This window comes from Bos taurus, chromosome 16 (genome assembly GCF_002263795.3).
Source record: "Bos taurus isolate L1 Dominette 01449 registration number 42190680 breed Hereford chromosome 16, ARS-UCD2.0, whole genome shotgun sequence".
NCBI lineage: Eukaryota > Metazoa > Chordata > Mammalia > Artiodactyla > Bovidae > Bos > Bos taurus.
The window spans coordinates 9,611,427-9,683,515 of NC_037343.1; the positions used below are offsets into that span (position 1 = coordinate 9,611,427).

At 40.5% G+C, this 72,089-nt stretch overlaps 1 long non-coding RNA gene across 1 annotated transcript; it reads right to left on the bottom strand.

Moving 5' to 3' along the window:
- Positions 1 to 25,563: 25,563 nt before the first annotated feature.
- Positions 25,564 to 46,211, bottom strand: LOC132342443 (uncharacterized). The gene is made up of 5 exons (XR_009490816.1): positions 46,085 to 46,211; positions 44,173 to 44,243; positions 43,686 to 43,710; positions 41,946 to 42,016; positions 25,564 to 26,696 (listed from the first exon to the last, which is right to left on the bottom strand). It is a non-coding gene; the product is annotated as an uncharacterized lncRNA (long non-coding RNA).
- Positions 46,212 to 72,089: the final 25,878 nt, after the last annotated feature.

A 72,089-nucleotide genomic window follows, 5' to 3' on the forward strand; every position in this document is an offset into this window, starting at 1 on the left:
CCATCCGTGGTATTTTCCAGGCAAGAGTACCAGAGTGGGTTGCCATTTTCTTCTCCAGGGGGGATCTTCCCGACCCAAGGATCAAACCTGGGTCTCCCGCATTGAAGGCAGACGCTTTTACCATCTGAGCCACCAAGGAAGTCCTATTATAAAGTATTGGTAAATAAGATAGTGAAGCATGAGTGTAAAAATAGAAGAAGAAGAAGAAAAAAAAAGCCAGTAAAACAGAATAAAGCAGAAGCCAGACGAACGTGCATTAATACGTTACAGTTACGTTATGTGTTAACAAACGTTCCACTGCAGTGAAGTGAGAGGAAATAATAGTATTTTTAAGAAATTCTATGGGTCATCCCAGTGCACCAGCCCCAAGCATCCTGTATCCTGTATCGAACCTGGACTGGCAATTTGTTTCTTATATGATATTATACACGTTTCAATATGGGGACGGAGGTGGGAGGGGGGTTCAGGATGGGGAACACGTGTACACCCGTGGGGGATTCATGTTTATGTATGGCAAAACAATACAATATTGTAAAGTAATTAGCCTCCAGTTAAAATAAATAAATTAAAAAAAAAGAAATTCTATGGTTTTATATAAATTGGTACACAGAAAAATAATAATAATAATAATGTGACCTCCTACACCTCATACTAAAGGCTTCCCAGGTGACTCAGTGGTAAAGATCCACCTGCCAAGCAGGAGACACAGGAGATGCGGGTTCAGTCCCTGGGGAAGGTCCCTTGAAGGAGGAAATGGCAATCCATTCCAGTATTCTTAGCTGGAAAATTCCATGGACAGAGGAATCTGGCAAGTCCATAGGGTCACAAAGAATCAGACTTAGCAACTAAACAACAACAAAAACCTCACACTAAACACATAAATATATTCTAGACAGATTATAGGTATAAGTTCAAACAAAAATAGAATCGTCTCATAGAAGATAGAGTACAGGGAAATATTTTCAAAATCTTAGAGTAGGAGCTATTTCTTAACCAGGATTTGGAAAATAATAACCACACAGGAAAAAATAAGAAAATGGACTATATTATCAATAAGAACTTCTCCTTACCAAACAGATTTTATAAGAGTAAATACACAGGCCAAAGCATGAATAAATTTATTTGAAATAAATATATTTCCAAGAAAAGACTCATATTACCAAATATAAAGAAGTCCAATGTATTAATAAGACAAATAACCCAATAAAAGTTGGCAAAACAAAGAGTTGACCCAAAAACTTACTAATGCATATCATCATTAGTCATCAGGAAAAAATATGTATTAAAGCAAAATTAGGATCTATTACATATTCAACAGGATGGCTAAAATGAAAAAGACCAAAAATACCAAAACACAATGTATGTACTGAACAACTGGCATTCATATGCATTACTGTTTGGAGTGTAAATTTGTAGTATACCTTTGGAAAACAAAGCAGCAAAGTATCTTTTTCTTCATGAATCAAATTCAGATTCTTCTATTCACTTTAATAGTATATATAAGGGTTAACGGTTACAATCTGCCTCTCAAAATCTTTTAACAGGTGTGGATGTATGTCTATGTAAAAATAACCATATTGCTAGCTGAAGAATAGTGTCAATTTTCAGAGAAATTCATATAAAAATTTCAGTTTTTTTGTTTAGAATAGGTTGTTAATTATAAAAATGCATTTAGTTATTTTAGAGAAACATTGGTAACAAGTGTATATATTTATATAATCCTTTGAAAAGACCACAGAAATAGTTTTCAAACCAAACCAAAGAAAATTGCATTTTGAAAATTAATCTGTGGAACAGGATCACCTAAGCTTCAATAAACTCATATGATAAAATACTGAAAATGTGATAAACTGTAAGGAATATTATTTATAAAATCTTTAGTTATATTCAAGATTTGAAAATGATAGTCATTTAAAAATAAATATATTATATATATTTAATATCTTTTATTACTTTGTGGGTTTCATGATACAAATGAATACTTTGATTTATGATCATTGTTACAGTATTTATTAGGAGTCAGGAGAAAGCAAGCAAAACTCTGTGAACCAAGGGCTCTCTGTTTTCCCCCAATATATTCTTTCAGGACAGAAGTTAAGGCTGAGTCACAAGGACAAGAGGATCAATAACGAAGATTTTAGGATTGCAGGTGTCAAAGGAAGAGTGAGTATAACCAACCATGAGACAGAAAAAAATGAAACATTTCTGTAGTTGATGAGAACAAGTTCCAGACCAAGCAGGGTGCTCACACCCATACCCACAGAGAAGTGGAAAAGTCCCTGCAAGATGCCAAAGAAGTGGTAAACATCATGTTTGATGCCAGACATCAGTGACATATTCATGAATCAACAGAGATATGAGATATGACTTGGAACCTTTTCAAAGTACAATTTTAACAAAAAAGGCATTAAATTCTAGACCAAACAAGCAAACAAATCCCTTCCAGAATGCTTTCATGTTATTATAACTTATTTCCAGATATTGTTTCTTTATACTCACATACAGGTATATTTACAGGTATATTCTGCACAAAACACAACACCTTCTGAACTTACAGTCATGAGACAGTCATTTTGGTCACAATTCTAACTTAACTGTAGTTTTAGTCAATAATTAAGAGTATAATTTGAAGACTTTACTGAATACAATCCAAAAATTATTCACAATTTTTCAGTTACAAAATTTTGTGAGTATTTTGTACTTCTTCCTTGAAAATATAATGTCTTATCAACTTGGGTAACAATGTAACAATACAATTAGTTGCAAAAAAGTTTACAAATCTCTTTGTTACATATGAGCAAATAAAACTTTATTGATGTAAACTATGCCAGATAAGTATTAATATTTATTCTTCCAAGAAGAAAAAAACAGAGGCACAAACTGGACACGCATTTATAGGTTTATTATGTGCTATGTTCTAAGTTGCTTCAGTCATGTCTAACTCTTTGTGACCCTATGGACTGTGGCCTGCCAAACCCCTATGTCCATGGGATTGTCCAGGCAAGAATACTGGAGTGGGTTACCATTTCCTCCTCCAGGGGACCTTTCCAATCCAGGGACTGAACCCGTGTCTCTCATTGACAGGTGGGTTCTTTACCACTCAGTTCAGTTCAGTTCAGTCGCTCAGTCATATCACTCTTTGCGACCCCATGAATAGCAGCACGCCAGGCCTCCCTGTCCATCACCAACTCCCAGAGTTCACTCAAACTCACGTCCATCGAGTCAGTGATACCATCCAGCCATCTCATCCTCTGTCGTTTCCTTTTCCTCCTGCTCCCAATCCCTCCCAGCATCAGAGTCTTTTCCAATGAGTCAACTCTTCGCGTGAGGTGGCCAAAGTACTGAAGTTTCAGCTTTAGCATCATTCCTTCCAAAGAACACCCAAGGCTGATCTCCTTTAGAATGGACTGGTTGGATCTCCTTGCAGTCCAAGAGACTCTCAAGAGTCTTCTCCAACACCACAGTTCAAAAGCATCAATTCTTCTGTGCTCAGCTTTCTTCACAGTCCAACTCTCACATCCATACATGACTACTGGAAAAACTATAGCCTTAACTAAACAGACGTTTGTTGGCAAAGTAATGTCTCTGCTTTTGAATATGCTATCTAGGTTGGTCATAACTTTCCTTACCACTAGTGCCACCTAGATAGCTGGGATTAAATTTCATATATTTTATTAGGGAAAATACTCTTTCCACTAAACTCTCCAGCATTCTGTTTTTCTTCTTTGGACAAATTAATGTTTCCTTTCTGCCTTTGCAGAGATATTGTAACAGTGAAGAACCCTGACTCCATATTGAATCTGTTCCTTTAAGACTTATGCTCCGTTGCCCATGCTTAGAAATGCTGGCTCTGCGCCTTTTGTAAAAGAATGTTGCCCATAGCCTGAAATATACGTTTTCAAGGCTCTGACCTTTACAGATATAAGACTTCAATTCATAGAGACAAAAAGTTGCAGAACATAATAGCTGAAAACTTCCCTAACATTGGAAGGGAAATAGTCAACCAGGTCCAGGAAACATAGAGAGTCCCAGGCAGGATAAAACCCAAGAAGAAAGACACCAAGACACATAGCAACCAAATCAACAAAAATTAAAGACAAAATATTAAAAACAATAAGGGCAAAATAACAAATAGCATACAAGGGAACTCCCATCAGGCTGATATCTCAAAAGAAACTCTACAAGTCACGTGAGAATGGCATGATATAGTTAAAGTGATGAAAGGGAAGATCCTACAGCCAAGAATACTCTACCCAGATAGACTCTCATTCAGATTTGATAGAGAAATCAAATGCTTTCTAGACAAGCAAAAGTTAAGAGAATTTCACACCAGCAAACAGCTTTACAACAAATGCTAAAAGAACTTCTCTAGTCAGGAAACACAAGGCAAGGTAAAGACCTACAGAAAATAAACCCACAACAAATAAGAAAATGGTTATAGGTTTCTAATGAGCAGTCATGGTTGAAAACAACTGGACTGTATGATGATGTTTCACTTTTATCCAGTTTGTTTCACTTTTTCTATTTCATATGCAGTGGTCCTATTTCATTTTATGTTTTCCAATTTCTCTACTTTTTTCGATGTTCTTTCTTAAGCTTTATCAAGTGTAGTAGAAATTACTTTGTATACATATATGTATAATATGTGCAGTATATATATTAGAAAACATGAGTTTCTGCCTAACTAAAAAATTTACACTTTGATTCCAGTTGCTTGACTTAGCATGAATAGAATGCTAGATATCTGATTATAAAATAGATATGCAACAAGCAGCAAAGGTTCACTGTATGGCAAAGGGAACTCTAGTCAATACATTATAATAATATCAAAATTAATATATTTGTATATGTATAGCTGAATCACCTAGCTGTGCACCTAACCACTGTAAGTCAACTATACCTCAAATATATATATATATATATATAAAGTTGCAGAATAGAAAATAACATTTGTCTTTGTGGAGGTTTATAAGAACACTGTGATCAAACCTACATGTACAGCTGCAAGAACAAAGGATTCTGGTACCAAGAAGTTTGCAAAAAGTGATACTCCATCCCCTTTTAGTTTAAAATAAGCTTGAATTATCAACTGAGTAAGATGGTTCTTTGGGGCTAAATTAGTTCATCACCTTCTGGGTCATCTGAATTTCTGAATAAAGTTGCTATTCCTCACTGCAACAGCTTGCCTCTGGATTTATTGTTCTGTTTTGTGGTGAGCAGGAGGAGCTTTGTATCTGTAGCAAAATCTACACTTTTATGCATTCCCACACTTTCTGTGTCTTTTTCTCCATAATTCAGAATTCCAACCTTTATCCTCCCAACTGATCCAATAACAAAGAACCAAATTTGCTTTCTAATCAAAATGATTTTATTAAAATTGCTTCTATAGTTTTTAGAGGTCTCCAAGTGTCACTCTAAATAATTCAGTTACAGAAAATATGAACTATAGATATTAGGGTGCATTATTGGATAATAGCTTAAGCTATATACACTAATTATGGAGTTTTCCCAAAAAATTAAAAATAGAAATAACATATGATCCAGCAATTCCACTTATGGGTATTTTTTCAAAGTGTGTATCAAGAGATGAATGGATAAGATGTGATCTACATGGATTATTGCTCAGCCATAAAGAAGAATGAAATCTTGTCATTTGTGACAACACGGATGGACCCAGAGGGTAATATGCATAAGGTATTCCTGACTAATGCCTGAAAATAAGTCAAGATGGAATGACAAGGACAGTATGATGTCACTTGTATTTGTAAACTGAAAACCAAAACAAATTAACCAACATACCCAAACAGTAATGAAGTCACGGATACAGAGAACAAAGAAGTGGTTACCAGAGAGAAGAGAGGGTTGTGGTAATGAGAGAACTAGGTGAGAGATATTAAGATTTACAAACTTCCCTTACAAAACAAATTAGTTCAGGGAACAAAATGTACACCATGAGAATACAGTCAATGAGAAAAATTTGGTTACAAACGGTACCTAGTCTTATTGTGGTGATCATTTTGTAATGTATAGAAATATCAAATCACTATATTGTGCACCTGAAGCTATCAGTGCTGTAGTTCAATTAAATTACAATTATACTTCAATTAGAAAAATACTTGGGAATAAGTAAACTTTACAGAAATGCTTAGCAACTTCTCCATAGATATAAACATTCCCATTTCATGCATGACGATGTACTTAAATAAAAAAATTTAAAAAAATAGAGAAAAAGAAAAAAAAATCGTTTTGAAAGGACATAATACATCAGAATTGAGAAAACTCATAAATCAGTGTGTGGGACTCAGAAAAGAATAAGAAAAAATTGAAAAATCACTTTGTAAGTGAAAGTAAAAGTAGGCAAAACATATTGAGAAATAATGCCTTATATGAAACAGCAGATGAAAAGAAGAGTCTCCTAAAAACAATTTTTAAAAAAACTCCTGGCAAATAACTTAAGGAAAAAGCTGTAAAATATTTGATTACTATGTTAATAGTGGAAGATCATCACAAGAGATCTGATGAATGATTGTGGTTGTTCAGTTGCTCAGTCGTGTCCAACTCTCCGCAACCCCATGGACTGCAGCACACTAGGCTGCCCTGGCCTTATATGAATGATTGGAGTCTCTGAAGGTGTAAAATCACAGCAAAGATGCAAAGCAAATGCTAAATATTGTGATGCAAAGTTTTCTGGAACAAAAAGCTTTGAAATTTTTTATTAAAAAGAATAATGAGCATACACTTGCGATGATTACTAGCAAATGATACTGTAGTAAAGCTACGAGGTTTTACCAATAAAAGTCCTTTGGGTAGCTAGAATAAATGAGTGGGAGAAATATAAAGGAATAAAAACTAGAATTTTAAGAGCATTTTCAGAAAGAAATTCTCTGTGTTAGATAGAAGAAAAGAGACAAACACATTTAAGCCACACAAGGAGAGAAATAATGAATCATGAACTTTTTTCCAGCCAAGCAGAATGAGTTTTGAAAGTTCTGACATGTAAATCATGAAATATCTTGGGTAATATTGATCTCCTATAACTAGTGGAATGAGCAGACGTGAGAAAACAGAATCCTTAAAGACAATGACATAAGGACAGATGTAAGGACTAAATTTGCAGTTCCTTACTCAACAAGGACTGAGTTGTGTGTGAGGTGGGAGATCTTGGGGGTGGACACGAGGGTGATTTCCTTACAATAATTTATTAAGTTCTACCTCTGTTGAGGGTGCTTTTCTGTACATGTGTGTGTGTTTACAAAAAAATATTTTAAAAGTAACAAGATAGATTAAGCATTTTAATGAAAAACCTTACATATAAATATTGAACATATAGATACATACAAAACATATAGATAAAACTAATACTAAATCTATACAGCAAAACAACTAAAGCTGTACTAAATGAGGACCCTCAGGAGAGAAGCAGTGAGGCTTCGCCTGATCTGGTCCAGATGAGGCTCCTGGTGCTGTGGGGGCTCCATCCCCTCTGGGGTCCAGGATGGGGTCCAGGTCCAAGTCTTCAGGGATTCGGATCAGAGCCTGCAACGACAACACAGGTGATGGAGTCCCTGGGAAGTGCAGAGTCAGACAGAGGAGGGCTCCCTGGGGAGGGTGTGCAGGACCCAGAAGACTTCCCAGGATCTAGAGTTTGCTTTGGGTCTCAGATCTGCAGGGTACTGGGTATGTTTGCTGCTCTTTGCAGAGGGTGTTGTCTGTTATAGAAATGTCCCACAGGAGCAACTACTCTTGTGTATCTGGCCAGTATTGTTCAACTGATGGGTCCCCTTGACAGTGAGACTCAGGAAGAGAAACGGGACACTGGGATCCAGAACTGAAAGCTTGGGTCCCCCCTTCCCTCTAGGCCCTGGGAGGAGCAGGAGGTCAGATGACACGGGGGATAGGAGAACCTGCCCACCCACCCTACACTCAGTACAACTGCTCCTGAGACCTGAGCCTTGGAAATGGACAGATATCTGGAGTCTCAATATTCCCTAATAATTGTTTCTAACCCCTAGCCAAACTTTTCTGAAGATTATGATTTTAAACTGATATTATGTTGTTGTAATAAAAAGGTACATTTTACCTGTCTAGCATATTGCAAAATTAAAATTTGACAGAAGACACAGCTTTTAAAATTGTAATAAAACAAGATGTGTTATTAATGACAAAATTGGAAAAAAATAAAAGGAACATGAGTAACTTGAATCCTGCCACTCATCCCAAGTCTGCTGTTCAGTTGCTTCAGTAGTGTCTGACTCTGTGCAGCCTTATGGATTATAGTCCACCAGGCTCTTCAATCACTGGGATTCTCCAGGAAAGAATACTGGCATGTGTTGCCATTTCCTTTCTCTGGGGGATCTTCCCTACCCAGAGATCTAACCCAAGTCTCTTGTGTCTTCTGCATTGACAGGTGGGTTCCTTACCACTAGCACCACCATCCCAAGAGCACATTGCACTGGATTTCTTTCTGGTGTTTCTTTAGTTCAAGTTGGAAACATACACAGAAAAAATTACAGAACCTCCAATTTCAGGTTGAAAAATGGTGCCCTGAGCTGGCCCAGGATCCCAGGTGGAACCCCCCAGTCTGGCTGGGACCCTTCAGATCAGGGAGCACCCACATGGATGCGGAGCTGCCAGGTGACTCCCTGCCTGCACGAGCTCTGGGCGCCTGAGTCTCCTTCACTCTGTTCCCAGGAGCTCAGGACTGGGAGGGTGGGGCCACCCAACCTTTCTCTGAAGCTGGTGATGGATTAGAGATGCCCCTTGTTGCCTTTAGAGGTTTGGAGGGCAGAACTGGGTCCTGCAGAGGGAGATGAAGAAGCCCCCAGTGGGGATCTTCAAAGAGAACACGTTGGAACAGCAGCTCCTGGACTCTGCACACAGTGGCCTCACAGTGCCCCCAGCCTCCATGCAAATGTAAGAGCTGCTGGAGGAGCCAGCCCAGCAACCTCAGGGGCATCTGGGGACGGGATCTGTGCCCTGGGGAGACATGCTCAGAGCATCCTCCACTCTTCTGCACAGATTGTTACTACCCTCTTGTCTCCACTCGTGTGGTATTTCTGCTGGTGATTCTGAAGCACCAACAAGTGAGTTGGGGTCATGATGGAGACACGTGCCCTTGTCTGCCTCACCTTCCATGTTCACACTTGCTCTTCCTGGTCTTCTTCATCATCACCATTGACATTCCTCAAGAAAGCAAGCAGAGATTTTTCTGACATCTGGAAGGAAGAGATCAGTCAGGTAGGTCTAAGCCCTGCCAGGCCAGGAAAGCAACCATAGGGGGTAGCCCAGGGCAGTGAAGACTTCATAGGGGCTCTTCAGCCATGTGGGTCCAGACCTGCTGACTCCAGCCTCAACTCCTTCTCAGGACATTCATGGTGACAAAGCCAGGTTCAAGGGTGCAGACTTGTTGTCAGGAGCTGGGGTGAAGCTAAGAGAGTAGGAGAATAGGGCTACAGACAGATTAATAGATTTTATATAAGTTCCCAGGATCCACAGTGTCTATAAAAGAGCAGGTCCTCCAGAAGGATAATCATAAAAAGATGGGAAAAGGAGATAGGGTAGGGTTACAAGGAAAAGTCTATGGATAAAAAAAAAGAGAGAGATAAAATGTTAAAAGATATGAAAGAAGAAATAAATGACCTCCATATTCTTGCTCTCCTTCTCTGAATCTTCATTATCTGCCACGTAGTTTTCTGGTGTCTGAGGGCAGCAGTCATGTGGAGTGGCTGTTGGAAAGCCAAGGGGAGATTTAGAGTCAGCATGTGACCGGGGGACCCTGGTGCTCCTCAGAGCCTGACCCTGGGACCCTTGGTGTCTTTGTCTCCAGGGACCTCCCAGGGCCTCAGTGTTTCACCTCTTTAGTGAAAAAGTGGGTCCCTGACCTGAAGCTTCCTGTCGCCACCCACAACTTGTCTATGAGTGACGAGGAATGAGGCCGTGACCACCTGTTCCTACTCCAGGCGGTTACTGTCTCCATGAATCTCTGCCCATGGCCTCGCTTGCCTCCTTCTCCTGCTGTTTTCCCTCTATTTCCTTCCTCATTTCTCTCCTCTAGTCACTGTTCCTTTCCTTCCTCCTTGAAGCTCCACCAACCCAAGAGTTCTTCAACATGGGCACATTGAAGAAAGATCATGGGTGTATGGCCAGCATCTCCAATCAGCCCATTATTTAATTAAACAATCCATCCATCCCAGAGAGGACCTGGCTTGGACCTGAGAGTGTTTTGAGCCTTGGGGGAGGGAATGATAAAAATTACACTTAACAGAGACTCTCCCATTGCCTGGGGTGAACTTAGTTACCTGGGAGGTACTTAATACTCACAGCAACACCTTCAGTTTCCCAGACCCCTAGAGAGCATAGAGGCAAACACTTTCAATTTCATTTAGCCAGAATGACGTGACAAGGGTCCTCCATAAACACCTCGTAGCTGCCAGGTTTGCACTGAGACTTAGAAAATTGGGAGGGATGAGACCTGGGAAAATATAAGGAAAGGGCAGAGGATGGGGCAGGCCTGGGGTTGGGGAGAAGGGGCAGGACTCTCTGGATGCAGCAGTGGGTTCTGAGAGCAGCAGTGACCCCAGGACCTGCTGCCCTGGGACTGCTCAATCCCAGGAGACCAGGTCAGCAAAGCTGTGAAAGCAAGTGTGTGAAGAAGCCCAGTGGCCCCTTCACAGAGTCTAGAATCTGCAGCCATGGAGGGTCTCTAGGAGCATCTGGACATGGACCTCTCACATGGAAACACCTTCAGCACATCAGCCTTGGCTGGTGCGGAGGCTGAGATGAGCTCCAGGAAACCAAGCCCAGGCAGGGACCCAGAGCCTGTGTGCTGTGATTTATCTACCCCTGGGAGAGACCTCTACATGAGGAATTAACAGTGAGGACAGACATGAGGGGAAGTCACAAGTATCTCCAGTATCAAATGACAGTGAGAGTTTTGTGCCCACTAGGACATGGCCATCATAGTTAAACACACAATAGAAAACAGTCAGCAGTGCACAATACCTGAGATGTGCTGACCAGAGACCAGGCTTCCATACTAGTCAGTGACAGAAGCAGGAAAGAGCAGCTCTTATGGGAAAATTATCTTTGAAAAGCAAAGCAAGAAAAGGTGATTATAAACAGAGCACAATGCAAGTTCAGGACACAATTTCTCTATTATATTATTAAAATATGAAAAGAGTAAGTCAGAAGTCTACACACATTTCTTTCTTCATAATTTCATGTTCTCCTTCCTTAGCCTCCAAGCAGAGTGTTTAACCCTAAAGTTCCAGGAGCCTTCTCCCATCAGATCCCAAGTGAATGTTGTTTCCTGCCTATTTCTTCACCACTGCATCAAATGCTCTCCACAATATAGTCCATAGAAACACAACCATGAGCAACAAGGTGATTAGAATGAGTGACCCACCAACTTCTGCTGTTGGCTCTTACAGCATCACCTTGATCTTTTTTCCAGGGTCCTGAAGAGACACCCCACTGTGGATAGCAGATGGCAGTCATCTGTTCTCTGTGCACTCAGAGCCCTTCAATAAGACACTGATCTCAGTTGCAAACCTAAAGATAGAGATGATGAAAGAGTTAATTTTCAACCTCTCAGTTCTATATGCCCATTAGAGCTCTCACCTTCATGCTAACGAACCTGAAATTCCAAGTGTTTTTGACACATGCAAAACATGCCTTTACGCAAATTATAACAGTCACGTCTTACTAGTGGCTACCACACTATAATACACAACAACCACTATATATGTTTATATATGTGTGCATGCTTATTCACTCAGTCATGTTCGACAATTTGTGACCCCATTGATTGTAGCCCACCAGGCCCCTCTGTCATGGAATTCTCCAGGCATGAATACTGTATTGGGCAGTCATTGCTTTCTTCAGGGGATCCTCCTGACTCAGGTTTTGAACCCAGTCTGCTATATTGCAGGTGAATTCTTTACCATCTGAGCCACCAGGGAAGATTTAATGAATCTTGAAATCAGTACCACTTGTTCTAACACTTCTGATAGATTATGACAGAACAGTTTTTGGAATACCAGGAGACTTCGGTACAAAGGAGGGTATAGGGCTTCCCAGGTAGCTCAGTGGTAAAGAATCTGCCTACCAATGCAAGAGACATGGGTTCGATCCCTGGGTTGGGATGATGCTTTGGAGGAGGAAATGGCAACCCCCCTCAATATTCTTATCTAGAGAATACCATGGACAGAGGAGCCTGGCAGGATATAGTCCACGGGATCACAAAGAGTTGGACACAACTGAGTGACTGAGCATGCATGAATATATACAGGATGTTACCACCCCTTTCTTGTTTATTCCCTTTGCATTTTCTGGCATTTTTAAGATGACTGTTTGCTAATAGATTAACAAAGTATGAAAGTATTTAGCCTGAGGGGCTAAGAGAGGGATGTTGCCCTCTACTAGTTTCCATGGTAACCAATGTAACCAATGAGCCAATCTGCTGTTAATACCCACTGTAACAGGTAGACTCCCTATCCCCCCAGAGTGAAGAATGCTGCAGCTGCTGTGTTCTTCTTGTCCCCTGCTATCCACAGTGGGTGTCTCTCCAGGACCCTTTTACTTCAGACATTTAAAACATCCCATCTGTTAAACCCTCTGATATCTCTGTCGACTCCAGGATGTTTCTTTGGTCTCAAGTCCAGGCAAGTACAGGGCTTCCAGGGCTGTGAAGTGTAGCCCAACAGGTTCTGCAGAGGATTTGGCTGGTCTGATTTGATGATTCATTTGCAGGTATTTGCTGGGCTCATGCACACATCCCAGGTACTCATGAGTCTTTGGGCACTGAAACAGCAATGTCAATACCCAGATCTTAGAGGAATTCCCAGCGGGTGTTCCACTTGAGGGGACAGGTATGGACACAGGGCGCAGTGTGCCTGTGCTGAACATCATCAGAGAGGAGGTGAGGAGGGAGAGAGGGACACCGTGTCTCCTCACGAGCCCATTCCTCCACCACTGACTCTGAGATCAGGGAGGGAGGGACACAGGGCCTTCAGAGAGACACGACCAACACACTGAATACTACACACCATACGGAGAGAGTGAAACAAGGCACACGGAATTGAGAAGACATATCATGCTCATAGACTGGAGACTTGGTACTGTTGACATTTCTACACTACCCAAAGCTAAGTAAAAATTCATTGCAACACCAATCAAAATATTAATGCCATTTCCACACAAATGGAAAAAGCAAGTCCAAAAATATATGTGGAACCACTAAGGACTCCAATAGACAAAATGAGAACAAAGATCAGTTTCTCACTTCCTGATTTCAAAACACATTACAAAGATATAGGAATCAAAGCTGTATGATACTGACATAGAAACAGATTCATGGCCCTAAATACCAGAATAAAGACCCCCAAGTAAACTCAAAGATACATAGTCAAACGAAATTCACCTAGTTTCTAAGACAACATAGGGAAATGGTAGTCTCTTCAACAATCAGCAGGATGAAAAGATAATTCACAGAAAAATAACAAATCATATATCAGATAAGGAGCTCACACTCACAATATATAGGAAATATACCACAACTCAAATGCAAAATAAATAAAAAAGGTAAAAAAAAAAAAGAAGTTGATGAGTGTGCAAAAATGGTGATCAAAACCATCTGGAGCTTTTGTCTGAAGGGCTTATTGGGTTCTATGAGGAGCAGTGACCCTGGGTCCTGCTGCTCTGAGTCTCTGACCTAGGTCTGGTCAGTCCCAAGAAACCAGGTCAGCAGAGCTGTGAGAGCAAATGTGTAAAGAAAGCCAGAAGCCCCTTTACAGTCTCTAGAATCTGTGGCCATGTTGGTCTCTAGGGGCAGCTGGACATGGACCGCTCTCATATGGAAGCTCCTTCAGGAGAGCATCCTTGGGGAGGTATGGTGCTGAGATGAGCTCCAGGAGACTCAGCCCAGGCAGGGACACCAGAGCACGTGTGCTTTGACTCATCCAACCCTGAGAGAACCCTTTACATGAGGAATAAACAATGAGAACAAACATGAGGGGAAGCCACATGCCCTAAAAATGCAGGAGAGAGTTCATGTCTCACCCACTACCTGACACTCACTGCAAGAACTTGGTCTCCAGTGTCAAGTGACCATGAGAATTTTGTGTCCACAGGATGTGGCCATCATAGGAGAAATTAAACATGAAGCCAAAGTCCCCTGTACATAATACCCAGCAGGTACTAACCAGAAGCCAACCTTTCATATTTGGCCATGAAAGGACAAGGAAAGAGTAGTCATATAAGAAAGGACATTTCTAAATGGAAAAGCAAGAAAAGATGACTATAAGTAAATAATAACACACATGGACACATAGTTCTATTATTTCATTAAAATATGAAAAGAACAAATCACAATTCTACAAATATGTCCTTCTTCCTCAGTTTATATTCACCTTCCTTCATCTCCAAAGAAGCAGGTGTAACTGGTGTGGTCCTGGAACCCTTTCCCTCTAAATCTCAACTGAGAGTTGTTCCCTACCCGAGTTCTCTTCCACATCACTGCTGCTAATGCTCTCCAGGAAGCAGTCTGCAGAAAGACAACCATGAGCAATAATACAGTTATTATACAAGTTGACCCACCCATTTCTCTTCCTCTGCTTGGCTCACACAGCATCTCCCTGGTCTTCCCTCCAGGTTCACAGACCTCCCCTGTGTTTGTGGAGTCAGAGTCCTTCAACAAGACGGTGATCACAGTTGCAAAATTTACACGAAAAGCAGATGTGGGGAGAATCACCGTTCAACCTTACACTTCTACAGGCCCAATATAGCTCTAACATTCAAGCTTATGAAGCTAAATTCCAACACTTATGGACATACTTTAAATATAGCTAGTGTGATCAAACAATTGTGTGGTTTTTGTGATATTTTTAATATAACAAGCTAATTATTGTTTGAAATATGTTAATTATAGATAACTCATGGCTACTACACTGGAAAGTTCAGGTATAAGAGCCCCAAAGACAAGGAAAAGGTGACTAATTGCCTGTTATGGTTTTTCTTTATTCCAGATAATTTTATGGCCTGATAAGAACATTCATGTGTAGGCATACCTGAGGTTCTTGAACCCAGGCCAGACATTGGGAGTGTGCTTGTGAACATTCCAATAGTAAGGTGAACACTCAGATTCAAAGAAAATTCTCCATCGGTGGCTCACTTGTAGGCAGAGGAGAAGGGCATGGCCCTGCATACCTGTATTACAAGTAACCAGAGAGTAGATACAGAGGGGAGGGAAGGGACAGTCATTGTCTTCATGAGCCAATCTTTCCCATTCCTGACTCTAGAGGTCCCAAGGAAGACAACACAAAAGGCCGCTTAGGAAGTGAAAGATTTGTACACTGAAAATCATAGAACACTTTTGAAAAAAAGAAGAGACAAGTAATTGGAATGACATAACATATTCATAGACTGGAATATTTAGTATTGTTGACCGTCCTATACTCCTAAAAATGAGGTACATATATATGAAACCACTCACAAAATCCCATGTCATTTTTATAGAAATGGGGGGGGGGGGAATCCCAAAATACTAAGATTTATGTAACCCAAAAGAAACCCAGAGAAAACAGTCTTAAGAGAAAAGAACAACAATGGGGCCTTCAGGCTTCCTGTATTCAAAACAGATAAGAATGCCACAGCAGTCAAAACGGTATTCTACCAGCAACAAAATAGGCAGAGAGAGCAATGAATTACAAGGAGAGAATCTTGAATAAATTGACACATGTGTGGCCAAATGATCTTTGCCAAGTTTCTAAAATCACCAAATGAAGGATCGACACTCTCTTCAGCGATCAATAGAAAGGCAATCTATAGAATGAGAGGAAATATCTGCAAACTTCGTATCTGAATAAGGGGCCAATATCCAGAGTAAATAAGCAACTACTACAACTCAACTTCAAAACAACAGCAGGCAAATAACTGACTTTAAAAAAATGTGTAAAAGGCTTCAGTAGACATTACTTCATAGAAGACAGAAAAGTGACCAATATGCATAGGAAATGTGCTCCTCCATCCATGGAATTTTCCAGGCAAGAGTACTGGAGTAAGTTGTCATTTCCTTCTCCAGGGGATCTTCCTGACCCAGGAATTGAACCCAGGTCCCCCTCATTGCAGCCAGACGCTTTACCCTCTCAGCCACCAGGGAAGCCCCAGCATCACTAAGTATCAGTGAAATGGAAACCAAGACAAAAGAAGATATCAAGAAAATAACAGATGTTGGCAAGGAAGTAGAGAAGTAGAACTTTTGTGCCCTGTTGGTAGGAATGGAAAATGGCATATTCATTAAAGGACAGTTTGGAAGTCCTTCAAAAATTATTGAGAACATAAGATCTAAGAATCATTGTTTTGAGTGTATGTTGAAAGGAGATAAAACAAGAATGTCCAGGAGATTTCTACAGTCTCATATCCATTGATTGCTACATTATACACAACAACCAAGATAGAAAAACTGCCCAGAGTCCATGGGCAGATAAGTGAAAAAAGAAAATGTTGTGTATACATACGCTAGAATGTGTTTCAGTGTTTAAAAATGAAGGATATCTTATCATTTGCAGAAATATGAATGAAGCTGGAGGATATTGGTAAGAGTGAAATAAGCTAGTCACAGGAGGACAAATACCTGAGGTATCTTAAGGAAAATTCAGAGAAACAGAGAGTAGAAAGACTAGAAAAGGTCAGTTTTCATTCCAATCCCAAAGAAATGCAATACCAAATAATCTTCAAACTACCACAAAATTGCATTCATTTCACACACTAGCAAAGTAATGCTCAAAATTCTCCAAGCCAGACTTTAACACTGCGTGAACCAGGAACTTGCAGATGCACAGGATGGACTTAGAGAAGGCAGAAGAACCAGAGAGAAAATTGCCAATGAATCATCAAAAAAGCAAGAGAGAAAAAAACCATCTACTTTTGCTTTGACTACGCTAAAGCCTGTGACTGTGTGGATCACAACAAACCATGGAAAAGTCTTAGAGAGATGGGAAGAACAGACCACCTGACCTGTCTCCTGAGAAATCTGTATGCAGGTCAGGAAGCAGCAGTTAGAACTGGACATAGAACAACAGACTGGTTCCAAATTGGGAAAGGAGTTTATCAAGACTGTACATTATTCCCTGCTTATTTAACTTATATGCAGAGTACATCATGAGAAATGCTGGGCTGGATGAACCACAAGCTGGAATCAAGATTGCCAGGAGAAACATCAATAACCTCAGATATGCAGATGACACCACTAGGAAGAACTAGAGAGCCTCTTGATGAAAGGGAAAGAGGAGAGTGAAAAAGTTGGCTTAAAACTCAACATTCAGAAAATGAAAATCATGACATCTGGTCCTATCACTTCATGGCAAATAGATGGGGAAGCAATGGAAACAGTGACAGACATGACAGAGAAACATATTCAATCCCTGGTCTGGAAAGATTGCCATGGAACAACTAATCCCTTGCGCCTCAATTACTGAGCCCAAGCTCTGTAATCAGGAGCCACAACTACTGAGCCCACGTGCCAAAACTACTGAAGCTAGAGAGCCCTAGAAGCCATGGTCTGTAACAAAAGAAGCCACAAAAGTGAAAAGCCTACACTCCAAAACTGGAGAGTTTCCCTGGCTCTCGACAAGTAGAGAAAAGCCTGTACAGCAATGAAGACTCAGCAGAGACAATAAAAAAAATTAATGAAAATTAAAAGGAATCCTGTAAACATTTCCCTGGGTAATGATGGGATTTGCCTTCCAGGTTAAAGGATTTCACTTGGTATAAATTTAAATACAGAGAATGTGTATTTTTTAATACACATTGTTTAATTGTTTAATCTTAATATGCATACTCATTCATGGTGCATGGTGTTAGGAAATTTGTTGCGGAAGTTGATACCAGTAACAGTGATAGTTAGAGTGACAAATATCAAGGAAAACACAGCAGAAAAAAATCACACACAAAGAATCACACTATTCATTATACATAGAGATAAACCCAGTCCCATGGACACTAACCTACACTATTAACCATAATACAGCTTCTTCCTGGAACTACAGTAATCAGCTACATTTCTCTACTTGTAAATCACTTTGTATCACCAGGGCCCCTATACTCATTCCCATCACAAATTTGGAAACAGTTTGCCCTCTACATTAAAACCATCGAGAAAGCCCCAACTTTCTCATCTACAAAGTTTTTTCTCCCAGAGTTATGATTCTAGAATACATACTGTTTTCACGTTCTGGAGGGGCCACCTGAAAGTACAAAAGAGAAGACACTATGAGGGTAAGATCACATAGATGCACAATCTTTGGTTCATTTGGTGACAGTAGAAAACATAATGAAGGGAAGGGTGGAGTCCAGAGAACCAGGTAAGATCAGAGCACACATACTCAGGATGAAAGGCAAGACCATTGCCTGGAGGATGGAACTTCAAAGACCTTTTGGGTTGCAAATTGCAGAATCCTTTTCTTAAGGAAAGGTTGCTACAGGAGAGAGAATGCTGTACCTTACAGGGTGTAATGGATGATAACAATTTTAATATCCTGTGGACTGAGGCATCATGAGTTGGTATCACTCCACAATATCTCAACCAAGGGAATTGTTTCGATCTGAAACAACCTCAAAGACTCATAATTTAATTACACTGAAAGAGAAATGAAACAATACTTCTATCTAAGATCAGAAGGAAAACAAAACAAAACAGCTTGCCTTGGAGACACATAGAGTCTCTTCTGTCCTGTCACAAGCTGAGTTGACTGGCAGGTCCTCAGTGAAGTCTAGAGGGACACAGAGTAGCTGTTAGAACACTGGTGAGGCTGCTCAGGAATCATGCAGGGGGGTTTCCCTTTGTGTGGACATGGGGTGGTGTGTATGGATGTGGGAAGTTAATAAGCATGAGCTGAACCTGTGTTCATCCATACTCTTTGGAGGAGGAAAGAAAGTAGAGGAGGAAGGAAATGAAAAGAGAGCTTTGGCTTTCTAGATAAGAGGAACCTAATCAACAGGAAATATTCTATCTAAAAAAAAGGAAAACACTAAAATGTGTATACTGTTCACTGAAAGAGACCCATGACTCCTGCTTATTTTGAGCTCTTTCTAAACTGCCATGGTCTCTTGATTTTTCCCAGATCACTCTTCCTCCATGATCCACAGTTGCTGCTACTACATCATGTTTTCTATGGGACTTTGTACTTGATTAAAGTGAACTGTTAGAGGACTGAATTCAAGCCTGGGCAATGTATGCTATTCTATTAATTCACTCATTACTATATCTTAAAATCAAATATACAAGATTTGATAATACTAAATTCCTACCATTTAAAAACAGCCACTATGATTAATGCTATATTATTCTATCAATATTTGTTTTCTATACAATGCGTGCATGCCCACTGAGTCAGTTGCTGTCCACACTCACTGGGGTCATACGTTTAGTGGGACAATTAATTATAGACAGCACAGTTCCTCCACCAGGTCTTCCTGGGGAGCTAGAGGGACACCCAGTAGCTGTCAGGACACTGAGGAGGCTGCTCACCAATCACTCAGCATTTCTTTCTTTCTTTCTTTTTTTTTGTTTTGATGGGGACATGGAGTGAAGTGTATGCATGAGGGAGTTTGGTAACTGGACTAAGCTGCTGTTGAATCATCCTCTTTGCAAAGAAGAGGAGCAGGAAAGAAATAAAAGAGAGCTTCTGTGCTTTAACTAGTGATAACATAACCGATGGGGAAAAAAGAAATATCAAAATGCATGCCAGCATTCAATGACAGAGATCATGACCCTCCTGCTTATTTAGAGCATCTGCTATATTGGCCTTGTCTTCTGGATATCTTCCCAGAGAAATGCCTCCCCAGGATCCACCTTTCTAGCTATTGTACTTACCAAGTCTTCTATGAGACTCTGTTCTTCATAAAAAGCAAACTCTGTTAGAGGACTGAATTCATCCCTACCTTTCCAAATAGCTATTATCAATCACGTGATATTTTTTTCCCAGTCTTCATTTTCCAAACAATTTTTGCATGTCCACTGAGTCAGTGGCTATCCACACTCACAGAAGTCATACATTTAGTGGGATGTTTCATTATGCAGAGGAAGCATAGGGTGAATGCTGACTGTCTCTAACTCAGCTGATCAGGAGATTATAACAAGAGTAATGGTCTTTAGACTAAGGACCAAGTGCCACTATGAGATTTGACACCTTCCATTGAGTATGCCAACAAAGGTCCATCTAGTCAAAGCTATGGTTTTTCCAGTATTCATGTATAGATGTGAGAGTTGGAATATAAAGAAAGCTGAGTGCCAAAGAATCAATGCTTTTGAACTGTGGTGTTAGAGAAGACTCTTGAGAGTCCCTAGGACTGCAAGGAGATCAAACCAGTCAATCCTAAAGGAAAACAGTCCTGAATATTCATTGGAAGCACTGATGTTGAAGCTGAAACTCCAATACTTTGACCACCTGATGCAAAGAGCTGACTCATTGGAAAAGACCCTGATGCTAGGCAAGACTGAAGGCAGGAGAAGAAAGGGATGACAGAGGATGAGATGGTTGGATGGCATTACGTACTCAATGGACATGAGTTTGAGTAAACTCCAGGAGATGATGAAGGACAAGGGAACCTGGCGTGCTAGAGTCCATGGGGTCACAAAGAGTCGGACATGACTGAGTGACTGTGCTGAACTGATTGAATGTGTGCTACAGGGTTTAATCAATGTAAGGCTTATGTTAATGTCACCCAGTACAATGAAATATCTCCCTGATGATAACTGCTTTTGCCCTTGCTTAAGCAATGAAGCTAGCATCAATACATATGATCTACAGTTTCTACATAAGGCCACACAACTCTCAGAATCTGAGAGCTGACTAGAAGAGTGTGACCCCGAGGTGCTTTTCACACTAATAATTGGGTCACATTTGGCTGTTAATCCACCTATGCTTGCCCTGGGTTCCATGATAATGATTGGCATGGTCTGTACCTCTGGAGCTGCTAATACCTCCAGGCATAAACATAGATGCAGGGACCACTTTCTCCATGACTAGGATTTCAAGGCTGAGTGATCAGTGCAGGTTAGGGGTGCAGAGCAGTCACACTGGGACCACCTTGGGTTCTCAGTTGGGCTTTTCCACTTTGAAGGTCAAGAGCTTGGGCCATTTTTCTCAATACCATCTCCATTTGAAGAAAATAAATATTAACCAAACCTGAGGAATGGATGAATTGAGGAAAGAATCAAGTAATATATAGCCAGTGTGCAGTGGTGATAAGAAGTGTTTAGAAAGTTCTCAGTTGCCTTGTGCTGTGTAAGAGGGAAACATGTCCTGAGGAAACATACACATAGTTTCAAAATCACACCACAAGGGCTCACACATGGGGCCCCAACCCTGATTCACACAAACCCACAGCATCTAAATGATGTAGTTGTTTCCAGGGACGATAGAATACAATACAGACATTGTTTTTCCTGGGAGATCAGTCTCTTCTCTGCACAGCAGATCTTAGCCCTCTAGGAACCCAGCATCAGCATCCATACACAATGGAATATTAGTCTCCAATGGCGCCTCTCCAACCAGAGCTGGCAAGACAGCCTCACCTTTAACAACTAGATTCTTTCTCAGCAGAGGGATAATCCCTGAATATTTACCGTGTTCATAGACTGCTCCATATGCCTGTGATTAGAGAGAAGCAAACAGAGGGAGGGAGGGTGTCAATAACATGTGTTCTCTGCAGTAAGTCTTCTGTTAGCTGATTTTAATCCTCAGATAACTAAAAGTTATTTGGTCCTCAGATAACTAAAACTCTTTAAGTCAATGCCTCCCTAAGAAAACAGAGAGGACCCCTGTTGAAAAGCCTGGAATATTTCACACAAGATCTCTCAGTTTCAGTTTGAACAACAGTTACCAAGTTGTTTATGAAGCAAGGAAATATTTCTACTGAGGACACTACCTATAGTAGTAACTGATGCTTTTTTTATGATATTTATTTATTTTTAATTGAAGGATAATTGCTTTACAGCATTTTGTTGTTTTCTGCCAAACCTCAACATGATTCAGCCACAGGTATTCATATATCCCCTCCCTTTTAAACATCCCTCCCTTACCCCTCCCCATCCCATCCCTCTAGGTTGATACAGAGCCCCTGTTTGAGTTTCCTGAGCCATACAGCAAATTCCCGTTGGTTATCTGTTTTACATATGGAAATGTAAGTTGCCATGTTACTCTTTCCAATATCTCACCCTCTCCTCTCTTCTCCCCATGTCCATCAGTCTATTCTCTATGTCTGTTTCTCCATTGTTGCCCTGTAAATAAATTCTTTAGTACCATTGGCAGGGGGCACAATTGAGGGACTCTGGAGAGGCTACTCCTCAACATGTCCCAAAGGCGCTATCTGCTGAGCCCAAGTAGCTGTTAGCCAAGCCAGTGGGGGTTCTTCTGTCCTTTCTCTTCTCTCTGCCAAGGATCAGACCAATGAAACTGTGAACAATGGTCAGATATTTAACAAATTTTCCAGTGAGCTATGAAGGAGATTCCTTGGCACGTTTTTCCCACTGCTTTTTCCTCCTGTCCTTCAGCTCTCTCCCTGGACTCAAGCCCGGCCAAAACTAATGAAACTCAGGCTCTGATGTCGCATTACAAAAATTCATTGAGAAACAAAAGAGAGAAGCCACTCTTCAGGGTATGAACCATTGTTGAGGGCAAGGGCTAGGGCCATGGAATTAGGCCTGGCTAGGTTTTGTGAAACCTCCCGGTTTTGGCAGATCACCAGGCAAATGTCAGCCAGATACCAATGATCTGTACTCTGCTCTTTTTCCTGCTCCTTTGGTGTCTTGGAATCCCCTTTCCATCCCCTGCATCCACATTCCATAGTTCTCTATGTTCCTTCTCTTTCCCTTAGATTCTCCAGTCTCTTTTGCTTTCAGGCCCTTTGTAATGTGGACACTCCCACTTAAAACTGAAAATCCATGTTTTGTCTTGTCCAACTCCCAGATTTTTTATTACACAGAATTTTCTGGGTGGCACTGTGCACACCCTACTGCCTCATCTGGACAGTTGCAACTCTTAAAGCTCTCCAAACATGGAGATTTGGAAATTGCACCATGTGTTTTTCTTCTCCGTTTTCAGGGGAGGTAGAATGCAAAAGGGAGAAGGCAATGGCACCCCACTCCAGTACTCTTGCCTGGAAAATCCCATGGGCGGAGGAGCCTGGTAGGTTGCAGTCCATGGGGTTGCTAGGAGTTGGATACAATTGAGCGACTTCACTTTCAATTTTCACTTTCATGCATTGGAGAAGGAAATGGCAACCCGCTCCAGTATTCTTGCCTGGAGAATCCCAGGGACGGAGGAGCCTGGTAGGCTGCCTCTATGGGATCGCACAGAGTCAGACACGACTGAAGCGACTTAGTAGTAGTAGTACCATTTTTCGAGATTCCATATATAGTCATTAGAACATGATACTTATCTTTCTCTTTCTGATTCAATTAACTCTGTATAATAGGTTCTAGATTCATCCACCTCATCAGAACTGACTCAAATGTGTTCCTTTTTATGGCTGAGTCCATTCATCTATTGATGGACATCTACATTGCTTCCATGCTCTAGCTATTGTAAATAGTGCTGCAATGAACAATGGGATACATGTGTCTTTTACAATTTTGGTTTCCTTAGGGTATATGCCTATAAGTGGGATTGCTGGGTCCTATGGTGGTTTTATCCCCTGTTTTTTAAGGTATCTCCATACCATCTTTCATAGTGGGTGTATCAATTTACATTCCCACCAGCAGTGCAAGAGCAGTCCCTTTTCTCCACACCCTCTCCAGCATTTATTGTTTGTAGACTTTTAGGTGATGGTCATTCTGTTTGGTGTGAAGTGATATGTCGTTGTAGTTTTTATTTGAATTTCTCTAATAATTAGCACTATTGAGCATCTTTTCATGTGTTTATTAGCCATCTGCATGTCTTCTTTGGAGAAATGTCTATTTATGTCTTTTCCCCACTTTTTGATTGGGTTGTTTGCTTTTCTTGCATTGAGTTGTATGAGCTGCTGGTATATTTTGGAAATTAATCCTTTTCAGTTGTTTCATTTGTCCATTATTTTCTCCCATTCTGAGGGTTGAACTTGCACCTTGCTGTGCAAAAGCTTTTAAGTATAATCAGGTCCCACTTGTTTACTTTTGTTTTTATTTCCATTACTCTAGGAAGTAGGGCATAGAGGATCTTGCTTTGATTTATGTCATCGACTGTCTGCCTATGTTTTCCTCTAAGAGTTTTATAGTTTCTGGCCTTACATTTAAGTCTTTAATCCACTTCAAGTTTATCTTTGTGTATGGTGTTAGGAAGTGTTCTAATTTCATTCTTTTACATGTAGCTGCCCAGTTTTCCCAGCACTATTTATTGAAGAGGCTGTCTTTGCCCCATCGTTTATTCTTGCTGCCTCTGTTGAAAATAAGGTACCTATAGGTGCATGGGTTTACTTCTGGGCTTTCTATCTTGTTTCATTGGTCTATATTTCTGCTTTTGTACCAGTTCCGTACTGCCTTGATGACTGGAGCTTTGCAGTATAATCTGAAATCAGGAAGGTTGATTCCTCCAGCTCCATCCTTCTTTCTCAAGACTGCTTTGTCTATTCAGGGTCTTTTTTGTTTCCATATGAATTGTGAAATTTTTTGTTCTAGTTCTGTGAAAACTGTATTAGTAATTTGATAGTGATTGCATTGAATTTATAGACTGCATTTGGTAATATAGTCATTTTCACAATATTGATTCTTCCTACCCAGGTACTTGGAATATCTCTCCATCTGTTTATGTCATCTTTGAATGCTTTCATTAGTGTCATAGTGTTTCACTTTTTATGTCATTCTGTGTACAGTTCTTTTGTTGCCTTAGGTAAGTTTATTCCTAGATATTTAATTCTTTTTGTTGCAATGGTGAATGGGATTGACTCCTCACATTCTCTTTTTGATTTTCTATTGTTAGTATATAGAAATGCAAATGATTTCTGTGTATTAATTTTGTATCCTGCAACTTTGCTAAATTCCCTGATTAGCTCTAGTAATGTTCTTATACTATCTTTATGGTTTTCTATGTACTGTATCTGGAGATGGCATACTGTATCATGCCATCTGCAAACAGTGAGAGCTTTACTTCTTTTCTGATCTGGATTCCTTTTATTTCTTTTTCTTCTCTGATTGCTGTAGCTAGGACTTCTATAACTAGGTTGAATAATAGTGGCGACAGTGGACACCCTTGTCTTCTTCTTGATCTTAGGGGAAATGCTTTCAGTTTTTCACCATTGAGAATAATGTTTACTGTAGTCTTATTATATATGGCATTTACTATGTTGAGGTTGGAGAAGGCAATGGCAGCCTACTCCAGTACTCTTGCCTGGAAAATCCCATGGACGGAGGAGCCTGGTAGGCTGCAGTCCATGGGGTCGCTAGGAGTCGGATACGACTGAGGGACTTCAGTTTTGAAAGGTTGTTGCTGAATCACGCGAAGACACTGGGATTCTTGGCTCCCAGAGGAGAAGAATTGAACCCGGGGCCAGACACGAGGCTTGATCACTCAGAGCTTTTGTGTAATAAAATTTTATTAAAGTATAAAGGAGGTAGAGAAAGCTTCTGACATAGACATCAGAAAAGGGCAGAAAGAATACCCCCTTGCTAGTGTTAGCAATGAAGTTATATACTCTCCAATGAATCCAAAGAATGTCTGAAGGTTGTAAAGACCTCACCAGACCTACTCCCATAATTTACATTTTAAGATAACAGAATGAGCCAGAAGATTTAATCCAGAGACTGTCCTCAGGCAGGATACATTATTGTTATATAATCCTTCTAAAGACCAGGTCTACTCCCATAATTTACATTTTAAGATTACAGAATTAGCCAGAAGGTTTAATCCAGAGACTGTCCTCAGGCAGGATACATTATTGTTATATAATCCTAAGGAATGTAGAGAAGGAAAAAAAAAGTCTGTCCTTTCTTCCTCCTTGAGAATTCCAGACCCCTCTTCTCCTTGGGGACCCCTAGACTTCTTATCAACCTGCCTAGGAAATGACTCTCTCATCCCCCCGGCCCCCTTTTCTCTTAGGAGAATTATGTTGCCTAGGGAAAAGGAGCGTTCTCATTCCATAAATGCTTCCGAGCTGACAAGGGGCGCTGTCCCTAAATTGGTGAGGCAACATATACTCCTAATCCTCATATTGAGGATATCTGATCCAGGGGCCCAAAATAGTAGTTGGAGGAAGCTGCAGCAGTAGCAGGAGTTTGAGCAACCATTTTTAACTTAAAAGCTTTCATGCGGCTAGAAACAAATCCAGTTATACAGTTACAGATGCAGGGAGCAAACAGCAAAAACAAAACATTTAGAATCAAAATTAAAAGTCACATTATGTCCATAGTTAGAGTACAAAGTGTTGCACCAGTCCATTTTAAGGTTGGTAGATGTCATCAAATGAAGAAGAGGCATCGCATGTGATTGTTGTCGAAGGTATTCACAGACTTAGAGAAAGTCTTTTCCTTGAAGTAGGGATGTCCACCATGGGAAGCCTTCCACTGATGAAGAGGGGAGTGCTCCACAGACCCAGCAGTTAGACCGACTGTGGAATGCAGCTTAGGAGTGAGCCCAGGACAGGAAGACATTGTCTTGAGAATCAAACAGCAGACTCAGGATTTTTGGAGTCAGCAGAAGTAGGCTCACATAGATTATCAGGCCCATCTGAAAGGTATAAAGTCAGAGAATAGAAAGTAAAGACATAAAATGAAGTCACTTAATTTTGGTCAAGGTGCCATCTCTTAACTTGAGTGTGATGTACCCAAGAATCAATTCCTGGCACTTTGACAGCTGTGGGAGAAGAAAGAATAACCTGGTAAGGGCCTTCCCAGAGGGGCTCGATGGATGGGCCCCCAGATCCCAATGTTTTTATGAGGACCTCAGTTCCTGGCTCAAATAGAGGCTTGCTTGACTCAGAGGCGGTGTCAGGAGTCGTCTCCCAGAGTTCTGTTAATGCCTGTTGAAAAGCTGAGTTATATAACTAGTTCATTCCAAGGCTTCAGGGTCTATAACAATGTCCGTGCGTAAGAGAGCCCTTCCATAAATACATTCAAAGGGGGACAGTCTCTCCTTTGGGGGGAGCAGTTCGAGCTCTCATTAAAGTTATGGGTAGGACTTTAATCCATTTGTCCTGTGTCTCTTGAGTTAATTTGCGCAGATATCTTTTCATAATGTCATTAGCTTTTTCAACCTTTCCTGAGGATTGGGAACAGTGTAAGTGATATTCTATTCCTAGAGCTTTAGATACCCACTGAGTTATAGCAGCTTTAAAGGCAGAGCCATTGTCACTCTGAAGGCTCTGTGGCAGCCCAAACCTGGGGATAATTTCATGGATTAAAATCTTTATAACCTCCTTAGCCTGTTCACTATGATAGGGAAAAGCCTCAATCCATCCAGTAAAGGTATCTACCCAAACTTGTAAGCAAGAATATCCATTAGCTTTTGGCATATGAGTAAAATCAATTTCCCCATCCTCTCCAGGATACTTCCCACTTCGTTGTAATCCAGATTTTGCTAGCTTTTCAGACTTTGGGTTATTTTTCTGACAAACCTCATACTTTTTGATAATATCTTTAAAGTTTTCATTACATTTTTACCTTCAAACAAACAAAAAGCCATTTGGTAAGTACTCTCTGCACCCAAATGAAAACTCTGATGTAAATCCTTAAGAATTTTCCACTGAGCATTTTCAGGAATTATTAATCGTTCATCCTTGGACTGTAACCATCCTTTATCAGTAACCTTTGCTCCTCTTTTCTCATATCTTTCTAATTCTTCCTAATATTTTGTTTTTTCCTGTTCCATAGGACCTGTCCCGGAGAAGGCAATGGCACCCCACTCCAGTACTCTTGCCTGGAAAATCCCATGGGCGGAGGAGCCTAGTAGGCTGCCGTCCATGGGGTCTCGAAGAGTCGGGCACGACTGAGCGACTTCATTTTCACTTTTCACTTTCACGCATTTGAGAAGGAAATGGCAACCCACTCCAGTGTTCTTGCCTGGAGAATCCCAGGGACGGGGGAGTCTGGTGGGCTGCCGTCTATGGGGTCACACAGAGTCAGACACGACTGAAGTGACTTAGCAGCAGTAACAGCAGGACCTGTCCAGATCAAAGGCGTCTCCAGTGAAGGGGTTTTGTAAAGTGCTGCTTTTCTGGCTTGACAGTCAGCCAGATGATTACCTTTGGCTACTTTACTCCCATCCCTTCTGTGCCCTTTGCCACAGCTACTTCTTTAGGACAATATATAGCAGTTAAAAGTCTCTCAATCTCTCTGAAATGCTTAATAGGTTCTCCTGTTGCTGTTTTAAACTATCTTTCCATTTTTCAGCATGAGCATGTAAAGTCAAATAAGCATACTTAGAATCAGTGTATATATTTACCCGCTGCCCTTTGCTTAACTCTAGAGCTTGGGTCAGAGCCACAAACTCCGCTGAGCACTGGTTCCCTGGGGGAGAGATTTTGCTTCCAAAACCTGTTCAGCAGTCACCACGGCATAACCTGCTTTACGCTTTCCATCCCGAACAAAAGAACTGCCATCTGTAAATATTTCCATGTCAGGATTGTCTAATGGGGTATCCTTTAGATCCTCCCAGGCTGCACAGTTTAAAGTTAGGAATTGAGAACAACCGTGAACAGGTGTTTCATTTTCTTTCTCAGGAAGGAAAGTGGCAGAATTTAAATTTCCATAAACTTTAAACTTAGTTACTGGTCCTTCTAACAACAATGACTGATATTTAAGAAGCCTACTGTCTGTCATCCAAATATTAATCTTAGAATTTAATATTCCACTCACATCATGAGAAGTCAGTATGGTAAGTTTTCATCCATTAATTATTTTTAAAGCTTTCAGATGCTAATAAAGCTGCTGCCCCAATTACTCTTAGGCAGTGGGGCCACCCACGTGAAATTACATTTAATTCTCTGCTTAGATAAGCAATAGGTTGCTGGTGAGGCCCTTGGGGTTGTGTCAAAACTCCCAATGCCACACCTTTTCTTTCAGTGACAAACAAATTAAATTCTGATCCTGTGGGCAAGCTCAGAGCTGCAGCTTGCAAGAGAACAGTCTGAAGAACCTTAAAAGCCTTTTGAGTTTCTGGAGACCAAACCAGTTTGTCGGTTTGGGCCTGCTGAGTTTCAGCTATAAGTTTCTATAAAGGCTGGGCAAGTTCCCCATAACCCGGAATCCAAATGCGACAGTAACCTGTGATTCCCCAAAATCCTCTCAATTGTCTTAAAGTCATAGGTAGGGGATGATTTAGTATAGATTTAATTCTCTCAGGGCCTATGGCCCTAGTCCCTTCTGATATAATTAGGCCCAGATATCTAACCAACTGTTGACAAAGCTGAGCCTTTTCTCCTGATGCCTTGTAACCACAGCCTGCCAGAAAGTTTAAGAAATCTGAGGCTTGCGAACAAGCTTCCTCTATCTCAGCACAGAGCAAAATATCATCTACATATTGTAACACCACCGCTTCAGAGCTATTAAAGTTTTGTAGATCCTGGGACAAACTTCGTCCAAATAAGTGAGGACTGTCACGAAATCCCTGGGGCAAAACTGTCCAGGTTAACTGAAAGGCTGGCTGAGTAGGGTCTTCAAAGGCAAATATAAATTGACTTTCTTCTGCCAAAGGCACTGAATAGAAGGCATCTTTCAAATCAACTCCTGAGAAATATTTGGCTCGTTCAGGAATTTCAGACAATAGAGTATAAGGATTAGGCACCACGGGGTGTAAAGGAACTACAGCCTCATTTATTATTCATAAATCTTGAACTAGTCTCCATTTACCATTTGATTTCTTTATACACAATATAGGAGTGTTGCAAGGACTGTTACAGGGAATTAATAGTCCCTGTTCCTTTAAATTTTCAATGATGGGTTTTAACCCTTCCTTAACCTCAGGTTTCAGTGGATACTGCTTCTTATGTGGAAATACGTGCGGGTCTTTGAGCTTGACAACTATAGGAATAGCATTTTGTGTTCGACCCACAGATTTTCCATCAGCCCATACTCTAGGATTTACATTTTGTTCAACTAAAGGGAGAGAAAGGGAGGGCTCCATGTCAGAGGCGTGGACCTTGCTCAGTATATCCCTCCCCAAAAGGGGTGAGGGAGATTCTGGCACGATCAGAAACTTGTGTGAAAATAGCACAGAATCCCAGTTGCAAGATAAAGAATAACTGAAATAATACCTTTTGGCTCATCCAGACAGTCCCATTACGGGAGCGGATCGGGAAGAAAGTGGGCCAGGGGCTTCAGTAAGCACAGAATAAGTCGCCCCAGTATCTAAAAGGAAATCGACGGATTGGCCCCCCACAATTATTAATACCCGGGGTTCCTCAGGTGTAATTAGGACAGGAGCTTGTGTGGGGACCCCAGGGCACCTTCATTCCCTGATTGTCTTGAGAGTCCGACCCCGGAGACCTATGCCTCTGGGGACAGTCTCTCTTCCAGTGTGGTCCTTTGCAGACTGGACATGGAGCCAGGGGCAGCTTAGATGCCTGAGGGCAATCCCGCTTGAGGTGCCCCTCCTTTCCACAGTAATAGCAAGCCCATCCCTTTTCACCTGGGTCCCTCTGGGCATTTTTCTCAGGCTGTTTAAGAACGTTTTTCATAGCCCTTGAGAAGGCTTCCTCCTTTTCCTTTGTCTTTTTTTTTTTTTGCCTTTCTTTCTTTTCCTCATATTCCCTACCATAATAGACTGTCTGAGCCAGTTGTAATAGAATATCAAAAGACTGATTTTGTCCATACGCCTGTTTTAATAGCTTACGGCGGATATCTGGAGCTGACTGAGTGAGAAATCTATCCTTTAAAATCACTTTTCCCTCTTCACTTTTGGAATCAATCTCAGTGAATCTGCAAAAGGCTTCTCTCAGTCTATCTAGGAATTTACCAGGAGCTTCCTTCTCCTCCTGTTCTATGTCTGCCAATTTGCTGAAGGAAATGGCAACCCACTCCAGTATTCTTGCCTGGAGAATCCCAGGGATGGGGGAGCCTGGTGGGCTGCCATATATGGGGTCACACAGAGTCAGACACGACTGAAAAGACTTAGCAGCGGCAGCAGCAGCAGCGGATACTGTGGCCATGCAGTATCACATAGGAAGACCAGGTGTGTCTTCTTTAAGCCCTGGGGATCAAATCTATCCCAGTTTTTCAGGATACAGTTCAAAGGAGGCTGAAATTGTTAGCTCCCATCTATAAGAGAGAAAAAAAGTGACCAGTGTCATCTTTCTACCGGAGGCGTCCCTTCCTGTTCTAGATGGGGATGTAGACAGACTTTACACCAAAAGCTTTTCCTTCCTGCTCGGACTTAGTCTGTCCCTTACCGACACAGGTGCCATACTCGTCCCTCCCGGTTCTACCACCTAGATGGAGTGGGGATGTACCAGGTGTAGATTTAATAGCATTGCTACTTGACGTCAAGCTCTTCACCCTTAACCTTGCTTGCCTCTGAAGCCACCCGGGGTGCAATCAGAGTAACCTTCTGGAATGCCTCCCAAGCTAAGACCACTGGGAAAAACATTTGTCACCTGAGTGCCTGTGCACAACCCTGAGTATTTCCTGACCACGATAAGACCAACACGAACATAAAACTGAGATGTTCTTTCCAAGCATCACCACACCAGTATAAGAGCCTGCTCTGATCCACTAAGAGCCAGTGTTACCAAAGGAAAAAACCCATTGCAGTCCCAATCTGAGTAACCTTTAACCTCAGAGATGTTCTTGGAGCTAGAGCTCCATCTAGCTTCCTAATTTTCGATTCCTAGCGAGGCTAGGCGCTTTCTTGGCTACCAAGCCCCTTGAAAGTCTATGATCCAACAGATTAGGTTCAGATAGGATCAGATCAGATCAGTCGATCAGTCGTGCCCGACTCTTTGCGACCCCATGAATTGCAGCACACCAGGCCTCCCTGTCCATCACCAACTTCCGGAGTTCACTCAGATTCACTTCCATTGAGTCAGTGATGCCATCCAGCCATCTCATCCTCTGTCGTCCCCTTCTCCTCCTGCCCCCAATCCCTCCCAGCATCAGTCTTTTCCAATGAGTCAACTCTTCGCAAGAGGTGGCCAAAGGACTGGAGTTTCAACTTTAGCATCATTCCTTCCAAAGAAATCCCAGGGCTGATCTCCTTCAAAATGCACTGGTTGGATTTCCTTGCAGTCCAAGGGACTCTCAAGAGTCTTCTCCAACACCACAGTTCAAAAGCATCAATTCTTCAGTGCTCAGCCTTCTTCATAGTCCAACTCTCACATCCATACATGACCACAGGAAAAACCATAGCCTTGACTAGATGAATCTTTGTTGGCAAAGTAATGTCTCTGCTTTTGAATATGCTATCTAGGTTGGTCATAACTTTCCTTCCAAGGAGTAAGCGTCTGTTAATTTCATGGCTGCAGTCACCATCTGCAGTGATTTTAGAGCCCAGAAAAATAAAGTCTGACACTGTTTCCACTGTTTCCCCATCTATTTCCCATGAAGTGGTGGGACCGGATGCCATGATCTTCGTTTTCTGAATGTTGAGCTTTAAGCCAATTTTTCACTCTCCACTTTCACTTTCATCAAGAGGCTTTTGAGTTCCTCTTCACTTTCTGCCATAAGGGTGGTGGTATCTGCATATCTGAGGTTACTGATATTTCTCCCGGCAATCTTGATTCCAGTTTGTGCTTCTTCCAGTCCAGCGTTTCTCATGATGTACTCTGCATATAAGTTAAATAAACAGGGTGACAATATACAGCCCTGATGAACTCCTTTTCCTATTTGGAACCAGCCTGTTGTTCCATGTCCAGTTCTAACTGTTGTTGCTTCCTGACCTGCATACAAATTTCTCAAGAGGCAGATCAGGTGGTCTGGTACTCCCATCTCTTTCAGAATTTTCCACAGTTTATTGTGATCCACACAGTCAAAGGCTTTGGCATAGTCAATAAAGCAGAAATAGATGTTTTTCTGGAACTCTCTTGCTTTTTCCATGATCCAGCAGATGCTGGCAATTTGATCTCTGGTTCCTCTGCCTTTTCTCAAACCAGCTTGAACATCAGGAAGTTCACGGTTCACATATTGCTGAAGCCTGGCCTGGAGAATTTTGAGCATTACTTGACTAGCGTGTGAGATGAGTGCAATTGTGCAGTAGTTTGAGCATTCTTTGGCATTGCCTTTCTTTGTGATTAGAATGAAAACTGACCTTTTCCAGTCCTGTGGCCACTGCTGAGTTTTCCAAATTTGCTGGCATGTTGAGTGCAGCACTTTCACAGCATCATCTTTCAGGATTTGGAAAAGCTCAACTGGAATTCTATCACCTCCACTAGCTTGGTTGGTAGTGATGCTTTCTAAGGCCCACTTGACTTCACATTCCAGGATGTCTAGCTCTAGGTCAGTGATCACACCATCGTGATTATCTGGGTCATGAAGATCTCTTTTGTACAGTTCTTCTGTGTATTCTTTCCATCTCTTCTTCAGTGGCCGGGAGGACCAACCCCACATCTAAGGAGCCATGGCTGCACGGGCACAGGAGGGCCTAGAGGAGCTATCCCACAATGAAGGTCAGGAAGGGCGGAGGTGAGGAGATACCCCTTATCCAAGGTAAGGAGCAATGGCTGTGCTTTGCTGGAGCAGCTGTGAAGAGATACCCCACGCCCAAGGTAAGAGAAACCCAAGTAAGACAGTAGGTGTTGTAAGAGGGCATCAGAGGGCAAACACACTGAAACCATACTCACAGAAAACTAGTCAATCTAATCACACTAGGACCACAGCCTTGTCTAACTCAATGAAACTAAGCCATGCCCATGGGACAACCCAAGACGGGTGGGTCATGGTGGAGAGATTTGACAATATATGGTACACTGGAGAAGGGAATGGCAAACCACTTCAGTATTCTTGCCTTGAGAACCCCATGAACAGTATGAAAAGGCAAAATGATAGGATACTGAAAGAGGAACTCCCCAGGTCAGTAGGTGCCCAATATGCTACTGGAGATTAGTGGACAAATAACTCCAGAAAGAATGAAGGGATGGAGCCAAAGCAAAAAGAATACCCAGCTGTGGATGTGACTGGTGATAGAAGCAAGGTCCAATGCTACAAAGAGCAATATTGCATAGGAACCTGGAATGTCAGGTCCATGAATCAAGGCAGATTGGAAGTGGTCAAACAAGAGATGGCAAGAGTGAATATCGACATTCTAGGAATCAGTGAACTGAAATGGAATGGGTGAATTTAACTCAGATGACCATTATATCTACTACTGCGGGCAGGAATCCCTCAGAAGAAATGGAGTGGCCATCATGGTCAACAAAAGAGTCAGAAATGCAGTACTTGGATGCAATCTCAAAAACGACAGAATGATCTCTGTTCGTTTCCAAGGCAAACCATTCAATATCACAGTAATCCAAGTCTATGCCCCAACCAGTAACGCTGAAGAAGCTGAAGTGGAAGGGTTCTATGAAGACCTACAAGACCTTTTAGAACCCAAAAAAGAAGTCCTTTTCATTATAGGGGACTGGAATGCAAAAGTAGGAAGTCAAGAAACATCTGGAGTAACAGGCAAATTTGGCCTTGGAATATGGAATGAAGCAGGGCAAAGACTAATAGAGTTTTGCCAAGGAAATGCATTGGTCATAACAAACACCCTCTTCCAACAACACAAGAGAAGACTCTATACATGGACATCACCAAATGGTGAACACCAAAATCAGATCGATTATATTCTTTGCAGCCAAAGATGGAGAAGCTCTATACAGTCAGCAAAACAAGACCAGGAGCTGACTGTGGCTCAGACCATGAATTCCTTATTGCCAAATTGAGACTGAAATTGAAGAAAGTAGGGAAAACCACTAGACCATTCAGGTATTACCTAAATCAAATCCTTTATGATTATACAGTGGAAGTGAGAAACAGATTTAAGGGCCTAGATCTGATAGATAGAGTGCCTGATGAACTATGGAATGGGGTTCATGGCATTTTACAGGAGACAGGGATCAAGACCATTCCCATAGAAAAGAAATGCAAAAAAGCGAAATTGCTGTCTGGGGAGGCCTTATAAATAGCTGTGAAAAGAAGAGAAGCGAAAAGCAAAGGAGAAAAGGAAAGATATAAACATCTGAATGCAGAGTTCCAAAGAATAGCAAGAAGAGATAATAAAGCTTTCTTCAGCGATCAGTGCAAAGAAAAAGAGGAAAACAACAGAATGGGAAAGACTAGGGATCAGTTCAAGAAAATCAGAGATACCTAAGGAACATTTCATGCAAAGATGAGCTCAATAAAGGACAGAAATGGTATGGACCTAACAGAAGCAGAAAATATTAAGAAGAGATGGCAAGAATACACAGAACTGTACAAAAAAGATCTTCATGACCCAGATAATCACGATGGTGTGATCATTGACCTAGATTAGGTTAGTACTTCTAATTCCCAAGGAGTTATGAAATGGTCAAAGAGACCAAAAAGTTTGACTGAGAAAGGAGAGTTCAGTCCATACGCTTTGCCCATTTCTGGTCAGTTCCTGGAGGAGACATTGGGTGCCTCTTGGCATTGGCAGGTCGGTATAAACCCCCAATGGGTTTCTGCCATAAGCCATTTGAGATCACCGTGGAACCACAGAGCAGGGCTCCTTACTTGCTTCACACAGGGCATGTCATTCATTCACACAAGCACACTGTAGAGTTAGTAAAGCACAGCAGAAAACGTGTTCTTTAAGAGAACATTGAGCTAGAACTCCAAGCATCCTTACCTTGTCCTGAAGGATCCCAGATGAGTCCTCAAGATCAAAGATTGTTGTTCAATCACGTAAAGACGCCAGGGTTCTTGGCCCCCAGAGGAGAAGAATTGAACCCGGGGCCAGAGACGAGGCTTGACTGCTCAGAGCTTTTGTGTAATAAAGTTTTATTAAAGTATAAAGGAGATAGAGAAAGCTTTTGACATAGACATCAGAAGGGGGCAGAAAGAGTACCCCCTTGCTAGTGTTAGCAATGAAGTTATATACTCTCTAATGAATCCAAAGAATATCTGGAGGTTGTAAAGACCTCACCAGACCTACTCCTATAATTTACATTTTAAGACAACAGAATGAGCCAGAAGATTTAATCCAGAGACTGTCCTCAGGCAGGATACATTATTGTTATATAATCCTTCTAAAGACCAGGTCTACTCCCATAATTTACATTTTAAGATTACAGAATTAGCCAGAAGGTTTAATCCAGAGACTGTCCTCAGGCAGGATACATTATTGTTATATAATCCTAAGGAATGTAGAGAAGAAAAAAAAAGGTTTGTCCTTTCTTCCTCCTTGAGAATTCCAGACCGCTCTTCTCCTTGGGGACCCCTAGACTTCTTATCAACCTGCCTAGGAAATTACTCTCTCAGTTTCACTTTTCACTTTCATGCATTAGGGAAGGAAATGGCAACCCACTTCAGTGTTCTTGCCTGGAGAGTCCTAGGGATGGGGGAACCTGGTTGGCTGCCATCTATGGGGTCGCAGAGTCGGACTCGACTGAAGTGACTTAGCGGCAGCAGCAGCATGTTGAGGTAGGTTGCTTCTATGCCCATTTTTGGAGAGTTTTAATCATGAATGGGTGCTGAATTTTGCCACATATTCTTTTGCATCTATTGAGATGATCACATGGCTTTTATCTTTCAATTTGTTAATATGGTGTATCATATTGATTGATTTGCATATATCAAAGAATCCTTGCATCCCTGGAATAAACCCAACTTGATCATGGTGTATGAGTTTTTGATATCTTGAATTCTGCTAGTGAAAATTTTGTTCAGGATTTTTGCATCTATATTCATCAGTGATATTGCCCTATAGTTTTCTGTTTTTGTGTTGTCTTTGTCTGGTTTTGGTATGAGGGTGATTGTGGCCTCACGGAATTAGTCTGGAAGTGTTCCTTCCTCTGCAATTTTTTTAAAGAATTTTCAAAGGATAGGCATTAGCTTTTCTCTAAATGTTTGACAGAATTCTCCTGTGAAGTCATCTGGTCCTGGGCTTTTGAATTTTGGGAGATTTGTTTTTAATCAAAGCTTCAATTTCAGTGCTTGCAATTGGCTTGTTCATAATTTATATTTCTTCCTGGTTTAGTCTTGGAAGATTGAACTTTTCTAAGAATATGTCCATTTCTTCCAGGCTATCCAATTTATTGCCATATCAGTTCAGTTCAGTGGCTCAGTCGTGCCTGACTCTTTGAGACCCCATGTCCGCAGCACGTCAGGCCTCCCTGTCCATCACTAACTCCAGGAGTCTACCCAAACCCATTTCCACTGTGTTGCTGATGCCATCCAGCATCTCATCCTCTGTCGTGCCCTTCTCCTCCTGCCCCCAATCCCTCCCAGCATCAGAGTATTTTCAAATCAGTCAGTTCTCTGCATCAGGTGGCCAAAGTATTGGAGTTTCAGCTGCAACATCAGTCCCTCCAATGAACACCCAAGATTAATCTCCTTTAGGATGGACTGGTTGGATCTCTTTGCAGTCCAAGGGACTCTCAAGAGTCTTCTACAACACCACAGTTCAAAAGCATCAATTCTTCTGCACTCAGATTTCTTCACAGTCCAACTGTCACATCCGTACATGCTACTGGAAAAACCATAGCCTTGACTAGATGGACCTTTGTTGGCAAAGTAATATCTCTGCTTTTTAATAGGCTATCTAGGTTGGTCATAATTTTCCTTCCAAGGGGCAAGCATCTTTTAATTTCACGACTGCAATCAGTGATTTTGGAGCCCACTGTTTCCCCATCTATTTGCCATGAATTGATGGGACCAGATGCCATGATCTTAGTTTTCAGAATGTTGAGCTTTAAGCCAACTTTTTCATTTTCTTCTTTCACTTTCATCAAGAGGCTCTTTAGTTCTTCTTCACTTTCTGCCATAAGGGTGGTGTCATCAGCATATCTGAGGTTACTGGTATTTCTCCTGGCAATCTTGATTCCAGCTTGTGCTTCCTCCAGCCCAGTGTTTCTCATAATACTCTGCATATACGTTAAATAAGCAGGCTGACAGTACACAGCCTTGACGTACCTGTTTTTCTATTTGGAACCAGTCTGTTGTTCCATGTCCAGTTCTAACTGTTGTTTCCTGACTGTATACAGGTTTCTCATGAGGCAGGTCAGGTGGTCTGTTATTCCCATCTCTTTCAGAATTTTCCACAGTTTATTGTGATCCACACAGTCAAAGGCTTTGGCATAGTCAATAAAGCAGAAATAGATGTTTTTTTGGAACTCTCTTGCTTTTTCCATGATCCAGTGGATGTTGGCAATTTGATCTCTGATTCCTCTGCCTTTTCTAAAAGCAGCTTGAACATCAGGAAGTTCACAGTTCACATATTGCTGAAGCCTGGCTTGGAGAATTTTGAGCATTACTTTACTACCATGTGAGATGAGTGCAATTTTGTGGTATTTTGAGCATTCTTTAGCATTAACTTTCTTTGGGATTGGAATGAAAACACCTTTTCCAGTCCTGTGGCCACTGCTGAGTTTTCTAAATTTGCTGACATATTGAGTGCAGCACTTTCACAACATCATCTTTTAGAATTTGAAATAGCTCAACCGGAATTCCATCACCTCCACTAGCTTTGTTCGTAGTGATGCTTCCTAAGGCCCATCTGACTTCACATTCCAGGACGTCCTGCTCTAGGTGAATGTGAGTGATCACACCTTAGTGATTATCTGGGTCATTAAGGTTTGTTTTTTTTTTTTTTTTTGTACCATTCTTCTGTGTATTCTTGCCTTCTTTTATTCTTTTCTTAATATCTTCTGCTTCTTTAGGTCCATACCATTTCTGTCCTTTATCGAGCCCATCTGTGCATGAAATGTTCCCTTGGTATCTCTAATTTTCTTGAAGAGATTTCTAGTCTTTCCCATTCTGTTGTTTTCCTCTATTTCTTTGCATTGATCACGGTGGAAGGCTTTCTTATCTCTTCTTGCTATTCTTTGGAACTCTGCATTCAGATGCTTATATCTTTCCTTTTCTCCTTTGCTTTTCGCTTCTCTTCTTTTCACAGCTATTTGTAAGGCCTCCTCAGATAGCCGTTTTTCAGTTTTGCATTTCTTTTTCTTTGGGATAGTCTTACTCCCTGTCTCCTGTACAATGTCATGATTTTACAATGTCTCCTGTACAATGTGCAATGGTGCACGAGCATAGTTGAGAGGAGCTACCCCACATACAAGGTCAGGGGCAGCGACGGAGAGGAGTTACCCCATGCCCAAGGTAAGGAGCAGCGGCTGCACTTTGCTGGAGCAGCCGTGAAGAGATACCCCACATACAAAGTAAGAGAAAGCCAAATAAGACGGTGGGTGCTGAGAGAGGCCATCAGAGGCCAGACAGACTAAAACCACAATCACAGACAGCTAGCCAATCTAATCATATGGATCATAGCCTTGTCTAATTCAATAAACTAAGCCATGCCATGTGGGGTCACCCAAGATAGACAGGTCATGTTGGAGTGGTCTGACAGAAAGTGGTCCACTGGAGAAGGGAATGGCAAACCACTTTAGCATTCTTGCCTCGAGAACCCATGAACAGTATGAAAAATCAAAAAGATAGGACATTGAAAAATGAACTCCCCAGGTCAGTAGGTGCCCAATATGCTACTGGAGAACAGTGGAAAAATAACTCCAGAAAGAATGAAGGGATAGAGCCAAAGCAAAAACCACACCCAGTTTTGGATGGGACTGGTGACAGAAGCAAGATTCAATGCGGTAAGAGCAATATTGCATAGGAACCTGGATTGTTAGGTCCATGAATCATGGCAAATTGAAAGTGGTCAAACAGGAGATGGAAAGACTAAACATCGACATTCTAGGAATCAGCGAACTAAGATGGACTGGAATGGGTGAATTTAACTCGGATGACCATTATATCTACTGTGTGCTGGAATCCCTTGGAAGAAATGGAGTAGCCATCATAGTCAACTAAAGAGTTCGAAATGCAGTACTTGGATGCAATCTCAAAAACGACAGAATGATCTCTGTTTGTTTCCAAGGCAAACCATTCAATATCATGGTAATCCAAGTCCATTCCCCGACCAGTAATGCTGAAGAAGCTAAAGTTGAATGGTTCTATGATGACCTACAAGACCTGCTAGAACACCCCCCGGCCCCCCAAAAAATGTCCTTTTCATTATAGGGGACCGGAATGCAAAAGCAGGAAGTCAAGAAACACCTGGAGTAACAGGCAAATTTGGCCTTGGAGTACAGAATGAAGCAGGGCAAATGCTAACAGAGTTCTGCCAAGAGAACACACTGGTTATAGCAAACACCCTCTTGCAACAACACAGGAGAAGACTCTATACATGGACATCACCAGATGGTCAACACCAAAATCATATTGATTATATCCTTTGCAGCCAAAGATGGAGAAGCTCTGTACAGTCAGCAAAACCATGAACGGGAGTGGACTGTTGCTCAGATCATGAACTTCTTCTTGCCAAATTCAGACTTAAATTGAAGAAAGTGGGGAAGACCACTAGATCGTTCAGGTATGACCTAAATCAAATTTCGTATTGCCATATAGTTGTTCATAATTGTCTCTTATACTCCTTTGTATTTATTCATTGTCTGTTATAACCTCACCTTTTTCATTTCTAATTGCGTTTATTTGATTCTTCTCTCTTTTTTTTTTATTAATGAGTCTGGCTAAAGATTTGTCAATTTTGTTTATCTTCTCAAAGAACCAGCTTTTAGTTTTATTGATCTTTACTATTGCTTTTATCAACTCTTCACTTATTTCTGCTCATAACTTTATCATTTCTTTTCTTCTACTAATTTTTTTGTTGTTCTTCTTCTTTTTCCAGCTGTTTTACCTGTAAAGTTAGATTGCCCATTCAATGTTTTTCTTGTTTCTTGAACTAGGATTGTATTGCTATAAACTTTCCTCTTAGAACTGCTTTTGCTGCATCCTATTGGTTTTGAGTTGTTGTGTTTTTATTATCATTTGTTTCTATAAATGTTTTTATTTCCCTTTTGATTTCTTCAGTAACATGTTTGTTATTTAGAAACATGTTGTTTAATCTCCAAGTGTTTGTGTTTCTTACAGTTTTTTTTTTTTTTTTCCCCTTGTAATTGATATCTAGTCTCACAGTGTTGTAGTTGGAGAAGATTTCTGATATGATTTCAATTTTCTTAAATTTTCTGAGGTTTGATTTGTGACCCAAGATACGGTCTGTCCTGGAAAATGTTCCATGTGTGCTTGAGAAGAAGGTGTATTCTTCTGCATTTGGATGGGATGTCCTGAAGATATCAGTGAGATCCATCTCATCTAATGCATAATTTAAGACCTGTGTTCCTTATTGATATTCTGTTTTGATGATCTGTCTATTGGTGTGAGTGGGGTGTTAAAGTCGTATACGATTATTGTGCTACTGTCAATTTCTCCTTTTATGTCTGTTAGCGTTTGTCTTTTGTACTAAGTTGCTCCTATGTTGGGTGCATAGATATTCACAATTGTTATGTCTTCCTCTTGGATTCATCCCTTGATCATTATGTATTGTGCTTCCTTATCTCTTATAACATTCTTTATTTTAAGGTCTATTTTGTCTGATATGAGGATTGCTACTCCAGCTTTCTTTTCCTTCCCGCTTGCAAGGAATATATTTTTTCATTCTCTCACTTTCAGTCTATATGTGTCTTTTGGTCTGAAGTGGGTTTCTTAAAGACAGCATATATATGGGTCATGTTTTGGTATCCCTTCAGCCAGTCTGTGTCTTTTGGTTGAAGATGCTGTGTTTTTTTTGTTTGTTTGTTTGTTTTTAATGTCTTTTTTAATCAAGTCTGTGCTGATAATAGATTTATACTTGATATTTCCCCAGCATATATCAGTGCATATATCAGTGACAATGTACATTGTCATATTACATAGATAACTGCATTTGACTGAATAAAACATAAAGAAATGAAGCAACAGTCTTACCACAGATAAAGACAAGTGAACTTACCTTCAGAGTACTCAGAGGTTGTTCCTCAGCCCAGGCCTGGTGCAGTTTCATCCCTGGGTTCTCATGGGAAGCTACAGGGACACAAAATAGACACCAGGACCCTGGTGAGTCTCCTTACCAGTCACTCAATGTTTTGTTTCTTTGTTTGTTTGATGGGGACATGGGGTGGAGTGTATGCATGAGGGAGGTTAGTAACTATGAGCTGAGTTGCTGTTGAATCATCCTCTTTCCTGAATGAAGGTGAGCATAGGAGAGGTTCAGGAAAGAAAGGAAAGAAACCTTCCACATTTTAACTAGGGATGACGTAACCGTTTGGGAAAAAACAAACACTAAAATGCATGCCAGCTTTCAATGTCAGAGACCCTTGATCCTCCTGCCTGTTTAGAGCTTCTGCTAAATGTCCCTGTCTTCTGGATTTCTTCCTAGATCACTGCCTTCCCAGGATCCACGGTTATAGCTATTGTAATTATCAAGTCTTCTGTGAGACTCTGTTCTTTATAAAAAGCAAACTCTGTTAGAGGACTGAATTCAATTCTACGTTTCCAAATAGCTGTTATCAATCATGTGGTATTTTTTCCCAGTCTTTATTTGCCAAACAACGTTTGCATGTCCACTGAGTCAGTGGCTGTCCACACTCACAGAAGTCATATATTTTGGGGACAGCTCCTTATGGAGAGATACCATGAGTTGAATGCTGACTGTTTCTGACCAAGCTGTGAGGAAGTTTACAACAAAAGTCATGGTCACTAGGCTAACTATAAAGTTAGCTATCAAATTCCATTGTGAGATCTATTTGACACCTTCTCTTGAGTGTGTGATACAGGGTTTAATCAATGTAAGGCTTATGTTAATGTCACCAAATACAATAAAATATCTCCCTGATGATAATCTGTTTTTGTCCTTGTTTAAGCAATGACAGTAGCACCAACAAATATGACCTATAGTGCCTACAAAAGGACAGACAACTCTCAGAATCTGTGAGCTAACCAGGGGGATATGAGTCCCGAGGTGCCTTTCACACTAATAATTGTCCCAAAGTCAGCTGTTAATCCGCCTATGCTTGCCCTGGGTTCTGTGACCACTGAGCCAACTTTATAATGATTGCCACGGTCTGGACCTTTGGAGCTGCTAGTACGTCCAGGTATAAACATAGATGCAAGACCCCCTTGCTCCATGACTAGGATCCCATGAGAGTGATCAGTGCAGGTCAGGGGTCCAAAGCAGACACACTGGGACCACCCTGAGGTTCTCAGTTTGGCTTTTCCATTTAGGAGGTCAAGAGCTTGAGCCATTTTTTAGCAGCATCTCCATCTGAGGAAAATGAATATTAACCAAACTTGAGGAATGTCTGAGTTGAGGAAAGAATCAGGTAATGTATAGCCAGGGGGCAGTGTGATGAGAAGTGTTTAGAAAGTTCTCAGTTGACTTCTGCTGTGTAAGAGGGAAACATGTCCTGAGGAAACACACACAGAGCTTCTAAATCACACCACATGGATGCAAACAAGGGGCCCTAACTCTGATTCACACAAACCAGCATCATCTAAGTGATGTAGTTATTCCCAGGAACCATGGAACACAGACACTGTTCTTTCCTGGAAGATCAGTCTCTTCTCTGCACCCACAGGCCTCACCCCCATAGGAACCCAGCATCAGGCACCTCTCCAACCAGAGCCGGCAAGAGAACCCCACCTTCATAAGCTAGATTGTTCCTCAGAAGAAAAACGTTCCCTGAATACTTACCATGTTCATAGGCTGCTTCACACGCCTGTAAGTAGAGAGAAGAAAAGAGTGTAAGTGTTTCAGCATCTTGAGTACCATGCATTCAGGTCTTTAATTCTCATTTTGTTCTCATAAAACCAAATGGGAAAGTGTTGTTGAGTCCATAGCCCCAAAAGAAAACAGAAGACACCTGTGGGGAAGGCTGGAGCTTTTCCTAGAAGATCTTTCCAGCTCTTTTTGACCAGCAATTACAAAATTTTATTTCAAGAAAAAAACTTTCTGCTGAGGAAACTGTTCCTGAGTACAGTTTTAAATTTATGTTGCCATTTTTGAAAAATTTCCTTTTGGGTAAGTTATCTGCTGGGTAAGACTCAACATTCATCCATCAATTTAAAAACTATATATCAACTGTCTTGAATATTTTGAAAGTCTTTTTCTGAATTCAGTGAAAAAAAAAAATAAAGTCATGAAGCAACAGTTTCATCTTAGATAAATAAGGGCCACTTACCACAGAGGTGGGCAAAGCCTCTTCCTCCAACTTTGAATTGGATACCTCCCCAAGCTAGTCCTCAGGGAGCTCTAGGAGGACATAGAGAGACTGTCAGGACATCTGTGATGATGATCGGGAACACCTTGTTAATGCAGACATGTGGTGGGAGTGTATGGATGTGGGTGGTTAATAAGTGTGGGCTGAGATCTGTTGGACAACCTTCCTCATGGGTAGAAGAGGGCAAAGGAGATGAACGTTTCAGAAATGAGTCAGAGAGCCTTTGAAGTTCTAGCTAAGGGGACCCTGATTGACTTGAAATTGTCAGTCTGACAAAGGGAAATGCTAAAAATTACACTAAGCTTCAGTAGTCATGTACATTTGTGAGACTTGGACCATCAAGAAGGCTGAGTGCCAAGAATTGATGCTTTAGAACAGTAGTGCTGAAGAGACTCTTGAGAGTTCCTTGGACAGCAATGAGATCAAACAAGTTAATCCTAAAGGAAATCAAGCCTGAATATTCATTAGAAGGACTGATGCTGAAACTCCAATATTTTGGCCACCTGATATGAAGGGCAGACTCACTGGAAAAGCCCTGATGCTGGGAAACATTGAGGGTAGGAGGAAAAGGAGGGGCCGCAGAGCATGAGATGGTTAGATGGCATCATCAGCTCAATGGACATGAATTTGAGCAAACTCCAGGAGATAGTGAAAGACAGGGTAGCCTGGTGTGCTGCTGTCCATGGGTTCACAAACAGTCAGACACAACTTAGCAATTGAGCACTGTGATCAAAGATACATTGTATTTATTATTTTCATAACTTTTAAGAATTAAAAAGTTATGTAGCATTTTCTATACTCACAATGCTGTGTACCTATCAACACCATCTACATCTAAATCATTTTCATCAGATCCAATATAACCTCTGTACCTATTAAGTCATAATCCACCTTCCCTCTAGTCTCGTGGCTTTGTTAATTTCTATTCCCAGTTTCTGTGTGTTTGCCTGTTCTACATACATTAAACCAGTGAAATCATACAATATTTGTCCCTCTGTGCCTGCCTACTTTCACTAGACATTTTTTTCAATAATACAATAATTGTTGTATTCTTTGAATAATAATTTTTGTATTATTTCATGCATCCATGTTGTAGTATATTTCAATCCTTAATTCATCTTTATGGCTGAATAGTATCCCATTATGAGTGTGTGTGTGTGTGTGTATATATATATATATATATATATGTATATGTATGTATGTATTTTATCCATTCATTCATCACATTATGGTCTTTGGGTTGTTTCTATCATGTGAGTACTAATAATACACTGTGAACATTAGTGTATGGATTTCTGTATGCTACCATAATGGTGATAATAATATTGTGAATATTTAAAATATCATTGAGTGTAACAATAAAAACTGTGAATCTAAGGTGAACTATGGATTTTTAATTGCTAAAAATATATTATCTCATTAACTGTAATAAACCTTCCACACATATGTTATCTCTGAGTAACATATGATAGCTGAAACTGAAGTGATAGGATATAGGAATTTTCTGTACTACTTTTACAAATTTTATGTCAATGTAACCCTGTTCTAAATAAAGTCTAATAATTTAAAGAAATCTTGAAACATGGCTTCAGGGAGGAACATAACACAGCTAATGTTAAAAAGTTAGCTAATGTCCAAACTATAGCTAGAGACCATCTTCACTCTTAAACATGAACCGGATGTTGAATTTAAAATGCATCTTTCTTTCCATAGTTAAAACAGTACCAACTGATGTAGTAAGTTGCCATTTGAACACGTAAAATAAAAGAAGAACATTGCTAAATATTTCACAGTTTTTTCCTTAAATATGAGGAACTGCACATGCTACAATAATTATTCATGAGTGAACTTAATAAGAAAATTTCCAGGGTACCTTCAACTGGGTCAGTTATAATGTGCACCGTATTTCGTGTCCAACAACGAACCCTCTTCACCCAGCTGGAGATTGATGCTCTTGAACTGCTGAGTGATGTTTTTTCTGGACTTCTGGGTGAAGCATCCTGGGAAATGCATTACAATGGAGAGAGCTGTTGACATCTTGCTGGCACAAGACCACAGGGAAACTAATAATAATTGATCCACAATTCACTCCCCTCCCTCACCAGATGCCTAGCAGGACTTCCTGGACCAAGGTGGAGTTAGGAAAATATGTAGTTTTATGTACCCTGAAAATATCCAACAGACTGAATGTGCAGGCAAATATCTCTATTTAACTGAGACTTAGAAGCTCAGCAGAGCATAGTGACCATGCCTGATGGGCTGGATTAAAACCCCACTTAGAAGAAGCAGATATTTGGGAAACACATATAGAACCCTCTTTGCTTCAATTCCTGTAATTAGTTGGAGAAATGTTAATATGGCCTATTTTTAGTATTATGAGGCCAAGAATGATTAAGTGCAGTTAAAATATTAGAAAAATAAAGGAGGGACTTCCCTGGTAGTCCAGTGTTAAGAATATGCCTTGCAATGCACAAATGGGGGTTTGATTTCTGGTTAGGGAACCAAGATCCCACACATGGCTTGCAGCAACTAAGCCCACATGTTGCAGCTACTGAGCCCAAGTGCCACAACTAGAGAGTCAGTGCACTGCAACGAAAGATCTGCATGATGCAAAAAAAATCCCATGTGCCACAACTAAGACCCAATGCAGCCAAATAAATAAATAGATAGATAGACAAATAAATAAATAGAAAAGTAAAGCACTGTTGCTTCATAACCGTTCTATAAGTGTTCAGTCTTCAATGATGGCAACAATAAGGTGGACCTTTAGTAGTGGTTGAAAGCACAGAGGGCATTTGGATGGCTCCAAGTAAGTGGGGACAGAACCGTACTCCAGCTTTTTCACAGAAACAAGGCTTTACAGCTCATGGAGAGTATCTATGATTACCTCCTCTGACACCCAGCCCAGTTGGGGAGGAAGGGGGAACAAAGTGGGGGCTGTAACCCATATGTTACATTGGAGGGTGTTGAAATTTAGAGAGATCAAGTGACTTTCCAAGAGTCACACAATGATGAATGCCCCCATCTCTCAAATTCTCCTGCACCTAGTTTTCTGTAGATGAGAGCTGATGCCCTGGAGAAGATGCCTGAGCCTGAAACAGAGCTCAAATCCTCCTTCTACCTTTTGTCTCTATATTTCAATCCCTGATCCAAAATACAAGCTTCTTCTGAGCAAAGCCCCTCAGAAAGACCACAGGATTCCAACTCTGTCCATCCTCCACAGACTCTTCACATGGTCAACTGTGTCACAATAGCCTTTTTAATGCCCAGGTCACCTTGCTGAATGGCCAGTGGTCTGTTTGGCTGTCAATTTGTCTCAGAGCCCAGGATTTTATAAACCAAAGGCCACATGATGGCTCTATCAAGAATTAGCTTCCCTTCCACTGACCAAGTCTGGATGAGGAGTTAATGTGCACCAACTGGGGAGGCGGCCATTTGTGTTGGGCTTTGTTGGCTTAATTAAGTCTGTGACACTCGAAGTCTCACAGTTGATCTGAGCACTGATTTGAGCAGCCTGGACCAAGAGCTAGCTAAGAATGGGCAGAGCTCAAGTGTTTCCTGACTAAAATTCTGACTCTATTAACTCCTTGTCATACTCTAGACCCTATAGTGGAAGACAACAGAGCCCCATATTCTTTTTGAAAGTCATCTCCATACTCACAGCCTGGAGACCTCACCCCAAGATTCTCCTTGAGAATCAGCAGACAGACCCTCCTTCCCTCTGTGGCCACATGTTCATTCTACTAACCCAACAGCACTGCCCCACCTCATCAAACTCCCCGGCAACAACTTCACAGTGATACTGCCTAAATCCACCCAAGGAAATCCCACCGGTAAAACCTAGTTTCTTTCTTTTTTAAAAGTCTTTGGATTTAGACAACATAAACCACTCATAAAATCTCATGATATTATTATATAAATGGAAAAAGAAATACCAAAATACTAATATTTATATAACCCAAAGAAACCCAAAGAGAAAAAACAATCTTGAGGGCAAAGATCAATGGGGCCTTAAGGCTTCCTGATTTCAAAACACTTAAGAATGCCACAACAGTCAAAACAGTGTTCTCCCAGCAACAAAACAGGAAGGGAGACCAATGAACCATAAGAAGGGAATCACGAATAAATAGACACATGTGTGGCCAAATGATCTTTGCCAAGGCCTAAAATTACCAAGAGAAGAAATGATAGGCTCCTCAACAATCAACAGAAAGATGGCCTATAGAATGAGAGGAAGTATCTGCAAACTTTGAATAAGGGACCAAATCCAGAATATATAAGAAGGTATTACAACTCAACTTCAAAACAACAGCAGGCAAATAACTGAGTTTAAAAAATGTGTAAAAAGCTTCAATAACATTTCTTCAGAGAAATGATCAATATACATAAGAAAAGTGTCTAACATCACTAAGGATCAGTGAAATGGAAATCAAGTCAAAAAGAGATATCACTTTCCAGGATATGTATTATAAAAGGAAAATAACAGATGTTAGCAAGGATGTGGAGAAGTTGAACTTTTGTGCCCTTTTGGTCAGAATGGAAAATGGTGTAGCCATTATGGAACAGTTTGGAAGTCCCTCAAAAAATTAAAATACTTACCATAAGATCCAGCAATCATTTATTTGAATTTATGTACAAAGGAGATAAAGCAAGAAGGTCCAGGAGATACCTACAATCTTATATCCATTGCCACATTGTACACAAAAACCAATATAGAGGAACTGCCCAGTGTCCACAGGCAGATAAATCATTAAAGAAAATATGGTGTATACATACACTGGAATGCGATTCAGTCTTTAATAATGAAGCCAATCTTGTCACTTGAAATAATTAATGAAGCGGGAGGATATTGCTAAGACTGAAATTAGCCAGTCACAGGAAGACAAATACTGTTGAGGTAACCAAAGGAAAACTCAGAGAAGCAGAGAGTAGAATGGTGATACCAAGAGCTGGAAGGAGGTTGACACGGAGGGTCTGTTCAATGGTTATACAATTTTAATACAAAGACGGAAAAGTTCTAGAGCTGTACTGAATAACATGGTGCATTGAGTTAACAGGACTGACTAGACGCTTCAAAGTTTAAGAGGCAAAGCTGGCCTGAACTTCCTCCATCTATGTCTGGAGGCTCCTCCTTTGTCAGATTGCTCTAGAACTGGGTGCAGCATGTGGGTACCACTTGGGGCTCCCTGCAGAAGGAAGGAGCCTCCCCAGTACTGGGGGCTGAGGGTGACGGGGGAGGATTCATTAGGAGGCTCTAGTAAGAAAGAGTTTGAATGAGGGAAGTGTCAGAGTGATGAATCATGACCAATCAAAACATTATAAGACCTACTAAGAGATGAGATTTACTATTAAATCAAGGTGTGATTGACACAATAAGGGGGATTCTGAAACAGTTTTGCTCATTAACACTCCTACAAGGCTTCCTTTGTGGCTCAGTGGTTAAGAATCTACCTGCCACTGCAAGAGATAAAGGCTGGATCCCTGGTCTGGAAGGAGTCCACATGACCCAGAGCATATAAGCTGGTGTACCACAACAACTGAGCCTGTGCTCTAGAGCCCAAAAGCTGTAACTACTGAGCCCACATCCCAAAAGTACTAAAGCCCAGAACCCTAGAACCCTTGCTCTGCAACAAAAGAAGCCACAAAAGTGAGAAGCCTACATACCACAACTAGAGTTGCCTTGGCTTTCCACAAGTAGAGAAAAGTCTGTGCAATAATGAAGACCGAGCACAGCCAATTAAAAAAAAAATTAATACAAATTAAAAAGAATCCTGTAAACATTTCACTGGGTAGTGATGGGATTTGTCTTCCAGGTTAAAAGATTTCACTTGATATAAAATCAAGCATACAGTGAACGTGTATACTTTTAATTTTTATATAGTTACTCATTCATAGTGCAGTGGTGTGAATTTCGGGTAGGAAGTTGACACCAGTAACAGTGATGTTTAGGGTAACATAAACTGAGGAAAACACAACACACAAAAAATCACACACACAGAAAGAATCACTCTGTTCTTCACACATAGAGACATACCTAGTTCCATGGACACAAACCTGCACTGCTGCTGCTGACACTATTAACCGTAATACAGCCTTCTAGTGGGACTACAGGAATCCTCCACATTATTCTATTTATAAGCCTCTTTCTACCACCGGGGCCCCTGTACTCATTCCCAGAAGGAATTTAGAGTCAATTTGACCTCTACACTAAACCAGTGAGAAAGCCCCAACTTTCTCATCTAAGTTTTTTCTCTCCTAGTGAATGATTCTAGAAAACATACCACTTTCACATCCTGAAAGGGCCACCTGCAAGCACAGGAGACACTCTGAGGATAATATCACATTGATGCACAATCTTTGGGTCATTTGATGAGAGTAGAAAACCTGATGAGCAGTGGTGGAGTCCAGGGAACCCAGCAAGATCAGCGCACACATACTCAGGATGAAAGGCAAGACCTGTGCCTGGAGGGTGGAACTCCCAAGTCCATTTGGGTTGCAAACTGCAAAATTCTTTTCTAGAGAAAAGGTTGCTACAGGAGACAGAATGCTGTACCCTACAGGGTGTAATGGATGGTAACAATTTTAATATCCTGTGGACTGAGGCATCGTGAGTCCGTAATAAGACTCTCACTCTACAATATCTCAACCAAGGGAATTGTCTCTATCTGGAATAAATACCCTCAAAGACTCATAACTTAATTCTACCGAAAGAGAAATGAAACAATATTTCTATCTCAGATCAGAAGAAGAAAATAAACAAACAAACAAACAAACAAAACAGCTTGCCTCGGAGACACATGGAGTCTCTTCTGTCATGTCACAAGCTGAGTTGACTGGCAGGTCCTCAGTGGAGTCTAGAGGGACACAGAGTAGCTGTTAGAACACTGGTGAGGCTGCTCAGGAATCATATAGGGTTTTCACTTTGTATGGATATGGAGTGGTGTGTATGGATGTGGGAGGTTAACACGCATGGGCTGAACCTGTGTTCATCCATGTTCATCCAAAGATCCTCTTTGGAGGAGGAAGGAAAGCAGATAGAGGAGGAAGGAAATGAGAACAGAGCTTTGAACCTAATCAAAAGGAAATATTCAATCTAAAAAAAAAAAGAAAACTCTAAAATGAATGCTACTGTTCAGTGAAAGAGATCCATGACTCCTTCTGCTTATTTTGAGCTCCTGCTAAATTGCCACGGTCTCTTGATTTTTCCCAGATCACTCTTCGTCCAGGATCCACAGTTGCTGCAACTACATCATGTTTTCTGTGGGGCTTTGTACTTGGTTAAAAGTGAACTCTTAGAGGACGGAATTCAAGCCTGGGCAATGTATGCTATTGTATTAATTCACTAATCACTTATCTTAAAGAAAAAAAAAAAAACAAGATTTGATAATACTTAATTCCTACAATTTAAATATAGCCACTATCAATATGTTATATTTTTGTATAAATATTTGTTTTCTATACAGCCTGTGCATGTCCACTGAGTCAGTTGTTGTCCATACTCACAAGGGCCATACGTTTATTTGAACAGCTGATTAGAGAAAGCACAGAGTAAGCATTAACCATCTCTAAACCAGCCAGGTAGGAGATTTTCAGCAAGAGTCATGATCATGGTCACCAGGCTAACAATCAAGTTTTACTTTGAGTTCTTAGTTGGCCACTCTCTCTGGGGTGTGCGCCGCAGGATTTCATCAAGTGAAAGGCTTATGGTAATGCTACCCAATACAATAACACATGTTCCTGATTCTTATCTGTTTGTGTCCTAGTTTAAGCTCTGACACCTGCACTGACGGATGTGACCTGTATTGTCTATATGAAGCTACACAACCCTCTGTGAACTGACAGAAGGATGAGGGTCCAGAGGTAACTTTCACACTAATGACTGTGCCGAAGTTGGCCATTAATCCTCCCAGTAGCTGCCCTGGGTTCTGTGACCACAGAGGCCACCTTATAATGAAGGGCAGGGTCTGGAGCTCTGGAGCTACTAATACTTGCAGGTATGGACATGGAGCAGGGACCCTTGCTCCATGATTGAGGATCACTCGTCTCACTGATATGGGCAGGTCAGGGGTCCAGAGCATTCATACTCAGACACAGCCCTGCATTTTCAGTTTGTCTTTTCCACTTAAGAGATCAAAAGCTGAGAACATAGATCTCTGTACCATCTCCAGCCAACTAAAGGGAACATGAACCAAACCTGGGGAAGAGCTGTTGAAGGCATAAGAGGGAATGCACAGAGGGTGTGCAGTGGTGATAAGATTGTTTGCAAAGAAAATTGACAGGTTTATTGTCTAATAGTAAATATCTCCTGAGAAAATATACAGACAGGCAGATACACAATCACACTATGTGAGTTCAACCCATCCCCAACCTCCAAACACCTTCCTTCATACAATCCCACACCATCTAAATGATGCAGTTGCTTCTGGAGACAGTAGAACAGGGCCGACACTTTTTCCTGGGATATCAGTCTCTTGCTCTGTATCCCCAGATCTCACCAGCTGTAGGAATCCAAATTCAGGGCTCCTCTCTAACTAGAGTAAGCAAAGAGCCCCACCTTCATCATTTTGAATGTATCTGAGCAGAGGGATGTAGATATTTGTATATGAAGCAATCTCTTTGGCTCTTCCACGCACCTATGATGAGAGAGAAGCAAACAGTGTAAGGCTGTCAGCGTCTTTTGTTCTCTGCATTTAGTCTTATGTGATCTGATTTTTGTCCTCAGAAAACTAAAACTCCTTAAGTCAATGGCTCCAAAAGAAGACAGAGAGGACCCCCTTGTTGAAAAGGCTGGCCTATTTCACATAAGATCTCTCAGTTTCACTTTGACCAACAATTACAAAATTCTTTTTCAAGGAGGAAAAATTTCTGCTGAAGAAAGTACCTACTGTTATACAGTAGTAACTGATGCTGTCTTTTTTAAATGTCCTTTTGAATCAGGTCTGTGTCGATAATAGATTTACCCTCAATATTCCCCCAACCAAGTAAATTTTACATATCAGTGATAATGTACATTGTCAGACTACTATAATTGTATTCGATTGAATAAAAAAGAAAGAAGTGACACAACGGTCTTATCCCAGATAAAAAGAAGTGACCATACCTTCAGGGTACTCAGTTCCTGTTCCTCATTCCAGCCCCGGGGGCGTTCCTCCACCAGATCCTCCTGGGGAACTAGTGAGACACAGAATAGCTGTCAGGACACTGGTGAGGCTGCTCACCGATCCCTCAGTGTTCTTTTTTTTTTTTTGATGGGGACACAGGGTGGAGTGCATGCATGTGGGAGGTTAGTACTATGGACCAACCTGTGGTTGAATCATTCTCTTTGCTGCATAAAGGAGAGTAAAGGACAGGAGCAGGACAGAAATGAAATAGAATTTTTGCATTTTAACTAATGATAACCTAACCAATGGGGAAAAAAGAAACACTAAAATACATGCCAGCTTTCAAAGACAGAGACCCATGATCCTTCTGTCTGTGTAGAGCTTCTGGTAAATCACCCCTGTCTTCTTATTTCTTCCCAGATCACTGCCTCCCCAGGATCCACAGTTACAGCTACTGTACTTACCAAGTCTTCTTTGAGACTTTGTTCTTGATTAAAAGCAAACTCTATTAGAGGATTGAATTCAGTCTAACTAACTAATTCAGTCTAACTAATAGCTATTTGAAATAGCTATTATCAATCAGGTGATATTTTTTTCCCAGTCTTCATTTTCCAAACAATGTTTGAATGTCCACTGAGTCAGTGGCTCTCTACAATCACAGAAATGATACATTTAGTGGGACAGTTCATTATGGAGAGGAAGCATAGAGTGAATGCTAACTGTCTCTGACCCAACTGTGCAGGAGATTTACAAGAGTCATGGTCACTAGGCTAACTCTCAAGTTCCACTGTGAGATTTATTTGAAACCTTCCCTTGAGTGTGTCAGAGGATGAGATGGTTGAATGGCATCACCAACTCGATGGACATGAATTTGAGCAAGCTCCCAGAGTTGGTGATGGACAGGGAAGCCTGGTGTGCTGCAGCCCACGGGGTCATGAAGAGTCGGGCGCGACTGAGCAACTGAACTGAACTGACTAACTTGAGTGTGTACTACAGGGTTTAATAGATGTAAGGCTTATGGTAATGTCACCCAGTACAATGAAATATCTCCCTAATCATTATCTGCTTTTGTCCTTGTTTAAGCAATGACAGTAGCACCAACACATATAACCTATAGTGTCTGCACAAAGCCACACAACTCTCTGAATCTGTGAGTTGACCAGGAGTATGTGAGTCCCAAGGTGCCTTTCATACTAACGACTGTGCCAATGTTGGCTGTTAATGCACCTTTGGCTGCCCTGGGTTCCTTGACCACTGAGCCCACCTTATAATGACGGGCAGGATTTGGGCCCTTGGACCTGCTAGTACCTCCATGCATGGACATAGATGCAGGGACCCCCTTGCTCCGTTAATGAGGATCCCATGGCTGAGTGATAAGCACAGGAATCATACAATATTTGTCTTTCTATGCCTACCTTATTTCACTAACTATAATATACTTTTGCATTATTTGGTCCATCCATTTGTAGCATATTTCAATCCTTAATTCATTTTTATGGCTGAATAGTATATATACCATTATGAGTATATATTATATTTCATTTATCCATTCATCACATGATAGTCCTTGGGTTGTTTCTATCATTTGAGTACTAATAATACACTGTAAAATGAGAGTACAGATTTCTGTATGGCACCATAATGGTGATAAATATTATGCATATTTAAAATATCATTGAATATAACAAAACAAAGTGTGAAACTTAGGTGAACTGTGGACTTTTAATTTCTAAAAATATGTTATCTCACTAATTATGATAAATGTACCACTCATATGTTATCTGTGAGTAACATATAATAGCTGAAACTGGAGTGATAGGATATAAGAATTTTCTGTACTGTCTGTACAACATTATGTCAATGTAATCCTGTTCTAAATAAAGTCTAATAATTTAAAGAAATCTTGTAACATGGTTTCAGGGAGGAACATATCACTGATAATGTTAAAAAGTTAGCTAATGTCCAAACCATAGCTAGAGACCATCTTTACTCTTAAACATGAACCAGATGTTGAATTTAAAATGCATCTTTCTTTCCATGGTTAAACAGTACCAACTGATGTAGTAAGTTGCCATTTGAACACATAAAAGAAGAACATTGCTTAATATTTCACAGTTTTTTTTCCTTAAATATGAGGAACTGCACATACTACAATAATTATTCACGAGTGAACTGAATGAGAAAATTTCCAGAGTACCTTCAACTGGGTCAGTTATACGGTGCATCTTATTTTGTGACCAACTACGAACCCTCTTCTCCCAGCTAGAGATTGATGTTCTTGACTCCTCATGGACGTTTCTTCTGGCCTTTTGGGTGAAGTATTCTGGGAAATGCATAATAGAGACAGCTTTTGACTTCTTGCTGGCACAAGACCACAGGGAAACTAATAATCATTGATCCACAGTTCAGTCCTTGGTCCCCTTCCTCACCAGATGCCTAGCAGGGCCTCCTGAATCCAAAGTGGACTTAAGAAGATCTGCAGTTTGATGTGCACTGAAAACATCCAACAGGCTGGCTGTGTGTGTGTGAATATCTCTATTTAACTGAGACCTAGAAGCTCAGCAGAGCTTAGTGACCATGCCTGATGGACTGGATTCAGATCCCATTTAGGAGACACAGATACTTGGGAAAGACATTTGGATCTCTCTTTGCCTCAGTTTTCTGTACTGAGTTGGAGAAATGTTAATATGGCCTATTTTTAGAATTATGAGGCCAAGATTGATTATATACAGTTAAAATATTAGAAAAATAAAGGATGAACTTCCATGGCACTCCAATGGTTAAGAATATGCCTTGCAATGTACAAATTAAGCCCATGTGTTACAGCTACTGAGGCCAAGCACCACAACTAGAGCATCAGTGCACTGCAGCGAAAGATCTGCATGATGCAACAAAGATCCCATGTGCCACAACTAAGACCCAATGCAGCCAAATAAATAAATAGATAGATAGACAAATAAATAAATAGAAAAGTAAAGCCCTGTTGCTTCATAACCATTCTATAAGTGTTCAGTCTTCAATGATGGCAACAATAAGGTGGACCTTTAGTAGTGGTTGAAAGCACAGAGGGCATTTGGATGGCTCCAAGTAAGTGGGGACAGAACCGTACTCCAGCTTTTTCACAGAAACAAGGCTTTACAGCTCATGGAGAGTATCTATGATTACCTCCTCTGACACCCAGCCCAGTTGCGGAGGAAGGGGGAACAAAGTGGGGGCTGTAACCCATATGTTACATTGGAGGGTGTTGAAATTTAGAGAGATCAAGTGACTTTCCAAGAGTCACACAATGATGAATGCCCCCATGTCTCAAATTCTCCTGCACCTAGTTTTCTGTAGATGAGAGCTGATGCCCTGGAGAAGATGCCTGAGCCTGAAACAGAGCTCAAATCCTCCTTCCACCTTTTGTCTCTATATTTCAATCCCTGATCCAAAATTCAAGCTTCTTCTGAGTAAAACCCCTCAGGAAGACCACAGGATTCCAACTCTGTCCATCCTCCACAGACTCTTCACATGGTCAACTGTGTCACAACAACCTTTTTAATGCCCTGGTCACCTTGCTGAGTGGCCAGTGGTCTGTTTGGCTGTCAATTTGTCTCAGAGCAAGGACCTTCTAAACCAAAGGTCACATGGTGGCTCTACCAAGAAATCACTTCCCTTTGAGAGGGAAATGGCAACCCACTCCAGTGTTCTTGCCTGGAGAATACTGGGGACCGGGGAGCCTGGTGGGCTGCCATCTATGGGGTCACACAGAGTTGGACACGACTGAAACGACTCAGCAGCAGCAGCAGCAGCAATCACTTACCAAGTCTGGATGAGGAGTTAATGTGCATTAACTGGGGAGGTGGCCATCTGTGGTGGGCTTTGGTGGCTTAATTAAGTCTGTGATTCTCAAAGTCTCATGGCTGATGTGAGCACTGATTTGAGCAGCCTGGACCAAGTGCTAGCTAAGAATGGGCAGGAGTTTGAGTCTTTCCTCACTAAAATTCTGACCCTATCAACTCCTCATCATGCTCTAGACCCTATAGTGGAAGACAACAGAGCCCCATATTCTTTTTGAAAGTCATCTCCATACTTACAGCCTGGAGACCTCACCCCAAGATTCTCCTTGAGAATCAACAGACAGACCCTCCTTCCCTCAATGGCCAAAAGTTCATTCTACTAACCCAACAGCACTGCCCTGTCTTATCAAACTCCCTGGCAACAACCTAACAGTGATCCTGCCCACATCCACCCATGGAAATCCCACCAGTAAATCCCAGTTTCTTTCCTTTTTAAAAGTCTCTTAGTTTACACTTCTAATACTTGTAGATTTGGGAAGCTACATTTAGAAGAGTTGAGCTGTAATTCCCTTTTTCTGTACTGTCCATTGTTGGGGAGACCTCATGGTTCTCCAGCTTCAGGTCTTTCCATCTGTTCTCTGGTAGAGTGTGTACAAAACTGGCACTAGGATATTGTACATTTTTCTAAATTTATAAAGATATTTAATGCAGCCAGCTGGCAGAAGAATCAAAAAATATAAATTAAGGAATCTAACAAAACTATAAAATACATTTATAATGCTGCAGGTAAACTAGAGTGATGGAAATGAAAAAGATGAGGAAAAAACTTCAGTAAAAATTAACCAGCCTATTTGAAGAAACAGCCTCCAGAGGATCAGTAGGAACCTACCTCCAGAGCAGCAGTTCAGATTGCCCATTTTCAAACTCTCAAGGTTGAAGGTGAATCCTTCTCACTTGCCAGCGTATGTGAACCTCTCAGCTCACAAATTGGCACTGGGTACAGAATGCAGAATGTGTATTACCACATTACCGTGGCAATGATACATCGCAGAACTTTCAGAATGAACTGGACTCTGCACAGGATAAGTCCAACTGCTACCATCCAGAAAGTGTGTTTCCATGGGCAAATTGGGCTTTTCAGAGTAAACATTTTATTTCAGAAACTGAATCCCAGGCTCACAGATTCCTCTCTGCTTAAGAAAATCATTTATATGAGAGAAAACTCCCTGCTCCCCAAATATAGTTGTTTGTGAACATCTCAGGGTGATGAGGGACAAGGCTAACATGTTGAGAATAAAATGAATGCTATTCCTAATATATATATATCATCTCTTGTCATTTCTAGTATTTCTAAGTCACCAGACATATATAGATCAAATAATTTAAAATATGTTCCAGTTGAAATATAAAGCAGCATCAATCGAAATTCAATTGCAAATTGTCATATTCTCTCTCTAATCATATACTTATCAAATTATGTAAATCCTTCTTTCATTCTCTACATTTATCACTTCCTTTTCTCTTTATGCACCTAAATATACAGACTTACTTATTTCTCAATATCTGCCAATGTATTTAACAAATTATCTTATTGTGTGTTAATCCTGCCTACTCATTGCACAAGTAACAAAAACAAAACACTGTGTTTTCACCTGTAGATTAGGTGAAAGTTTAGTGATTGCTTTTCTAAATGAATAATTTTAAACAACCTGAAACTCCAGGATTAGATGTATGTTCTGGGTCATAATTCAATACCTAATCACACACCCCATCCTCATGCTCATGAACACTGGCTATAGGATAAGTGACCAGTCACCTAAAACACAGAAGTGAAAACTTTAGGAGAAAGATGAAAAGTTGCCCTATTAAAACAAAGTAGAAACCCTTACCTTGTAAGGGTACCTTATTGTGTGTGTGTGTGTGTGCCTGTGTGTTCAGTTGTGTCTGACTCTTTGTAATCCCATGGACTGTGGTCTTCCAGGCTCCTCTGTCCATGGGATTTTCAAGGCAAGAATACTGGAGTGGGTTGCCATTTTCTTTCCATGAGATCTTCCCAACCCAGATGGAACTCTTGTCTCCTGTATCTCCTGCATTGGCAGGCAGATTCTTTACCACTGAGCCATCTGGGAAGCCCGGGTGGAGTACAAATCCTTATCATTGCTGAAAAATAAAAAAAAAGTGTGAGTCACTCAATCATGTCCAACTCTTTACATCTCCATGGACTATAGCCAGCTAGTCTCTTCTGTCCATGGAATTCTCCAGGCAAGAATACTGGAGTGTGTAGCTATTCCTTTCTCCAGGGGATCTTCCCAACCTAGGGATTGAACCTGTGTCTCCAGCACTGCAAGCAGATTCTTTACTGTGTGAGCCACCAGGGAAGCCCTTCATTGCTGATTCACCTCACCTCCAAGTATCTGAACTAACAATTTAAGTGGGTCCTTGATGAAGTAAAACAATAACTGAGCTATGACCAAGAGTGGAAAATAATAGGTAATTTACAGTATTCTAAATGAATAACTTTAGTGCTTCCCAGCTTGATGGAAAATGTGCATGCCTGTGTATAAATAAGGAAATTGAGGAATAAAATAAAAAGAGAATTAGTGAATGTATTCCTTTTTTAAACAGGATTTTCTTTTTTTTAATGCATTGAATTTGTTACAATATTGCTTCACTTTTTCTTTATGTTTTCGGATTTTTGGCTTCCAGGCATGGGGAATCTTAGCTCCCGACTAGGGATTGAACACAAAACCACCCCCATCCCCTACTTTGGGAGGCAAAATCCTAACCACTAGACAACTAGGCATGTCCATAGGGAATGTATTTCAAAAGACATTGGGGGAATGTCATTAAAAATGGGGTAAAGCATAGCAGTTCAGACACCCAGTTTTTGAAGGGAATCGGAATGAAAAAGAGGACTCCCCTTCCAGCTGCTGCTGCTGCTGCTAAGTCGTGTCAGCCGTGTTCGACTCTGTGCGACCCCATAGACAGCAGCCCACCAGGCTCCCCCGTCCCTGGGATTCTCCAGGCAAGAACACTGGAGTGGGTTGCCATTTCCTTCTCCAATGCATGAAAGTGAAAAGTGAAAGTGAAGTCGCTCAGTCGTGTCCGACTCCTAGCGACCCCATGGACTGTAGCCTACCAGGCCACTCCGTCCATGGGATTTTCCAGGTAAGAGTACTGGAGTGGGTTGCCATTGCCTTCTCCGCCCCTTCTAGCTACCACCTGAAAAAAGACAGTAAATGAGTAAATATAGGTAAACCTCTTAGTAAAATGCTTCTCAGAGCATCAGTGTTGTCTGATCGTTCCATCAATAAATCTAGAAGGAGTAACAATTGTTACTGCCAGAGATGGCATCTAGAAGGCCACAGAATAGGGAAGGAAGGAAACACTGATTTTAATCCGTGTTCTGTTGTAACTTAGCAGCAGCAGCAGCTGTTGTAACCCGTGAATTTTCCACAAGTGTGGTTTTCTAGTTGCTATTATTATAAAATGTTTTTATAAACTAACCCCCAATTTCATGGCATGTAACACCCACATGTTTTGCTCATGGTCCCAAGGTGAGGAATTTAGACAGGGTGCAGTGGGATGGCCCTTTCTGCTCTAGGATGTTGGGGTCTCAGGAGTGGAGACTCACAGGTTGGGGCTGACACTAACACTAGGACCTGGACTCCTGTGGAGGTGTCGTCACTGCCAAGTCTGCAGTTGAAGCTGGGTTTGTTGGAGGAGCTTCAGGAAGCCTCCCCGCAGGGCCTGGGCTTCAACCCAGCAGGCAGGACTGCAGAGCTCATTCTTGGTGGTGGAGGCCTCCAACAGGAGACTGACCTGGATGGCTCATGGCCTTTTCAAGCTTAACTGTGGACATTATGCAGTGTTATTTCCAGGACATCTGTGAGTGATAAGTAAGCCCTTGTCACTCTGTAACAACTCTAGTTACAAGAAAGGGCCTAGACCCCACATCTAAGTGGGAGTAATATAAAAGAAATTGCATAGGTGTTAAGATTTATACCTGTATATATCAGTTTAAAAATACTCAATAGCAGCACATGAAAAGGTGTTCAGTATAGCTAATCATCAGGGAAATGCAGATTAAAACACACACACACACACACACACACACAATGAGGTATGCAAATAACAAATGTTGGTGACAATATGGAGAAAAGGGACCCCTCCCACACTGTTGGTGGGAATGTAAATTGCAACAGGCACTACAGAAAACAGTATAAAGGCTCCTCAAAAAACTAAAAATAGAGCTACCATATGATCCAGCAGTTCACTCCTGAGTATACACCTGAAGAAAACCAAAAACCAATATTCAAAAGAATACATGAACCCCACTATTCATAACAGCATTGTTTACAATTGGCAAGATATGGAAGTAACCTCGTGTCCAACAGCAGATGAATGGATAAAAAAGATGTGATGCGTGTGTGTGTATGTATGTATATACATATATATATATATATATATATATATATTCACAGACATACAATAGAATACTACTCATCCATAAAAAATGAAAATTTGCCATTTGTAGCAACACGGATGGATTTGGAGGATATGCTCAGTGAAATAAATCAGAGAAAGAAAGATGCTTAATGATATCACTTATATGTGGAATCTCAGTAACACAACAAACTAGTGAATGTAACAATAAAGAAGCAGACTCACAGATATAAAGAACAAATTAGTGGTTACCAGTGGGGAGAAGGAAAAGAAGGGCAGAATAATGATGTGGGATTAAGAGATAAAAACTACTGTGTATAAAATAAGCTACAAAGATATTGTACAACATGGGGAATATACCCAGAATCATATAATAACTGTAAATGGAATATAACCTTTAAAAATTATAAACTGTTGCACACCTGCAGCTTATATAATGGGGCTTCTCTGGTTGTAGCTCAGTGGTAAAGAATCTGTCTGCAATTCAGGAGACACAGGAGATGATACAGGTTCAATCCCTGGATCAGGAAGATCCCATAGAGAAGTAAATCACAGTCCCCTCCAGTAGTCTTATCTGGGAAATCCCAAGGACAGAGAGAGAGAAGCCTGGTGGGCTACAGCCCATGGGGTCACAAAAGAGCTGGTATGGCTGAGAGGCTAAAGCAACAACAACAACTTATATGATATTGTACATCAGCTATACTTCAGTAAAAAAAATAAAAGTGCTCAGTAGGCAGAGGTACTGCTCTAGCACGCGTGAGACAGGAACAGTGGCCTCCTGGCCTAGAGTCAAGAGTGAGGTAACTGCAGTTTGAACTCCTGCCTCCACCACTATACGCCTTTTGACAAGTAAACACAAACACATAGGAAACCATATACAATAGTTATCAGATAATAAAGAATGATGTCTACCTCCAATGTTGTTGTAGCAAGGAAATACTTTCTACATTCTCGAATCAGGATGCATGGTTTATGTGCCCTTACAGCTTCCTGCACTTCTCTTTCAATGCAGTGCACATGCTTGTAAGGAATCATGGATCTGTGTACAATTTGCATGGTGATCACTTTTCCTTTTAGCCTTAGAAGCCCTGTGATGAGTGAGGTCAAGGCTGTTTTGTTCATTCTAGCTCTGTGCTCACCTGAACGTTGATGGGGTCATGCTGAAAATTCAAATACCTTTCTTTAGGCAAAAGTCCACCTCTGGACCTTCCCCACAATTCTGAATCCATAAAGCTCTCTTTAAAATGGCATTCTCCTTAAGTTTGGCACCAAAACTGAAATGGCAGGAAACTTGACCTAACTGAATAAAATATATTTCTACTCTTTTTTACTCTCTTCTGACATCTCTTTCTACATTATAGTGTGTTGTGATGTCTCATTGTAGATTTAATTTGTATTTCCTAACAATGAACTGCACTGAATACATTTCTGTATACCTACATATCTTCTTTGGAGAAATATCTATTCAAATATTTTGCCATTTCTAAGTGTGTCTTATTTTTTATTTCTAAGATTTCACTATATATTCTGGATATCAGTGTGCTGCTACTGCTGCTAAGTCACTTCAGTCGTGTTCGACTCTGTGTGATCCCATAGACGGCAGCCCACCAGGCTCCCCCGTCCCTGGGATTCTCCAAGCAAGAACACTGGAGTGGGTTGCCATTTTCTTCTCCAATGCATGAAAGTGAAAAGTGAAAGTGAAGTCACTCAGTTGTGTGCGACCATCCGCGACCCCATGGACTTCAGCCTACCAGGCTCCTCCATCCATGGGAGTTTCCAGGCAGGAGTACTGGAGTGGGGTGCCATTGCCTTCTCTGGGATATCAGTCTACTATTGGGTAAATGATTTGCAAATATGTTCTCCCTGTCAGTGGGCTTGTCTTTTTTTTTTTTTTTAATGTAACCTAGACAAAAATGTAAGAGCTAAAATTATTTTTAATAGGATAAAACATAGGATAAAGTCTTTGTGAGTTTAAACTATGTGTAAAATTCTTAGATATGATACCAACAAAAAACATGAGTATTGAAAGAAAATTTGGTAAATTGGACATTAAAATTCGTTCTTCATTTCAAGAGACACTGTGTAGAAATATTTCAAACTGGATTGTGTTAATGACAAATGAAGTCAATAATACACTAAAAATATCGAACTGTATAGTTATAATGGGGTGAATATATGATATATACATTATACATCAACACAACTGATAATAAGCAACCACAATCAAATCAGTGTGTGTGTGTGTGCTCAGTCACTCAGTTGTGTCCAACTTTTTGTGCTCCCGTGAACTATAGCCCAACAGACTCCTCTGTCCATGGGATTCTCCAGTAAAGAATACTGGGGTGTGTTGCCATTTCCTATTCCAAGGGATCTTCCCAACCCAGGGATTGAACCCCCATCTCCTGTATTGTCAGAGGAATTCTTTAGCCCTGCACCACCTGGCAAGCCCTCATCAGATCAGTAGTTGACCAGAAAAATAAAGTGAAAGATCTCAATAAAACTAATGTCTAGTGATCAAACTAATGATATAGACAAATCTCACACAAGACAGGAAAACCTGGTATAAAAACACTGGGAGCAAAGAGGGCTAAGATGAGGGATGGGTTTGCTTTTATTGTACAAGAGTAACGTAAATAACTTTTCCAATGAACTTGGAAATATTGATGAAATTGTTGATTTCTCCTAAAACACAAATTATTAAATTGATGCAGAGCCCAGTTTTAACACGGGGTCATTGAAGGTTCAAAGGAGACCACAGTCAAGGTTTAAAGGAGACCACAGGCTGGCTGCCACATAGACCAGGAGCTGGTCACACAGGTGAGGGAGGAGCCTGATGGTCCTGAGGTGCAGCTAGGAAGGCAGGGAGAGGCATTATGAATGTGAAGGAAGCTGGAGAAGAAAATGAGGGATGAGGGTGAAGACTGGGCAGGCAGGTGTGGAGGTAAAATGAAGAAAGGCAAGCCGCTGTGGCAGGAGGTGGTCAGAGGTCAAGGCCCTTCCTCACTGCAGAGTGCACAGGCAGGTCCCAGCCCCCGCGGTGACAAACACCCTGCTGAGTGGACAAGGCAGTGGCTAGCCTCTCTGAAGTGCCATTGGCCCCACGTGTCAAAACTGAATCTTCCCACTCCTATGGGCTCTGTGACTTCACTTCTAGGAGTGTTTCCTGTAGTTACCTTGGCCCAGGAGGTCTAAAATCTAGTTTCTTTGCACCATTTTCTGAAAGAGGGAAATTTTGGATAAGATCCTAAATGCCTCTCAATAAGGATCTCCATGGGAAAATCCATGAACATATCAGGATCCCCTGAAGAGGATGGGAAAAATGTCCAAAATTTCTTTCTAAGTGAACAGACTAAGTTTTGGGGGGAAATGTTTCAAAAGTGCTTTGAAACTGCATATTAAATGAGTGCACTGAGCACAGAACTTGGTTGTAGTAAGGGCAGAGCACACACTGCTGAAACTACTGGGATTTAACGAAAGAAGCTTTTTTGGTAGTCTATAATAAAAAAGTGAGTGAAATATACTACACAAAAACTAGAATTTCATCAACCTTTTTGTAATAACTTGTGCAAAAAAAAAAATGGAGTACCACATTTATAAAAAGAGCAGTGAGCTAAGAGTTTTATACTGTGGAAAAGTAAAATGCACTGATCCACATCCAAAGAAATGAAGTCTTCAGAACATAAAGTACTTAGGAAGACACTGGCCTAAGGGCTTATAGTAAGTTCTATTTTTGCAGTTATTTTCAGTTAAGACTTACAGTTGAAAAGATACATGCAATCCAATGTTCACTGCAGCACTATTTACAACAGCAATGACATGAAAGCAACCTAAATGTTCATCAACAGAGGAATGGATAAAGACTATGTGGTACATATACACAGTGGAATATTACTCAGACATAAAAAGGAACAGAGGTGGGCCACTTGCAGGGACATGGATGGACCAAGAGCTTATCATATTAAGTGAAGTGAGACAAAGAAAGACAAACATCATACAACACCACTTATATAAGGAATATTTAAAAAAGAGATACAAATGAACTTATTTACAAAACAGAAATAGACCCACACACATAGAAAAAAAATTTATGGTTACCCAAGGGAAAAGGGAGAGAAGGATAAATTAGAAGGTTGGGGTTAACATACATACACTCAGTTCATTTCAGTCACTCAGTGGTGTCTGACTCTTTGCGGCTCCATGGACTGCAGCATGTCAGGTTTCCCTGCCCATTACCAACTCCTGGAGCCTACTCAAACTCATCTCCATTGAGTCGGTGATGCCATCCAACCATCTCATTTTCTGTCGTCCCCTTCTCCTCCTGCCTTCAATCTTTCCCAGCATCAGGGTCTTTTCCAATGAGTCAGTTCTTCACATCAGATGGCCAAAGTATTTGAGCTTCAGCCTCTGCATCAGTCCTTCCAATGAATATTCAGGACTGATTTCCTTTAGGATAGACTGGTTGGGTCTCCTTACAGTCCAAGGGACTCTCAAGAGTCTTCTCCAACACCACATTTCAAAAGCATCAATTCTTTGGTGCTCAAATTTCTTTATAGTCCAACTCTCACATCCATACATGACTACTGGAAAAACCATAGCTTTTGACTAGACGGACCTTTGTTGGCAAAGTAATGTCTCTACTTTTTATTATGCTGTCTAGGTTGGTCATAACTTTTCTTCCAAGGAGCAAGAGTCTTTTGATTCCATGGCTGCAGTCACCACTGCAGTGATTTTGGAGCCAAAAAAAAAAAAAAAATTAAGTCTGTCACTGTTTCTGCTGTTTCTCTATCTATTTGCCATGAAGTGATGAGACCATGCCATGATCTTAGTTTTCTGAATGTTGAGCTTTAAGCCAACTTTTACACTCTCCTCTTTCACTTTCATCAGTTCTTTGCTTTCTGCTATAAGTGTGGTGTCATCTGCATATCTGAGGTTATTGGTATTGATAGTGTACATACATACAGTACTATATATACAATAGATAACCAACAAGGACTTATTGTATAGCACAGGGAACTATCTTAAATTCCCTGTGGCTCAGATGGTAAAGAATCTGCTTCAATATGGGAGACTTGGGTTCGATCACTGAGTTGGGAACATCTCCTGGAGAAGGGCATGGCACCCTCTCAATTATTCTTTTGTGGAGAATTCCATGGACAGAAGATCCTGTGGGCTACAGTCCATGGGGTTGCAAAGAGTTGGATGACTGAGTGACTATGCATAGCACATAAGGAAACAGAATCAGAATATCCTCTGACATTAATTATAAAACATATATTTAAATCTAATTCTAAATCCATACAGTCAGAAACAAATTATCTGGCTTTGAATTGGCTGACTTGGAGCGGGGGACAGGGGGAAGAGCAGGGAAGGAACAAGGGGAGGAGGGGAGTGGGGTGGGGGAGACAGGGCGGAGGAGCAGGGGGATGTTCAGGGGGAACTGGCCAGGCAGCCTTGTGGTGACTGGTTGCTGACAGTGAAATTGATGACAGGGAAGGGAAGGCTGTGGGATTCGAGGTTGAAGGGGTGAGTTCCTCCCACCTGGGACCTGTGAGAAGCAGGAGGTCTGATGACACAGGCAGGAAGGTGACCCTTCTCCTTCATTCTTAACCTCAATACAATCCAGTCATGAGATTTTCATATTAGCAGAAAGATAACTTCCTGGAGCTCTTCTATTTTTTTTGAATAATCTTTTTAAAAAATAAAACCTTTGCCAAACTTTGCCCATGCCTTTAAAATTAAGAACAATCGTTGTACTTTAGTAATAAGCCCATAAATTCAATAGTGTTACTGTAATTCAAAGTGAAAAGGTTACAGAAGACACTGCTTTTCAAAACATAATATCCTCAAGCATATTTATTGTATTTAACTACAAACATGTGGGGTAAATAAGAAGAATATGAACAATTTGTAATCTTTCCTCTGTAACTCATACCATTGAGCATTGTTTGCCTATATGATAGGTTAAAAATAATATCTCATAAGAATTTAATTTATATTAATCTTATTATAAATGGGGATAGTTTTTTCACATTTAACCTCCACTTGTACTCCTTTACTTAGTGTCCTATAAATTCAGTTTTTCTCCTCACAAAATTAATGCTTTTGCTATGTATTGCAATTATTTTTCCAATTTGTCAATTTTTATAATTATTACAGTGACTTTTACTTATATCATGAAGATATTTTATTTTTGAATACTCAGTAATTAAAATATTGTTATTTGTTATTTTTGGCCATGACAAAGGAAAAGAAGAATATCACAACTAATATTCATATTAATGGCTAAATACTCTTTAAAACAGACTTTTCTAATGGGGAAAAGAAATGCAGGGTGTTTCAATAAAACTTTTTTATTAAACAATGTAAACTATTTCCAAAAAATATGTCTAAAGGGCTTATTTTTTTAGCATAATGATACAACTTTTTTCCCCAGAAATAATATATACTCAGAAAGGTCCTGCTATATTCATAAAGTGAGCTCCATGAGCTCAATGTTTTGTAAAGTGCATGAAGTAATTTATATTTCATATTAAAAGTTCAGAGTATTTTGGAAGCAATAATGATGGTGCATCAATAATTCATTCAGTTGAACAGGTTAGATTTGTGATATGTCTTTTCTTCAAATAATGATCTTGTAGATGTTTGCTGAGAAAAACAGGGGCATACTCAACAAATATTAGTTAAAGCATATGAAATGAATTTGCAATTAAAATAAATTTATAAATGTCCTATTATTGGTTTTAATAGTTGAGAATTAATTGAGTTTTAATATGGATTCAATTTGCTAAGTATATTGGTATTTCTCTGACCAAGGAACAATTGATTTTCTGAAATTCTTCTTATAATTGATTCAAGAACTGTTTTTGAAAGCTGGTGAATTTTTATAATGATTAATTTAGGTAAATTAAGTAAAAAATAATGAAGTAAAGCCAACCTGGAAATTCCTACTCTGTTAAATGCATACTACCTTGAACATTCTAATAAATCCTGCTGACTATAAATAGAATACACTATTATTGTTATAGACTGCAGGTTTGTATCCCCCCAAAAACTCATATGTTGTATACCTAAACTCCAGTAGGATGGCCCCAGCTGGTGATGTTTTTGGGAAGTAATTAGGTCATAGAGATGGACTCCCCATAATGAGGCTAGTGTCTTTATAAAAAGACAAATAGAGTAAGTTCTTTCTCTCTTTCTGCGATGTTAGGATAGAAGAGAAGATGGCTGTATGTAAATCAGTGAGAGGGCATTCACCAGAACCTGACCGTGTGGCAGCCTGACTTTGAACTTCCAACATTCAGAGCTATGAATATATACTGAGACGTATATAGCTGATGTTTATGCCACCTCGTCTATAGTATTCTGCTAGGGTAGTCCACACTAAGGCAGCTATCATTATAGATTTTGAGAGTAAGATTTCTCTTTATTTTTTTTTCTCTTTTTTTATTTTTTTTTATTTTTTTCCTCCTCCCTCCCCACACCATCCGATTTCTCTTTAATTATTTACTTAATAGAAAACAGTCACAGGTTGTTCAAAAAACATTGCATTAGACAGAATTAAATAGGTAAGGAAAAGTTTATTCAAGACATTGAAATAAGGATCAAGAGTATTTCAAGATGGAAGGTTGAACTCAACTCCCCTGAACAAGTGACTGCAGGAGTTTGTAAACACTGAGTGAGCTAATGAGAAGGCACTACAGGCCCTCAGCCTCGAGGTTGCCCATCTGTGCTTACTCATTGGCACTTAAAGGAAGTGAGGCTCCCCCTTTTCCACAGAGACTGGGGTAAAGGGACTCTTCCTTTTTTAAACATTTTTATTTTATGTTTAATTGGAGGATAATTACTATACAATACTCTGTTGGTTTCTGCCACACATCAACATGAATCAGCTATAGGCATACATATGTCCCCTCCCTCTTGAACCTCCCTCCCACCTCCCTTCCTATTTTCCCCTCTAAATTGTCACAGAGCACTGGCTTTGGGTTGCCTGCAACATACAGCAAATTCCCACTGGCTATATCTATTTTACACATGCTAAAATATATGTTTCAATACTACTCCCTCAAGTCGTCCCTCTTTCTCCCTCCTCCACTGTGCCCAAAAGTCTGTCCTTTTTGACTCTATCTTTCTTGATTATTACTTTTAGGAAGGAAGATTCCCAGGTTCTCGAGAAAGACACTCCAGGGTTGTACAACATTCACATATTGATGGAGGGCTTTGTGTGTGTGTTAAGTTGCTTCAGTCGTGTCCGACTGAGACCCCATGGACCATAGCCTGCCAGGCTCCTCTGTTCATGGGATTCTCCAGGCAAGAATAATAGAGTGGATATTTCTCTAGGGGATCTTCCCAACCCATGGATGAAACCCATGTCTCTTATGTCTCTTGCACTGCCAGGCGGATTCTTTACCACTAGTTCCATCTGGGAGGAAGGAATTTACATTTTCTGAAGTACATGATTGAAGAATCAGGATATCAGGGAAAAAATATCTGGGGTAAATTGGGAGACTGGGATTGACATATATATATATATATATATATATATACACACACACACACACACTATTATATATAAAATAAATAGCTAATAAGGACCTAGTGTATAACACAGGGAACTCTATTCAATACTCTATAATGATCTTTATGGGATAGAATCTAAACAAGAGTGTATACATGTAACCTGATTCACTTAGATATACAGCAGAAACTAATACAACATTGTAAATTAACTATTGTTGTTCAGTCATCCAGTCACGTCTGACTCTTTGTGACCCCACGGACTTCAGCATGCCAGGTTGCATGGTGCAATTATACTCCGGTACAAGTTAATTGTTTTAAATGTCTAAAGTTTAGTCAAGTTGTGGGGACTGTTAAGGCCCTTTTGGTAAAGTCTTTGTTCTTGCTTATAAATACTTGAGAGAAAGGCAAAAATAAAAGAAAATCTTGAGCTGAAAGAGATGCACGGCTGATCTTTTTGTTTTGTGGATTATTCATGAGGAACCTCTGAATTAATGAAGTAGCAAAATTAATCCATAAACATTCTCCATAATACCTCTTTGTTAAAATATAATTAACAATTCTATATTTTTATGAGGGGCAAGTAGAATAATGACCACAAACCATGGCTTCAAGATGTTTTTCCATATAGTAATTATAGTAATTATTATAATGACTGCTCTTGCGATGGTAGCAGTGTGAGGGGCTGAAAATTACTTTTAGGCATGCCAGACTTCCTCCATTGGTCTAAAATTCCACCTAGTCATCCAGATCCACAAACAAAAATAGATGGTTGTTTATTCTATACATATATATATATGCACATCTATATATTCATACATCTATACATGTGCATACCTACCTATAAATGTACTTTGTTTTAATTTTTCTTTTGTTTTACTTTATTATTCTTTCATGTTTCTATATCTGACTTGACTTCTACTTCCATTTTATTTATTTTTTGACAGTTTCTATGTTTCTTGTTTTTCTTTCTGTTATGTGACTTTTGTAAACAGTCGTTTGAAAGCATGGTTAGAAGACTGGTTTTTAAGAGAGCTGATGTCACACAAAAAAGGAAGCTTTGAACCTCATCTATAATTCTCTATACTCACTCTTTGACAGTTTACAATTTCCCTTGTGATGGTTCTCAGAATGCTTTTGTTTGTCAGATGCAAATAGCCCAGTGATGTGCCAGCTGAAAATCTCAACTTGCCAAGTGCACATTTGACTGTTTCATCAAGATCAATGCTTACGAAAAGATTGTAGCTTACAGAATAAATCATTATTTGACAAGTTAAAGATTTTGTTAATGTGGTTCTGTATATGTTCAAACACTAATTTTTTCCTATAAAACAAAAATAATTGGCAACAGTAAGTATGCAGATAGAGATATATTTTCTTATGTATTTCAGTAATACATACATGAAACTATGAAACTACTATCATTTCAGAAACATCACTGTCTCATATGCAGAATTTCAAAACTGTGTAATTCCCTATGGAAAGAGAATTTGGCTGAGTTAATGGTAAATTGTTTACCTGAATCAATCAGGATTTACTATAGAAGAGGCATATTTACATTTTTTTTTTCAAGCAAGAGGTATCAAATACTGGAAATCAGATACTTATACATTGTTTAGTAACAAAGATGTGGAAGCAAGAAGACAGTTGCAGCTTTCAGATTTTACTCATGAGATTTTTTTTGCCTCATCAGGTGGCATGCAGGATCTCAGTTCCCCAACCAGGGATCAAACTGGTGTCCTCCTGCAGTGGGAGAGTGGGAGTGTGGAGTCTTAACCACTGGACCATCAGGGAAGTCCCTCTTCATGAGTTTTATCAAGAAAATCAGTAAGTTGCTGCTTCCCTCCTCCATGCCTTATCAAAGCACTGCTTCTAATCATTACTCCTGCATTGTAGCACCAAGGCAAGTGCATGAGAGGTAAATGACCTAAAACAGCTGATGAAAAAAAAAAAAAAAAATCCTCACTTTTACAAAGCACACACTTCTGCTCCCCACTACTATAGAGAGATTAATAGGACACCCCTACCCGTATTCCCT